The sequence below is a fragment of the Notamacropus eugenii genome, chromosome 3, assembly GCF_028372415.1.
Source record: "Notamacropus eugenii isolate mMacEug1 chromosome 3, mMacEug1.pri_v2, whole genome shotgun sequence".
Taxonomy (NCBI): Eukaryota; Metazoa; Chordata; class Mammalia; order Diprotodontia; family Macropodidae; genus Notamacropus; species Notamacropus eugenii.
Genome location: NC_092874.1, coordinates 393,136,773 through 393,208,861, shown reverse-complemented (window position 1 = coordinate 393,208,861; position 72,089 = coordinate 393,136,773).

Here is a 72,089-nt window from a genome sequence, read left to right as displayed (position 1 = left end):
TACTTAATTTGTATTCATGAACATTTTTGTTTAAAAGGATATCTTTCCTGCAATATAATTAATTTCCTATGTAATTCTATATATTTTATTTTGTGCCCTTAAAAACATCATTCTGAGAAGGGGTCCTTAGGCTCCATCAAAATGCCAAAGGGGTTCAGGACACACAAAAATGTTAAGAACCCCTTGCCCAAAGGATTTTTTTCCTTATAAAAATAGAATAAAGTATCATGTTTTTATTGTCTAATTCAAATCTTTCTGGACAAAAAAGCTATTTTGTTTAAATGCAGGTAGAATAGAAAATTCCAGATGTCCATCAATTTTCTGCATCTGTGTTCAAGAAACTTATAGGGAAAGGGGTAGTGAATGAGGAAAGTTTACTACTGCCAAGCTTTTTAGACATATATTTTATACTTTTCCTTTTTAACCTTCAAGGGGTTTATGTCTAAGAACTATAAAAGTTACATAGCAACTGAGCAGTTTCTGAGATACCTACCCAGGCTAGAGTCAAGGGAACATGCTCCGATTTCTCCTCCACCCCCTCTTTTTATTGTGCCTTTGTATTTGCAAGTTTTTCTTTGGCTCTGAAAAAATGATCTGTCAAAATTTCTAAAGGCAAGCCTTTGATGTTTTGATTTACATACTGTAGGTGACCTGTGTGTACGGATTCAATATTTAACTCCTTTCAGATATTTAGAGAGGAAAAGAGTTGCGGGGGGGAGGGGGGGGAGAGAGGAGAGAGAGAGAGAGAGAGAGAGAGAGAGAGAGAGAGAGAGAGAGGAGAGAGAGAGAGAGAGAGAGACAGAGAGAGAGACAGAGAGAGAGACAGAGAGAGAGAGAGACAGAGAGACAGAGAGACAGAGAGACAGAGAGACAGAGAGAGACAGAGAGAGACAGAGAGAGAGAGAGAGACAGAGAGAGAGAGACAGAGAGACAGAGAGACAGAGAGAGACAGAGAGAGAGAGACAGAGAGAGAGAGAGAGAGAGAGAGAGAGAGAGAGAGAGAGAGAGAGAGAGAGATATGAAAGTATGACAGTAATATAAATAAATTACTTCTCACAAAGTTCATTTTCCTTTTAACAGGTCTTTGGGTTCATCAGACTTAGGAATGAGCTTAATTCAACTCAATGTGTTTCTCTAAGATAGAGTTAAAAGGACTGAACTTTCTGTTCAAACATTTCTCACCAAATCTCTCTCTCCCTTTCTCTCTCCCTCCCTTCTCCCTCCTCCCTCCTTCTCTCCCTCACTCCTTCTCTCCCTCACTCCTTCCCTCCTACCTCCCCCTCTCCCTCCTCCCACATAAATAAATCAAGAAGCTGGAAAATAGCCAGAATTATGATTTTTTACTTTTGCTTCATGCACACTTCGCTTTTCTTTATTTAGAGTGGGGTTCTTAAGTTTTATTATGTGATGAACTGTTCTGAAAGTCTGGTAAAGACTTTGCCCCATGCACTCCTCAGAATAATATTTTTAAATACAGGAGCCAAAATAAATAGGATTACAAAGGAAACCAATCATACCAAAATACATATATAAACACTTGTATGAACACGTATATTTGTGATATGTGTGAGCATGCATTTATGTGCATACATATGCACACACGTGTATACAGATGCATATATACATGACTGTACATAAATTTATGTGTACGATAAAAATATGTATGTGAGCACATGTGTCACCTGAGTGTTTTATATTTTATGTGTCATATATGTTATAGTGATATATGATATAAATATATATACATATCACAATAGTTTAAACCTTGGATTAAGATTAAGAACCTTTACCTTAGAGGTCGAAAATAATTTTGATGACCTGAATATCTTTACACAGGAAAAGATCTGCTAAAATAACTGGACATCTTTGTTCACCTAGAGCACTCCAATAAATTTTTGATTGCCCTCAATGTGAACAATGCTCTAATTCTACTTGAAGTAATAAAATGATACTACTATAAACTTAGGAACTGAAACAGAAAGACTGCAGTTATCTACATAGAACCCAATCTACCTTAGAGATTTCTGTGTGGAGCTTTCTATTTGGAGTTCTAGTTTATTTGGTTGTGTCTATATGTATACTTTAGTTATGTGAAATTATTGAAATTACTACCTGGAATTTCAGAATTGTAGTGATCTGTAGCAAACAAATATATATTTGTCATATATATAGATAACATATATATAATATGTTAGATTATATATATTAGATCTTTCCATCTGAAATTACTGCTGCATATTTGCTCTGTGTTAGTGAATTGTATTGGGAAGCTAGTTTGGTCAGTGAAGAGCACACTGGAATTAGTTAGGAAAACCTGAGTTCAAATCTAGCCTCAGATAAGAATTGTTATCTGTGTGATCATGGACAAGTCACTTAAAACATTTGTTTGTCTCAATCTCTGAATCTGTAAAATATGGTAATAATAGCATGTACTTCCCAGTGTTGTTGTGAGGGATCAAATGAGATATTTGTAAAAATACTTAGTATAGTGCCTGGCACATAGTAGGGACTATATAAATGAGAGCTATTATTTTTTGGGGAAAAAAGTTTTTCTGATTAAATTTCTAGGCTATTAGTGAGGATATTTTATTCCTTAGTTATACTTAGGACTACCTAAGTATACCTCAGATCATGAAATTAAGAGATGTTTCCTCCTTGGAAAGAAAGCTATGGCAAATCTGAACAGCACACTAAAAAGAATAAAAATCACCTTGCTAGTAAAGGTCGGTATAGTCAAAGTTATGTTTTCTCTAGTGGAAATGTATAGCTTTGATAGATGGACTATAAGGAAAGCTGACTACCACAAAATCTATGCTTTTGAATTGTGGTGCTGGAGAAGACTTTTGAGAGTCCTCTGGACAGCAAGGAGATCAAATCAATCATTGCTTAAAGAAATTAATTCAGGCTATTCACTGGAAGGTCAAATATAGCTTAAATACTTTGGCCACATAATGAAAAGACAGGATTCATTGGAAAAGACCTTGATGTTAAGAAAGATTGAAGGAAAAAGGAAAAGGGGATGGCAGAGGATGAGATGGATCGATAGTTTCATGGAAGCAATGAACATGAGCTTGCACAAATTTCAGGAGACAGCTGAGGACAGAAAGGCTAGGGTGTGTTATAATCCATGGGGTCAGGAAGAGTCAGACATGACTGAATGACTGAATAGCAATATTAAAACACATATTAGAGAAATCAAATGGGACTTGATCTTATCTTATTATTTGCATATATTTTCTACTTAGATTCCTAGTATTAGTATTAATTTTTCAATTGTAATTTAGAATCTTCTAGTCACTTAAAGCAAAGTGGCACAAAATGGAATTTTTGGAGAATATATTTATCATTGCTCTATTGAAATTTTATGTTTTGCATAATAATATTTGGTTTCTTCAGCCAAATTTAGAGCATTATTCCTATTTAGAGCAGCCTAACACAATTGGAATGATCCATTTGGACTTTTGTTTATGTACTTTTATACATTACCCTTGGACATCTGACATATTAGATGATGCCAGGTGTCTATTAAAAACTTTACCACCTTTGTAGGAAGTATCAGAGCTTTTCACTATTAGAGTAAATTTTGGGAGTCCTATGTTACTTCTGACTATATAGCAAGGCACTTAAAGAAAGGCCATAATGATGGAAGTATTTTCTTGCTTCAGTGAAAATTGTTGTAATCTTCAATAGCCTGTATGGTAGTGGATTGGCGAGGAGTTATGAGAAAAAGAGAAAGGGAATCATTTTTTAAAAAATCCCAAGCATATAATCTTTAGAAGAGAAATTATAACTCTTCTCCTTCCTTGATGTCCTGATAGTGCACATCTTATTATTCCTATTTTGTAGGTGAGGAAATTAAACTCAGAATGGTTATTTAATTAATCAGTAACCATAGACATACTAAATCAACATGCCAGGACTTTAATTAGGTCTTCTTACCCCAAATTCACTGTTCTTTACATTACATAATGGCTATAGAATGTTACCCAAGGCAAGTGATGAGAAGAACTTATGTGGGACAGTCTCTCATTTAGGAGCCATCCATGAGGCTTGACATAGTTACTGAGCCATATTATCCTGTTTCTTTGTTGCTATCTTCATCAGTCACATGACCAAAATAAAGAATAGAGAATATAGATGTCCATATTCTTAAAACCATCAAAATACAAACCTTGCCCCCTCCCCAAACACTTGAGTGGTAGAATTGGAGGAAATGACCTAGGGTCAGTTACTTTGTGTATTGCCACATGGAGTGACCATGGCTTCATGATGACCAGACATCACAAACTATTTTGCATGTGTTCCAGACTTTGCCAAATCCCAAATGAGATGCATGGAGGGAGTCACTCATTTAGAAATTGCTGTATATTTTAGGGGAAATATGCATCATACATTTTAGAATCATCAGTGGAATGAATCAACAGTGTTATTCACAAAACTGATTATTAAATGATTGAATGACAAGATGCCAAAGCAAATTAAAAGTAATGTAAAGAATTACCACTCTCTAGGAGTTTTAAAGGACAAAGTGATATGACTGACAATATATTATATTACTTTCCTTAAAATATAATGTTTAATTGATGCTCATTTTTGTTATTTCCCAATGATTCCTTCTCTTCCTCTACCCCCATGATAGCATAATAGCACTTCTTTGTAACAAAGAAGTACAGATAAGGAAATAATAAAACTGGACATTCTGGTAATGTTTTACACCATATACCTTATTTCACATATTAGCCCACCACCTCCTTCCTAAAAGGAGAGGGGCATGTTTCATTGTCAGTTCTCCATATTATAATGGACACAAAATAGAAGTTTAATAAATGCATCATTTCTTCTCCCACTGCCCAATATCATTGGGAAGTGATTGTTAATATCTCATCTATATCACTAATATAGGATATAGGATCTCATCCTATATCTTCTGTATCATTTACCTAGTGATTACTGATCCAAAATCATTTAACAAATTAATATCAATTAACTTTTACCAAGGGATATATACTGAAAGGGTATCATAAGAATAAAACCAAAACAAAAGATTTCCTCCAACACCATGGGCACTTTTTCCTCCTCCCCTTCCCCCTACAAAAAAACAGCCCCAGCACTAAACAAATACCACACACAGCCCTCAGTCTTTGGAGAAGTTGGAATTAAATTTAAAGTGGTTGCTAAGAAGTTAAGTAGACCACCACTTTCATTTTTGAATTCAGTATAGCTGCTGAACAAATCACTCCCTACCTCTCCTTGCCAATTCCAATTCAGCTACCAAACAACAGGCATTTTTTTTACCATTCAGTATTCAGACTGGAAACAGTCAAAGGATTCCATTCCATGTCACCAGAAACTTTCAGAAGCAGTATCACCAAATCACATACTTTTAGTATTCAGCACTTTATAACCATTCTCCATGACTATTCATCCCTCACTAAATTGGGAATTGATAAAAATATTTAAAAAAATCAATGAAACATTTACAAATTAGAAGTGATGGGGCACAGAGTTTACCTCAAGTTGCAGAGATTACCCTCTAGTCCTAACCCCAGTTTAATGATATTTTAAGCTCATTTCCAAAATTCCACCTTTGATTTTTTTGTTTTGTTGCATAGCACTTTCCTGGCTCTCCCTCTCCTTATCCTTTTCTCTTTCCTTCTCCCTGTCCTTGTCCCTCTCCCTCTTCCTCTCCCTTATTGTCTCCTCCCATTTCCTCTACCCTTCTGCCTCTTTTCCCTCCTTCACTCTTCTCTCTCTCTCTCTCTCTCTCTCTCTCTCTCTGTCTCTCTCTCTCTGTCTCTCTCTCTCTCCCCTTTCTACTTCCCTCAAGCTGATGCAGCTCCATAGTTTAGAGACTTGAAACAAAAAAAGAAAACTTTCTTTCAGTAACTTTATTTAAATCAGAAAAGCAGAAACGTTGCTAATCTTCTCTGCTTGCATTTGTTTAATCTTTTCCTCAGGGAAGTAGGAAAGAGGTAGCATTGAAGACATTGTAAAGAGCTTTTGAGCTTAAATTTTGTTAGAAGTTACAACAAAAAGAAATCAGTTAAGCCCAGCACTTGGCCCCATCAAATAAGATTCAAACATTCCATATGGATTTTCTCTGTCTATGTGTGTTTGAGGGGGGCAGGACACAGAGAAACAGTGTAGGAATGTCTTAGGGACTAGAGCATCCCTTTTACTTGATAAGACTTTAAGAGACTTTAAAGGCTGTGTGAAAAAAAGAGAAATAAGCTTCAGAAATAAGTGATCAAATTTGGATTTTAACATTGTTTTTCACATATGTTATAATATATGTTAAAATAATTTATATGTTAAAATAATTTTAACATTCAATTTTAGTTTTTACAATTCTGAGTTACAAATTCTTGCTACTTTTCCCCTCTTTATCATGATTGAGAAGGTGAGCAATTCGATAAAGTATAACATCTGCAATCATGCAAAACATATTCTTTATTAGTCATATTATGAAAGAAAACAGACCCTCCCCCCCCCAAAAAAGAAAAATTAAAGTAAAAAAAAGTGTGCTTTAATCTATATTCAAATTTCAGCAGTTCTTTCTGTGGAGGTGGCTAGCATTATTCTTTTCATCAGGAGTCCTTTGGAATGGTTTTGGATCACTGTATTGTTGGAATAGCTAAGTTATTCATAGTTCATTATTGAACAATATTTCCATTTACTATGTACAATACACTAGGTTCTCCTGGTTCTGCTTATTTCACTTTGCATCAGTTCATGTAAGTCTTTCCAAGGTTTTCTGAACTCCTGCTCATCATTTCTTATGGCACAATTGCATTCCATCACAGTCATATACAACAACTTATTCAAACATCACCCAATTTATAAACACACCCTCAATTTTTAATTTATTGCCACTACAAAAGGAGCTTCTGGAAATATTTTTTGTACATATAGATCCTTTCATTGTTTTTCTTTTCTTTTTAAATATTTTTGGGATATAGACCTAGTGGTGCTAGTGCTAGAGGGAAAGGCATTGCCAAGCTTCATAGCTCTTTGACCACAATTCCAAATTGCTCTCTAGGCTGGTTGGATCAGTTCATAAATCTGTCAGAAGTGCATTGGTGTCCCTATTTTTCTATATCCCCTCTAATATTTGTCATTGTTTTGTGTTAGCCAATTTGAAGAGGATGAAGTGTACCTCCGAGTTATTTTATTATGCATTTCTCTAATCAATAGTGATTTAGAGTACTTTTTCATATGGCTATAGGGAGCTTTGATTTCTTCATCTGAAAACTGTCTGTCCATAGCCTGTGACCATTTCTCAGTTGGTGAATGATTCATATGATTTTTTTATATATTTGACTTAGTTCTCTATGTATTTGAGAAATGAAATCTTTATAAGAGAAATTTACTATGCCCCATTCAAATTTTGTGCTTTTCTTCTAATTTTGACTGCATTGATTTTATTTGTGTAATTTAATTTAATGTAATGAAAATTATTCATTTTACATCCTGTAATGCTCTCTATCTCTTCTCTTCTCTTACCTATCTATCTATTCTTCGTATCGATCACATAGATAGATATATTGGATAAATTATTTCATGCTTCCCTAATTTGCAAATGGTATCAACCTTTATGTATGAATGATGTACCCATTTTGACCTCATCTTAGAATATTGTGTGAGGTATTTGTCTGTACCCACTTTTTGCTAAATTGCTTTGCAGTATTTTCAGTAGTTGTCAAATAGTGAGTTCTTGCTCCCCAAGTCTGGATGTTTGCACTTATGAAACATAAGATTACTAAGGTTATTTCCTCTGGTTGGTAAAACATTTAAAACAGTTGAATCCATCTCATCCTGGGGATATTTTTCTTAGCTCAAGGATGACCTGTTCAATTTGTTTTCTATAAAACAGAGCTAAGTAGGAGCACAGCCCAACATAGGCTGCACCATGGCAAGGACAGGACTGGAGCAGGCTTCAAGGTGCCATGCCACTGGCAGCAACTCTGGGTCCCAGATCCCTCAATTCACAAATGCTAAAGACAGCTTCAAAGGTCAGTGAGAAAGCTCTTTTACTTGGGTGAGAAAGGAATGTGGTGATCTAGCCCCAGCCCCAGGCAGCAGTAGCTTCCATTGTTGAAACCCCGGCCAAAAGTTCCTGGGGGAATTGAGCAGCTGATCACTCAGCCCTGAGTGGCAGCAGCAGGGTGGAGCTGGTGGAGGTTCTGGAGAGGGAATCGTGCTCACAGACCAGAGCACAGGCCAGGAGAGGAATAAACTCCTCTCCCTTGATTGTGCCACCTTACAAGAACTGAGAACTTACAGATACCCAGAGTACACTCTCCCCTTGATAAAGAACTCAAAATTCAAGTAACTAACTGGGAAAATGCCCAGAAAAGGGAAAAAGAATAAGACAATAAAAAGTTGTGAGCAGTTATTTTCCTCCATCCCTTCAGATGAGGAGGAACAATTTAGGTCTTCAGAGGAAGATCTAAAAGTCAAGGCTTCTGCATGCCAAACTTCTAAAATAAATATGCAATGGTCTCAGGCCATGGAAGAGCTCAAAAAATTTTTGAAAATCAAGTAAGAGAGGTGGAGGAAAAACGGGGAAGAGAAATGAGAGAGATGCAAGAAAAACATGAAAAGCAAGTCAACAGCTTGCTAAAAGAGACCCCCAAAAATACTGAAGAAATTAACACCTTTAAAAATAGACTAACTCAAATAGCAAAAGGGACCCAAAAAGCCAATGAGGAGAAGAATGCTTTAAAGAACAGAATTAGCCAAATGGAAAAGGATATTCAAAAGCTTACTGAAGAAAATAGTTTTTAAAAATTAGATTGGAATAGATGGAAGCTAATGACTTTATAAGAAACCAAGAAATTACAAAACAGAACCAAAAGAATGAAAATATAGAAGACAGTGTGAGATATCTCATTAGAAAAATAACTGATCTGGAAAATAGATCCAGGAGAAACAATTTAAAAATTATGGGACTACCTGAAAGTCATGATAAAAAACAAAGAGCCTAGGCATTATCTTTCATGAAATTATCAAGGAAAACTGCCCTGATATTCTGGAACCAGAGGGTAAAATAAATATTAAAAGTGGGCTGGAACATTGTTACACCCCATCCTTATGTTGGTTTTGCCACTTTATAATTCATTTTGAGATGTTATTTTAAAGTTATTTTGGGAAGAATTTGGGAGAGTTTGAGTGAGTCCCTGCCTTTACTCTAAAAGAGGTGAGTAGAGTTTATTCTGTTATTGTTCACATGAGTTCCAAGTCATGAAAAGCTGAGGAATGAAAAGTATAAAGGTTGTTACATTGTGTGTGTGTGTATGCATGCGTGCATGTATGTATCTTAGGGAAGTGTGGGGGCAAATAAGATATTCTTTTGATATTATTTTACTGTCATGTCCAATGTTTCATGTCATCTTTTGGGGTCTTCATGATAAAGATATGGCAGTGGTTTACCGTTTTATTCTCCAGCTCATTTTATAGATAAGGAAACTGAGGCAAACAGGGTTAAATGATTTGCTCAGATTTACACAGTTAGTAAGTTTCTGAAGTCAGATTTGAACTCAGGAAGATGAGTCTTCCTGACTCCAGGGTTGGCACCCTATCCACTAAGCCACCTAATCATCAATACACACATAGACCCACAGACATATAAACACTTTCACAAAGATACATAGCTTTAAATGAAAATGCATCAGTGGCTGTACTTTCTATATCAGTATGCTCATTTTTCAACCTCATCCTCAAATTATGCATAAGTTTTTCTAAAAAATTGATTCATCAATTTCTATCTTCCCTGATGTAAATAATATATTCTTACAAACAAATCAGAGGTATTTCACTTCTATGTTTTTGATAAATGGGTTCAAAACCCACTGAAACTTTTTATTTAAAAGATATCAAATGATTTGAAGTATTACTTCAAATTTTTGAAGTGTACAAGTGAATTTTTAAAGTTTCACACACCAGTTTTTTGGACAATAAAATCACACAATGATGGAAACATTTGCAACTATTATTTTCAAACTGTTTTGTCTTAGTATGTTTCTTTTTTTAAAAAAAGTTACTTTTAGGGAGGGGTGAAGCCAAGATGGGGAATGAAAGCAGGCCCCAAACCCTCCAAATACCTGTGAAAAATGACTGTAAGCAAATTCTAAAGCTGCAAAAACAACAAAATGACAGAATGAAAGAAATTTCCAGCTCAGGACAGCCTGGAAGATCAACAAGAAGGGTCTATAGCACCAGACTGGGAATGGAGTTCAGTCTAATGTGAGTCATGCCAGCTCATACAGTCCAGAGAAGACCTCTGGACATGAAATCACTGGCAACTGAAGCAGTGTCCAGAATTCCCAACCCAGTGGAAGGGCTCTATTGGACCTGGATGAGAAAAGAGCACAATGTAGTCCCAGCACTAGGGTACACAGAGGAGCACAGTCATACCCTAGCCCCAGGGTGGAGGCATGGCAACTAGCTGCTTCTGGAGCTCTCAGACCACAGAAGGTGAGGGGATCCAGTGGCTAATCCGAGGAAGATTATAGGGATCTCTTTGCTGGCTTTGAGACAGGATTCTCTTCGTTGGTCCTGCCTGGATCTGGGTCTCAGGCTTGGGTGATGGTGCTGGGACAAGGAGGAGAGCTGGTGTGTGCAGCTTGTGGCAGTGGTGGAGAGGGAATACTCCTCAATTCCAAGCAGAAAAGAGTGCTTGTGGTCACTCACAGACCATAGCATAGGACAGGAGAGGAGTAAACACCTCTCCTTTGATCATACAACCTAGGAAGAACTAAAAATTTATAGGTCCCTAAAAATATCTCTGAAAACAGCTGCACAAAACCCCTGAAGCTTAGGACAGTGTCCTACATCCAAAGCCTCCAAGAAAAATGTGAATTGGACTCAGACCAAAGAAGAGTTCAAGGGGTGGAGACAGTATGGCAGAGTGAAACAGGGACTTCTCTGAGCTCTCCCACAAAGCCTTCCAAATACCTGGAAAAAATCATTCTGAACAAATTCTAGAGTTACAGAACCCACAAAATAACAGAGTGAAACAAATCCTCAGCCCAAGACAACCAGGAAAGACAGCAGGAAGGGTCTGTTGCACCAGACAGGCAGTGGTGCACAGTCTGGCATAGGCTGCACAGGCTCAGACAGACCAGTTTATGCCTCAAGGAATTGAATCAGTGACAGCTGTGGTGGTTTCCAGACTTACTAACCTACAGACACCAAAAAAATCAGTGGGAAAACTTTGTGGATCCTGAGTGAAAGAGGAACACTCATCCTGGCCAGGTCTGGCTCAAGCCCCAGTGCAGTGGTAGCAGCATCTGAGAGTGACTACAGCAACAGCAGCTGGTGGCAGCAGCAGTAATGGCAGAGGCTGGTTCTGGAACCCTGAGCCCACAGATGACAGGGGATCGAGTGGCTGATACAAAGTTCCTGAAGCCTGGGACAGTATACCCTCCCCCATCCCCAATGGAAGCAGAGTCCTACCTTGACAAACATAAAGTCAAGCGTTTGGCTAGGAAGATGAACAAACATCATAAAAGAACTCAGACTATAGAATCTTACTTTGGTGACAAAGAAGATCAGGGCATACAAGAGGAGGACAGCAGTGTCAAAGCTCCTATATTAAAAGTCTCTAAGAGGAATGTGAATTGGTTATAGGCTATGTAAGAGGTCAAAAAAAGATTTTGAAAATCAAGTAAGAGAAGTAGAGGAAAAACTGGGAAGAGAAATGAGAGTGATGGAAGAAAATCATGAAAAACGAATCAACAACTTGCTAAAGGAGATCCAAAAGTGCTGAAGAAAATAATACCTTTAAAAATACACTAACACAAATGCAAAAGAAGTCCACAAAGCCAATGAGGAGAACGATGTCTTAAAAGGAGAACTGGCCAAATGGAAAAGGAGATCCAAAATCTCACTGAAGAAAATAATTCCTTCACAATTAGAATGGAGCAAATGGAAGCTAATAACTTTATGAGAAATCAAGAAATTATAAAACAGAACCAAAAGAATGAAAAACTTAGAAGACAATGTGAAATATCTCATTGGAAAAACAACTGACTTGGAAAATAGATCCAGGAGAGACAATTTAAAAATTATTGGTCTACCAGAAAACCATGATTAAAACACAAATAGTCTAGAAATCATCTTTCAAGAAATTATCAAGGAAAACTGCCCTGATATTCTAGAACAAGAAGGTAAAACAGAAATGGGAAGAATCCACCCATCACTTCCTGAAAGAAACCCCCAAAAGAAAACTCCTTGGAATATTGTAGTCAAATTCAAGGGTTCCCAGGTAAAGGAGAAAATATTGCAAGTAGCCAGAAAACCACAATTCAAGTATTGTGGAAATACAATAAGGATAAAACAAGATTTAGCACCTTCTTCATTAAGGGATTGGAGGGCCAGGAATATGGAATTCTGTAGGTCAAAGGAGCTAAGTTTAAAACCAAGAATCACCTACTGAGCAATTGAGTAAAACTGAGAATAATACTTCAAGGAAAAAATGATTATTCCATGAAATAGAAGACTTTAAATCATTCTTGCTGAAAAGACCAGAGCTGAATAGAGAATTTGACTATCAAGTACAAGATTTGTGAGAGGCAAGGAAAGGCAAACAGGAAAGAGAAATCATAAGGGACATATTAAAGTTGAACTGTATATATTCCTACATGGAAAGATGATCTGTGACTCATCTACATCTATCCATCTATATGGAGAGAGAGAGAGAAAAAGAGAGAGAGAGAGAGAGAGAGAGAGAGAGAGAGAGAGAGAGAGAGAGGATGAGTTGAATATATAGGGTTGATATCTAAAAGATGAAATTAAAGGATAGGAGAAGAATTTACTGGGAGAAAGAGAAAGGGATGGGTAGAATGTAGTAAATTATCTCACATAAAAGAGAAAAGAAAAAGCTTTCACAGTTGAGATGTAGAGTGGGGATGTGAGAGGGAATGTGTGAACCTTACTCCCATCAGATTTGACTGAAGGAGGGAATAACATACACATTCAATTGAAAATAGATATCTTTCTTACCCTATAGGAAAGTAGAGGGGAAGGGAAAAAGAGAGGGGATGTGATAGAAAAAAAGGTAAATGGGGGGAGGGTCAATGAGAAGCAAACACATTTGAGGTGGGACAAGGTCAAAGGAGAGAACAGAATAAATGGGGGGCAGGATATACAGTTAGTATATGAGGGAAATACAGTTAGTCTTTTCCAACATGACTGTAATAGAAATGTTTTGCATAACTACAACATGTATAACCTATAAAGAATTTCTCATCTTCTCAATGACAGTGGGTGGGGAGGGAGGAAGGGATAGAATGTGGAACTCAAAGTTTTAAAAATAAATGTTAAAAATTATTATTACATTTAACTGGTATTTGATAAAAAAAAAAAAAAAAAAGTGGTCAAACTTTGGCTAAAAGGATTTTAAATCCTTTTTCCAGGAATTATGCAATGCTAAAAATGTCCACTTGACATTCAACCATAAACACTCAAATGTATTTAACACAAACAATTAAAAGGTACATTATAAATAATGTCCCTAACCTTCAAAGTTACAAAACTAACTAAATAACATTACAGAAATTGCTTAAACATTCTGCTTGCCTAAACTTTTCTTTGTAGAGGCCCTATTTCCCCTCAATTAATGAAACAGCAATCAGAAATTAGCTCAAATCTTAAAATCTTATTACTTAATAATACATAAAGGAGCAGATAGATATAATTCCTGCCTCTGGAGAGTGGAGAAATTGTCTCTGTTCAAACTCCTGGGCCCCTCTTGCAGGAAATAAACTCTCCTTTCAAGAACAGTTGGGGCAGAAGAGAATAGAGATGCCTATTCTACCTCTCTTTGAGCTATACAGTGATACCTCTAGTCTACTTATGGGGTAACATATTTGTATCCTCAACACTGTTCACAGTAGCTGACAGTAAGAAATGCTAACTCAATTGATTGGATGACCTCTAAGGTCCCTTCTAGCTCTACAACCAGTCCAAGGTCATGCATCATTAACTAATTGCAGAGCTGAGACTAGAATCTAGGTCTCCTGTCACTAGTCCAAGGGTTATCCCACTAAACTATACTGTCTCCATTTGAGAGGAGTTCTAGAAAGGAAGAGTTAAGAGTTGAGAGCTTCTTTCTACTGAATTAAAGACTAAACCTGCTGCTTATTTCTATCTCTGCAGGCTAGCTTCATTGATAGTACAATGTTGCTAATCACAAGGTCTCTCCCAGGTCCCCTTAGTACTCTTCCAAAAAACAAATGGTGCTTCTCAGTGTCCCTTTGGGACAAGCAAGCACAGTATTTTGAAAAATCACCATTGGGGAGTGGAATTTTATTGCCATTCTGTCTAAAGCTAGGCTGTTAACTACGTGCCTGAGTGTTTATGGTCCAAAGTCATGTGGGTTTTTCCAGTGCCTGCATATTTAACATTGAATAATTCCTAGAAAAAGAGAAAATGAGGGTATCCATATGGGTAAGCAGATGAAGAGATAATAAATGTGATGAAATGGGCCAGATGAAGGAGTCACGCTGGTAATTTTGCAATCCTAATATTGCCTGCCCTTGAGGATACAGAAAATGAATTTTCTAATCCAACTTGGGTAAAACCTCAGAGACATGAAATGACCTAGTTGAAAGCCACAGGGCTATCCCCTACAGAAAATGCCTTGTGCTTTATAAAGTCTTGATGACTTCCAAGCTATCATATTATGCTGGTCTAAAGAATAAGCTAAGTTGACTAGAAAGCACCAAGATAATATTAATGAATTCATAGAATCTTAGATGCAGAAGGGACCTAGATTATCTATCCCAAACCTCTCACAGAGAAAGTGATACAACCCCAATTTTTTTAAAACAGATCTAAGCACTAACACTTACTACCTATTTTAGTAACTTTAGGAATTTAATAGGAAAGATCAACCTCTCTGGGTCCCGGGTTTCTCATCTGTAAAATGGGTGGGATCAGAACAAATGACCTCTAAAGTCCTTTCCAGACTTATGTCTATGATTCTATGAGGAAATGGGGGACCAGAAAATTTAAGTAATTTGTGTAAAGTTACATAGTTAGTTTTGTAACTTTGAAGGTTAAGGACATTATTTATAACGTGCATTTTAATTGTTTGTGTTAAATACATGCTGAGTGTTTACGGTTGAATGTCAAGTGGGCTTTTCCAGGACCTGCATTTTAGTGCTGCATAATTCCTAGGAAAAGGATTTAACACTTTTTTTTTTAAATCATGGGCGTTGAACCTGGAAGCTCCAATTTCACATGACTTTGGACATTATCCTTCAGTACTAGGTCAATGTCCTCCATTAATTCAACACAGAACATTAACTCTCATATACATTTATTTCGTTTTGACTGGGAGTGTTCTAAAGAAGCCATACAATAATGTTGATGCTAATCTAAGTAAAGTACATTTTTATCTTTCCCTCCAATAATTCACATTGATGTTTTTCCAGTATTCATAAAAAAATCTTTATTGATAGGTTGAAAAGTGCTACTGAACATTAGATCCAAACAAATATCAGAGGCAAGGGCTTAAAAGACTATTATTGGTTTAGAATAGACTAGACCCCATTATCCTTCTGTGGGGGAAGTCTATTGTTTATGAGTTAGGTTCTTCTTGGGGAAGTGGCTATGTTACTTTATTTGGAATGCTTGAATAATGATACCATTCCCGTAGATTCAGAAAGATTAACATATTTCCAACCAGCTCACTTTAAAAGTGTTCATTTAAGGGAAAGAGAAAGAACATAGTCCCTCTCTCTTGTTTAGGGATGTTAGAATTCCATTTTAAACAAAGGGTAAGTGGGATATCTAACCCACTGCCCAGATCCAAAATACAGGCAACCAGTGGTATGGCCCCTTGTGCCCATTCACTTATTGTATTTAAATTGAATCATAAGGATTCTTCTAAAGCAGGTTAGTTTTAATTTAATAGAAAGTAGAATATCCTTATGAAAGTGTTCTCCCTAATAGATTTATTTTTATTATGCAAACTGATTGAAGAGGATTTGATCATTTGCCAAATGGATATTAGCACAGCAGAGTGACAACTGCTCGCTGTTCCATTTTTGAATTGCTGTCAGAAAAACTGGATGACTCACAAAGGGACAGATGACTTCTGAGCATATGGATGATGGTGATAAGCTGTCTCCAGGACATTATTTCATCAGTCATTCAACTTCTTGAAGATCTGAAAGAACTCTATTCAGTGTTAGGAGCCAGTTGCCCCCCATTAGGGAAGTATGACCCAGTAGCAAAGCATCTAATCTGTTTCTTTTATAGTGCCTTTTCCTCTTACCAGGGTTAGATCAGTATATATATATATATTTATATAAGTAAGGGTGAGGTGGCAGGCAGAATGACTGACATGTTAGTTTTAGAGTCATTCTTTTAGGAAAAGTTGTGCCTTTGTGAGACCTACCTGGACAATAAAGGATCAGTGAAACAGGGCCTGGAAGAGCTGAGGAAAAAACTGGGAATGATGTTAGTAGAATTATGAAGGAAGATTTCAAATGCTAAAAATACCCTGAAGATGTGGATCAATAATATGCTAATTCATATTTTTGATAGTGCTTTGAAATTTATAAAGCACTTTCTGTATTACTATCCTATCATCATAACATCATAGATGAAAAGGACCATGGCAGTCATATAGTTTAACATTTTTATTTTACCAAAGAGGAAATAATGGCCCCAAGTGATTAAATGCCTTATCCAAGGTCACATAGGTAGTAAGTAACAGAGCTGGGATTCATACTCAGGTTCTGTGACTCTAAGTTCAGGATTATTTCCCCCATAATATGTTGCCTCCCAGTGGAGTAGGTTGGACAGATGCTGCTATTTCCCCATTTTATAGATGAGGAGTCTGAGACTCAGAGAGGGAAAGTAACTTGTCCATGCTCACTCTACTAGATTCAAACCCGAATCTCCTGATTCCAAGTATAGTGGTGTTCTTTCCAATAAAACATATTGTCAGATTAGCAGATTGAGACTACAGTGGCAGTCAGGAGCTAAAGAATATGAAGTCCAAGGTTATGTCAAAAAAATTTGTCAAAGAAAATATAGACTGTAAAGCCAAAATACCATTCAGGAAAGAAGATGCAGATCCATTATACAGAGACAAGAATACCTAAACACTGAGTCAAAATCTTTTTCAAACATTTTGATTCTGTTACATGTAAAAGAAATTAGGACCTTGCTCCCTGGTATGAGACCAGTTCCAGGCGTGATGATCCAAAAGCATTTTATTATAACAACTTATCATTCATATTGGATCATGATATAGTATACCAACTCCTCATATAGGTACCTGGCAAAACAAACTGGGAAAGGAATCTTGAATATTGTATAGGGAAAGTCAATTTTCTAAGAAGAAGGGAATTATATAATGCAGTACAAATAGGGCTTGCAAGTTAAAAGTTTTCCTTGGCATTGGCATGCTATCTTCTAAGCATTCCCAGGGATTTCTAGTGTCCTACATCTTAGTAGTCCTACTCTTTAGTCCATTCCCCCTTCATATACCTACCACAAGAAAGGCCAGAATACAACCAAGACCAGAATGAAATAGACTCAAAGACTCCCTAAAGATAAGTTCTTCTGAATATTAAAGACCAAATTAACTTCATTTCTTATTTTGAAAGAATAGCTTGAATGATAATTTGGAACAATGCTGTATACTTATTATACTTAGATTTCTGCAAAGTATTTGACAAAATCTATTATTCTTGTAGATAGAGAATGAGAAAAAATGATATCTGGAAGGAATTTGAGAGAGAGAGAGAGAGAGAGAGAGAGAGAGAGAGAGAGAGAGAGAGAGAGAGAGAGAATATGATAGAATGGGGGAACTACACAAGGATATACTTAGACGTGTGAGGTCATTACAGAGAAGTATTCCAAAGATGGAAGCAGACACATTCAATGGATGGCAAGTTAAGGAGTTTCAGAGATAATCTGGGAGCTCTAAAAACTCTGAAGGGCAGAGTGAAGCCAGGGATCTGCTAGAGCTCTCCCCCCAACCTCTCAAAAAACCCGAAAAAAATGGCTTTAAACAAATTCTAGAGGATCAGAAGCCACAAAATGACAGACAGAAGTGAATTTCCAGCCTAAGACAATCTGGAAGGTCAACAGGAAGGGTCTTTTACACTAGAATGGGAGCAGAGTTCAGTTTGGCATGGGCCATGTCAGGCCAGATAGAGCAAGATCAGGCCTTAGGGGACTGAATTGTTGGTGGCTACTGCAGTTTCCAGAACATTTTTAAACCAAATAAGAGTAAAATTAGAATATAAAATATAAAATATCCAATTTTGATTATGTAAAAAATAGGAAGGTACCATATTCATTATATTAATGAAGAAAAAGTAAAATAGAAATGGCAAAGTGGGAAAATATTTGCATCAAATATCACCAATAATGTCTGATACATTAAATGTGCAGGGAATTGACATAAATATTAAACACCAAGGAGCCTTCTAGCAGTCAAGATGGCAGAGTAAGCAGTAAATCACTGTCCTTCTGCTATATTCACCTCCAAACAACAACAAAATAAAGTAGCATCCAGAACAAATTCTGGAAGAGCAGAGTCAGTATAAAGATGGGGTGGAGGAGTATTTTTATCCAGGATACTTAGAGAATCAGCAAAAATTGTCCATGATATTCAGATAAAAGAGGATCAGAGTCTAGGACAGGAAGTATCCCAGTACACCTCACCTTAACAAACTAGCCGGAGATTCTGAGCCCAAGGGGTGAGACTTCCACATGTTTCAGTGTAGCCCCAGGGATATGTAGAACACCCCCCCCCCCGACTCAGCACATTTCAGACACCACCATTTGTACCTCAGCTCAACACTAGGTGATCTACCAGGCCCCTAGAGCTTCCAGCCCCTGAGATCTGAGCATACAAAGCCAGTGAACAGGCCCCTGGCTTCCAGCACAAGAAGCCTGGGATAGTGCCCCCTTGTGCTCCAGCAGAAGAGCTCAACTTTAAACATCAGGAAATAGGCAAACAAGATGAGCAACAAGCCAAAACAAACACTGACCACAGAGACCTTTTATGGTGACAGGGAAGATTAAAACACAAACTCAGAAGAGGACAGTATTGTCAAAATGCCTACATGTGAAACCTTAAAAGGGAATATAAATTGGTTTTGAGCCCCAAAAGCCTTTGTGGAAGAGCTCAAGAAGGATTTATAAGTCAAATAAGAGAGGTAGAAGAAAAAATGGTGAAAGAAATGAGAGATATGTAAGAGAGAATCAACATACAGCTTGGAAAAGGAAGAGCAAAATTTGACTGAATAAAGCAAGTCCTTAAAAGGTACAATTGGCCAAATGGAAAAAGAGATACAAAAGCTAACTGAAGAGAATAATTCCCTAAACATCAGAATTGGGAAAGTGGAAGCCAATGACTCTATGAGACATCAAGAATCAGTCAAACCAAATCAAAAGAATGAAAAAAATAAAAGAAAATATAAAGTACCTCACTGGAAAATCAACTGACCTACAAAATAGATCCAAGACAGATAATTTGAGGATTACCAGATTACCTGAAAGTCATGATAAAAAAATGAACCTGGACAGGATCTTTCAGGAAATCATCAAGGAAAACTTCCCTGATATCCGAGAACTAATAGACAAAATAGTCATTGAAAGAATTCACCTATCACTTCCTGAAAGAGATCCCCAAATGAAAACACCCAGGAATACTACAGCCAAATTCCAGAATTATCAGGTTTAGGAGAAAATACTGTAAGTGTCTAGAAAGAAACAATTTAAATACCATGGAACCACAATCAGAATTACACAGAACTTAGTAGCTTCTACATTAAAAGATCAGAAAACTTGGAATATGATACAAGAAAGCAAAAGAGTTTGGATTATAACCAAGTATAAATTTCCCAGCAAGACTGAGCATAATCTTTCAGGGAAAAAGATGGACATCCAATGAAATAGGGGACTTTCAATCATTCCTAATGAAAAAAGCTAGTGCTGAACAGTAAATTTGTTCTTCAAATACAAGACTCAAGAGAAACTTTAAAAAGTAAACAGGAAAAAAGAAAACATTTGTTCAGTAAGGTTAAACTATTTACATCTCTACATGGGGAGATGATATTTGTAACTTTTGAGAATTGTATCTTTATTATGCCATTTTGAAGGGGGTATACATAGAGAGTGAGGGTATAAGTTGATTTTGATGTTATTATAAAAATAATTAAGGGGTAGGAAAAAGAATTTTACTAGGAGAAGAGGAAAGGAGGAGGCAAAATAGCATTACATGAATGGGCACAAAGACATATTACCGTGAGGGAAAGAAGAGAGTGGGACAAGCATTGTTAGAACCTTACTTTGATCAGATTTGGCTCAAAGAGAGAATAACATACATGTTCAGTTGGTTAGAAAAATCTATCTTAGTCTGGAGGGAATTAAGAGGAGAAAGAGAAAAGTAAAGATAGATGGTGGATAGAAGGGAGGGAAGAAATAGCATGGGAAAGAAAAAGGAGGGAAACTGATAGAAGGGAAGGAAGATTAAGGGAAGCAGGAGTCAGAAGCAAAACAATGGTGAGTAAAGAAAGAGTGAAAGGAGAGAGAGAAGTATAAATGGGGAAAATAGGGTGGAGAGAAAAATACAGTAATCATAGCTGTGGATGTAAATGGGATGAACTCTCATGCAAAATGGAAGCAGATAGCAGAGTGGATTAAAAAACATAATCTTAAAATACATTGTTTAAAAGAAAAAACATGTGAAGCAGGGAAATATATGCAGAGTAAAAGTAAATGGCTGGAGCAGAATATATTATGCTTCAGCTGAAGCAAAAAAAAAAGCAAGGGTAGCAAAAGCAAAAAAAAATGGTCTAATTAAAAAGATAAAGAAGGAAATTACATCTTACTAAAAAGTACCATGGATAATGAAGTAATATCAATATTAAATATATATGCACTGAGTGGCATAGTATCCAAATGTTTAGAGGAAAAGTTAAGTGAGTTATTGGAAGAAATAGACAGCAAAGCTATACTAGTGGGGGAACTCAACCTTCCTCTCTCAGAACTAGATGAATCTAACCACAAAATAAACAAGAACTAAGTTAAGGAGGTGAACAGAATTCTAGTAAAGTTAGATATGGTAAACTTCTGGAGAAAACTGAATGGGGATAGTAAGAAAGGAATATACGTTTTCCTCAGTGGTACATGGTACCTACACAAAAATTGGCCATGTACTAGGACATAAAAACCTTACAATTCAATGCAGAATAATATATGAACACAATTACAAAACACTTTTCACACAAATGAAGTCAGATCTAAACAGTTGGAAAAATATCACTTCTTCAAGGGTAGACTGAGCTAATCATAATAAAAATGACAATTCTACCTAAATTAATTTACTCATTTAGTATCCTACCAAACTAACACTCAAAACATACGAATCAAACATATCAGTTAAAATTTATTTTATAGAACAAGAAAAAATAATAAAATGTACAGAATATCAAAGAAATTAATGAAAACAAATGCAAGGAAAGTGGTCTACAAATACGAGATCTAAAACTGTATTATAAAGCAGCAATCATCAAAACTATTTGGGACTGGCTAAGAAATATAGTGATAGATCATTTGAATAATTTAGGTACACAAGACATAGCAGTCAAAAACTATAGCAATCTAGTGTTTGATAAACCCAAAGATGTCAGCTTCTGGGATAAGAACTCATTTTTGACAAAAAATTGTTAGGAAAACTGGGAAATAGTATGGTAGAAATTTAAGCATAGAGCAATATCTTGCACCATATATCAAGATAAGGTCAATATGGATGCAAGATTTAGACATAAAAGGGGATACTATAAGCAAATTCGGGCAATAAGGAATATGTTACCTGTCAGATTTATGGAAAATAGAAGAATTTATGACCAAACCAAGAGATAGAGAACATTATGAAATACAAAATGGAAATTTTGATTACATTAAATTAAAAGACTTTTGCACAAACAAACAAGCAAGTAAGATTAGAAGGAAAACAGAAAATTGAGAAACAATTTTACAGCCAGTGTCTCTGATAAACATCTAATTTCTCAAATATATGGAGAGGTTAATTGTTGGGGGTGGAAGCTCAATTCCATGTGGACAGTCTCGGGTGGGTAAAGGTGGGAACTTCTAAATCTTAGAGTTCTCATGAGGCCCCCCAGGAAACAGCAGGAAATCGAGGAGTGAGACCGAGCTATCTCATGTATTTCCGCCTCTTCCCGTGAGAACGTGATGGGAGAGGCATCCCTGCCCTCGAGACTGGCCCTGATCTGGGCACACCTATTGTTATCTAACAGGCATGGTATTGAGGTGCAAACGATACGGCAGGAGAGCTTAAGTAGGGTCAGGAAAGCCCGAAGGCGCTCTTAGCGCTGAGGGGCCCTTACAGGACAAAAGGCCCCTTTTCCTCTCTTTGCTCTTCCCTCTCCCCTCTCTCCCCACTTCCACTTCTGCTTTCATTCTCTTACTGTAAGATCTTTGCCTCCTTGGGAGATTTCTCTCTCTCTCCTAAGGAAGAGTTCCCCCTGCACATGTAACCAGGACCCTGAATAAAGCCTAACCCTTGTTCGACTCCGGAAAGTCTCTTCTCTCATACCTTTATCCGGTTTGGCCAGCTGAAGACCTACAATAGGTAAGGTAAGACTCGGGTAGCCCTCAGGCCTCTAGGCCTGGCAGTTAATAAAATTTATAAGAATATAAGTCATTCCCCAAGTGATGATATGCTCAAAGGCAGCTTTTCAGATGAAAAATACAAGCTATCTATTGTCCTATAAAAATGCTCTAAATCACTATTGATTAAAGATATGCAAACAACTCTGAGGTACCACCTCACACCTATCAGATTGGTTAACATGACAAAAAAGGAAAATGATTAATGTTGGAGAAGATGAGGGAAAATTGAACACTAATGTATTTGTTGGTCAAGTTGTGAGCTAATCCAACCATTCTGGAGAACTATTTGGAACTATGCTCAAAGGGCTATAAAACTGTGTATACACTTTGATCCAACAATACCACTATTGGTCTATATTGTAAAGAGATCACAAAAAGCAGAAAAGGACCCACATATACAAAAACACTTCTAGCAACTCTTTTTGTGTTGGCCAAGAATTGGAAATTGAGGTGATGCCCATCAGTTGAGGAATGGCTGAAAAAGTTGTGGTTTCTTAATGTAATTTAATACTATTCTACTATAAGAAATGTTGAGTAAGTGAATTTGAGAAAAATCTAGAAATACTTACATGAACTGATTCAGAATGAAGTGACAAGAACCAAGATAACACTGCTCACAGTAACAACAATACTGTGCAGTGTCCAACTTTGATCAGCTCTTCTCAGCAATTCAATGATTTAAGACAATTTCAAAAGACTCATGATGAAAAATGCTATTCAGTTCTAGAGAAGGAACTATGGAGTGTGAATGCAGATTGAACAGATTATTTTTCGTTTTGTTCTTTCTTGTTGTTTTTCCCTTTTGTTCTACTCTTTTTTTACAATGTGAATCATGTGGGAACATGTATATCTATAGCCTATATCAGATTATATATTGTCTTAGGGAGGGGTGAAAGAAGAGATGGAGAAAAAAAATTTGGAACTCAAAATCTTATAAAAGTGAACATTGAAAACTATCTTTACATGTACTACTAAGTAAAAAAAAAAAAAAACATTGTTATTTTCCAACAGACATATAATAAATAGATATGAAGTTTTCAAAAGGTTTCCAAGTATAAATGGCTACATTTCAATTTGCTCCATTTTGATAATAGTAAGAGAAATACAAATAAAATTTACTGCAGTGTCACGTTACTTGATGTAAATAGGCAAAGATGGAAAAAATGGGAACAATCTGTTGGAGGAATAGAAAGAAGATAGAGAGAGTAATGCACTATTACTGGAATCTGAGAAGTAGTCCATCAGTTCTATATTTCAATTTGATTTTATGTAGTAAGAATTATTAAGCTGTTCATAGGAATAAACTCAAAGATCTTACAACCAGTCTTATTCCTTAAGGAAGTCTAGGAAGAATAGAAAGGTCAAGTATACAGAGACATATTCATAGTGGCACTCTTGATCCACTTTTGATGCAAGCAAATGAGAGACAAAGTCTATAAATTGAAGAATGACTGAACAAATTGTGATAAATGAATGGAATGAAATATTATTATGCAATAAAAATTATAAATACTAAGAATCCTGATAAATATGGAAACACATGTGAGAACTAATGCAGAGTAAAGTAAATAGTGCCAAGAAAACAACATATATTGTGAGTATAAGAATATAAATGAAATAGCAATGAAAAAGGTGAAGTCTGAATAAGAGGAAGCAAACACAACAAGAAATGAATATTTTAGAGAAGAGACAGTGAAACATACCTTTTCGTTAATAGAAGATAGAAAGCATAAAACAGAATGTTATATACACTGTCTGATGAGGTTTCTATATCTCATGGTTTAGCTTAACATTTTTTATCACAAAGGAGGGTGTAGGTGGTTAGGAAATCATTGTGATAGAAAATCAATAGTAGTAAATAAAATATAATCAATAAAATTTATTTTTTAAAAATTTTAAGTGGTTCCCTATCTTTTCTAGAATAAAATATAAAATAGGGCATTTAAGGTCTTCTACAATCTGATTCTGACTTATTTTTCTAGCCTCATTTCATTATTACTACCCATTCTATATTCTTTCTTCTGGCCAAATCAGATCATTAGCTGGTTCTAGTACTTGAGATGCCATCTTGTACCTTTAGGCACTTACCAAGGCTTTTTCCCCTACTTGAAATGTATTCTCTTTTCTTACTTTGTCAGAATCTTTTTTTCTTTTTTTCATATTTCAGCTAATGGGCCATTTTCTCCACCATTCTTCTCTGATCCCCTTTGCTGATTTTTTTTCCCTTCTCAAATTTTCCTAGAGTATTTCATCAAGATTTCTTCTTTGACTTTGTCATAGCCTCCCTTGTATCATACTTATCTGTATGTGTTATACTGATGCTAACAGAATTTAAGCTCTGTCTGTCGGCTCAGGGAATTAGTCAAAATAGTCAAAGAAAAGTCATGATTAACAACAACAGCTATATCTCTGGTACCTAGAAATATGTTTTGCATGTACAGATGCTTAATACACCTTTATATAATGTATAATAGCTAACAATTATAGCTAGTATTTATATAATACTTCAAGGTTTGCAAAATGTTTTATGTATTATCTTATTCAATTGAATGAACAAAGATGATGAGGTATAAATAATGCAAAAGTGAAATTTGGGGATTTGAAACTGGTTGAATAAACCTGATAAAAGAATAGACATTAATATGTCAAAACCTTTTAGGTATGCAGGCAATAGTGGAGTCCTTCACAAAGCTGTCCTTCTACCTGTGATTTTTGCCTTTTGAAAAAAATGACTTGGAATGATTGAACAAAACTGGATACATAATAGTGAAGTCAGGTGGATTTGGAACTGTTTGAATACCCATGGTCAATGAATATCGATTAATAGGTCAAAAACTTTCAAGCGTAATGTCTCTAGTGAAGTTCTCTAGAGCTCTGTCCTTGAACCTGTGATCTTTGCCATTTTAAAATTAATGACTTGGATGAATATGTATGTCGAATATTTGTCAAATTTAAAGATGATATGAAGCTAGGTGGATTAATTAGCAGATTGAGTGACAGAGTCAAGATTCAGAATGATCCCCATCACCTAAAATGATGGGCCATATTTAAGCCTCACACAAAATGGCTCATATTTAGTTTTCGAGACATTTTATGTCTATATACTCTTTGTTTTAGTCAAACTGGAACTAGCCATTTTCTAAATTCAATGTTCCATTTGCCATTTCTTTGCCTTTGCAGAGCACAGACTGTTCCTTATCTCTTAGAATGCTTTCAATCAATCAAAAAAAAAATTATTAAGGACCTAATTACCAGGCACCGTGCTTTGCACCTCAAGTCTGAAAGGTCCAAGACAAGAAATACAAGTGTCTCAAAGAACAAAACACATTCAAGAGTAGATTCTGACATTGTGGATACCATGGAGTGGAAAATCCATTGTATATGAAACTTAAATGCTCTGATTCATCTAGAAGTAAGAATTGGGGAGCACAAGTTGAGATGGATGAGTCAAAAAATCTTGCTGGGAGGCCCTTCTCTGTGCCTCCTAGGTAGATATCTGCTCATAATCTACAAATAAAAGATCCGGAAATGTTTTAGCCTGCTCAGAGGCTTATTGACCCTAGTAATCTCCTTTTCAAAGAGCTATAACATTTATAAGAGGAGATGTTGGTCATAACAATAGTAGCAAAAAGTGGCAATGATTGTTTAGCAGTAGCAATGGAGGTAGTAGTACTGGTGATAGGACCTGGGTAGTAAGATGACAAAATCTAAGTGAGTGTGAATGACTAGGCAATGCAGCTATATACGTAAGCTAGGGAAAGAGAATAGTGTTATGCACACCTATTGAGCACAGGAGTGGGATAATGTAGACCTGAAGGAGAAAGAAAGATTAATACCAAGTAGAACTCAAGACCTAAGAATGGCTCAAAGTCAAGGAACCATGAGGTACAAGAGCTCAGTGAGGAAGAACAAATCTGCACCTTGCCCACCCCCCTCCCCATATACTGTGAATCATGTAGACCAGACCTTCTTAAACTTTTTCCACTCATGATCTATTTTCCTGTTTAAGCAGCATTCATTGGCATTGACTGACCTGAGGACATGCACAGTGCAAAAGCACATGCTTTGTGTTCAGAACCAAGGCTGCAGTGAAGTTGAATGAACTTGTGTGATACAACATGGGCAAGTGAGGCCAGAAAGACCTCAGATTCATTACAAGGTTGATTTTTAATTAATTTTTGAATGTTGTACATTCAAAAAACTTTTACTATTGACAATTTTTTCAAGACATCATATGGGGATCACAACCCACAATTTAAGAAGTGTTGACATAAATTATACAGCTTTAGGAGAGGAGAGGGTTGACTTTTGAGTAAATGAAATTTTTTTTCCCCTACGCAACCTATTGGTGACACTCTTAAGTCTACAGAAAGTTTCTAAGTTCCTAGGTAAATGTAACTCATCAGAAGGGCAGATACAATGTAGTGTCATGGAAATAGTGCTCTTGGAAGTCATAGACAGATCCTATGGTCATTCAAATGTACCATTTGGTACATTTCATATTTTGACTTTCACTTAATCTCTCTGACCCCAACTTTCCTGATTTGTAAAATGAAAGGAAATAGATGATGTCCAAGAACCCTTTCCATTCTAAACTATGATCCTGTGACTCCCTAGCAAGCCCAAGTTCTTTCATCATTTAGGGGAGCCTCAGTGGATAGGACACTGGACTTGAAATCAGGGAGATTCACCTTCATGAGTTCAAAACCAGTCTTAGACACTTGCTAGTTGTGTGATCCTGGGCAAGTCACTATTTGCCTCAGTTTGCTCATCTGAAAAATGATCTGGAAATGGAAATAGCAAACCACAGCAGTATCTTTGCCAAGAAAACCTCAAATGGGATCATGAAGAGTCAGACACAACTGAAACAACTAAACACCAAACTCGTAAGATGAAACATAACACACCAATAAAGATGTAACAATTATTTTGGGCCCCAAGGACTGAAGGATTCATCAGATGAGATCTTTTTCTTAACTTTTTTTTTGAGCTCATGTTTAAGTCCTTTCTATATTCCCTATAGAATTTTAATAAAAACTCTTATGTTGTGTTATGTCAGGAAGGAAACAAGCATTGATTAGGTTAGTGCTTATATACGTTAACTATTATCTAATTTCTTCTCACAATAACTCTAGGAGGTAGTTGCTGTTATAATCCTCATTCTACAATTGAGCAAATGGATGCAAACAATGGTCTAGGGTCACTCACAACATAATTTATTTCTTGGCTCTGGATGTTCTCTCTGGCTGTCCCCTGTGCCTGCAATGTTGTCCTTTCTCCACTCCAAATACTGATCTCCCTCGCTTCCCTTAAGTCTCATTGAAAATATCACCTTCTCTAGAGGAAACTGTTCTCAACCCCTTTGGAACTCCAAAAATTTCCCCGTCTTAATGATTTCCTTTTTATCCTGTATATAACGTATTTTGTATATGTTTATTTGAATGCTGTCTTCCTTATTAGATGGTATGCTTCTTGAGGGCAGGGATTGTCTTTTGCTTTTTTTTTTTTTTTGTATCCCCAGCACTCAACATCGTGCTGGCACAAAGTAGGTATTTAACATATGTGTTTTTGTTGCTGTTGTTGTCAACTGAAGCATCCTGGGGTCAGCAAGATAATGCAGTGGAACAAGTCCTAGGAGTTAGGAAGACATATCTTCTTGAGTTCAAATCTGGTCTCAGACACTAGCAAGCTGTGTGATCCTGGGCAAGTCACTTCACCTTATTTACCTCAGTTTCTTTAACTTTAAAATGAGCTGTAGAAGGAAATGGCAAACCACTCCAATATCTTTACCAAGAAAATGCCAAATGGGGTCATGAAGAGTCAGACATGACTGAAAATGATTAAATAGTAAGCATGAAGAATCCTAGATAGGAGTTGAACTCAGGTCCTTGTGACTCTGGGCCACCTACCTGCCTGAGTGCTTGACCTAGAATACTTATAGAAAAACTGAGTACTCCTACATCAGAGGTAGAAACAAGTTTAATTAAGATATTATCAGGGATTGGGAAGGAAGATAAGCAAAGAAATAAATATTAATTATTGAAAAACCTCCAAGACCAGGCTTGAGTCTATGTGAGCCCAGAGATGTTCCTTCTTCAAGAGCTACAATCTGGTTATAGTAAATGGACAAAGAATTGGCATCAGGAATCCAGAAAGCCTGGGTTCAAGTTCACCTTTAACACTTAGTGGCTGTGTGACCCTGGGTAATTTAATCTTTCACTGACCAAGGCAAATCTCTAAGACTTCAAATTGCATGGCAGATGTCAACCTGATTTGGTGGGGGGTTTGCTCATCCAGCATTTCCTATGCCAATGACATCACAGGTCCAAAATAAGAAAAACAAAAGCAAATAGTCCTGGATCAAGGTCCAATGTTAAGTCATTTACCCATAGTTCTATATGTTATAAGTGCATCAGGATTGAAACTGAGCTCCCTTTTATATTTTGTGTTCTTCTCTTTCAGCTATGTTTGCCTTCTTCCAGTACTGTGATTACTTACAAAACTGAATGACTCTATCAGAATGTGAATACCATCCAACTTATTACTGAGCTGCTTCTGAGGGACATTCAGTCATTTTTCATTCAAGTCTGACTCTTTGTGACCCCTTTGGGGCTTTCTTGGCAAAGATGCTGGAGTAGTTTGCTATTTCCTTCTCCAGTTAAGTTAACAGATGAGGAAACTGAGGTAAACAGGTAAAGTGACTTGCCCAGGGTCACAGAGTAAGGATCTGAGGACAGATTTGAACTGATGAAGATGAGTCTTGATGACTCCAGGCCTACTGCCCTATCTACTGCCCCACCTAGCTACCCTGTGAGGAAAGGGTAGTTTACAAAAAGTTGGTATCATTATACCAGAGTGCTGGACTTTTAAGTCAGGTTGAATCCTTCCTCCAGCACTTACTAATTGTGTGACTGATCATGTCCACTTTGTTATCTCTGTGCTCAGTTTTCTCACTGTAAATTGAGATAATAAATGTAGCACCAATCTCTTAGTTCTGTTGTGAAGATCAAATGAGGTTATATGTGTCTAATCCTGTATCAATGCCGTTTACTATTTTCACCAAAAAAACAAACTTAAAAATCTTGCTTCATTTGTATTTTTTTTCAGGCCTACTCCATTAATTCCATAATTAGTTTACCTGTTTGTAGGAAATGTATTACTCTTTAGGAGGCAGTGTGTGGTGTGGTAGAAAAGTCTTCTGCATCTAGAGTTAGAGCACCTGGGTTCAATTCTTACTTCTGGCATGACCTGTATGATTTTGGTCTCAGTGTAATGTTCAGTCACTTCAGACATGTCTGACTCTTCATGACCCCATTTGGGGTTTTCTTGGCAGAGATACTGGTATGTTTTTCCATTTCCTTCTCCAGCTCATTTTACAGGTGAGGAAACTGAAGTAAACAAGGTTAAGTGACTTGCCCAGGGTCACACAACTAGTAAGTGTCTGAGACCAGATTTGAACTCAGGTCTCCCTGACTCCAGGGCTGGCAGTCTATGCACTATGGTGCCACCTAGTTACCCAGGTCTCCCTCAATATTATCATATGTAAGATGAGAGTTGGACTAGATGAGCTCTAAGGTCCCTTAGATTAGAGGCTCTTAAATGAGGGTCTCTTAACCTTTAACATATTTTTATAACTGCATTTCCATACCCTTGGGTTATTTTGTAATTCTATGTACAGGGTATCCTAAAGTTTTAAGCTTCATAATATAATATTAATAACTATTAAAGTTTAACATTGCACAAAGACTTTTGGGACAATTTGCATGCTATTTGATACATTTAAAACACCATTACTTATACATGTGAAAACATTAAACATTAAGTTTTAATTGTTTAAAACTGTACTAAGACTTTTGAGACATTCTATATTTTATGAATTTAAAAACATTAAACATTAAGTTTTAATAGCTAAAAACTGTACTAAGACATTTGGAATACCCTATATTATATTTTATGAATTTAACAACATTAAGTTTTAATAGTTTAAAACATCACTCAGATATTTAGAACAACTTGCATTGTATATTCTTCTGAGAAAGGTTCCTTAAGCTTTACCAGACTACCAAAAGGGAATATACCACACAAAAAGTTTAATAACGCAAGCTCTGGATCTAAGATTTTAAGGCATTTAATCTCTCTGAGGCTCAGACTCCTTACCTGTACACCGAGAGGATTAGGTGAGGTCTCTGAGGTCTTTTCCAGCTCTAAATCTATGATATGTTTTTTATTACTATGATTTTAAGAAAAAATTTGAAAATGACTTTTTCCAAGATAGACTTTTCTATCCTTATAGATTTCCCCTGAGCATTCTGTGTAAGTGATTGCCCCACTACTAGGTCCCAGGAGAGGCTTCCATGCTACATCACACAGATATATAGATGCATTTGGCAATGTAAATTGATATCTTTGTGTTATTTTCCCCTCAAATCATTTGTAAAAAGTTACTAGTGATCTGTGGAGGTGCTTAGACAAGGGCAAAAACAATCCCTTTGCACCCTTCACTCTTGCAAATCCCTTTATACTCTTCCCCTATCAACTGTCTCTTCTGGCTTTGCTGAAGAAGTCAGTTTGACATCTGGTATATTTGCACTGCTGCTCAGAATAAAAATGCTGTAATTAGTATTGGAGGGGATGGAAAGGAATCAAATTAAATGGAGTCTACTTAAGGTGTTACCCAGACTTTCAGAAATCATAGAAGTGGCAGAATGATGGGCCAGGGATCCCACCACTTCACAGAACAAAGCCTTGAAAGAGTCAAAAGAAAATGTAGCCAGAGTGGAAAATCTAGCATCTTATCAATTCAAATTCTCAACAATCTTTCTCCTCCCTACCTGCAGCTTTTATGCTTTGCTTCCAAATGATGAAGGAAATAACAAGGAAATAAATGGCTAGGACTCTCCCTGCCTCAGCCCCCAATATGTGTGTTGTGTCATCAGAACATATTTATCCCAATCTTCTAGAAGCTGTACGTGTTATTGGAAATAGGAGAGGCTCTGGTGTCAGATGACCTTAGGCTCTACTTTTTTTCTCCAATCTATCCTTGAAATAGCTAATATTTCATCGGTCTGACCATGTCCCCTGCTCAAGAATCTTCAGTGGCTCTCAAGTCTAGGATAAAATGATACTTTCCAATTAAGCACTTAAAGACCTCCACAGCTTGTCTTCAGCTTACGTTTGAATTTTATTTCCTATTACTTGCTTTTTACACTGTATGTTTCAGTCAAATTGGCCAACTCACTATACCTTAAACTTAACTTTTCATTAACTAGCTCTGTGTCTTTGAACAGGAGGACCTTCATGGATGGAACACACTCCCTTCTTACCTATCTGCTACTTAGAATCCTTAGCTTCCTTCAAAGTATAATTCATTCATGTCCTACCCGACTAATGTAACATTTCCTAATACTGTTAATACTTTCTTCTTCTTAAAATTATTTTTTATTACAACTTGTCTTCTCAGTGGATAGCAAATTCCTTGAGAACAGGGCTATTCTTTCGGTTTTTTTTTTTAATAAGGGCAATACCTAGCACAATGTCCTGCAAATTGTTTGGTGCTTATAAAGTCCTTAATTAATTCTGGGCAGTCATGTGACTTTGGAAAGGTCACTCCATCTCTCTGATCCTTCTTTCTCAGGTATAAAATGAGGGGTTTGTGCTAAGGAATTTCTAGTGTCCCTTTTCCAGTTCTAATATATTTCTCTTTAAACATATACCCCCTATGATAATAGTACAAACTACATGAATCTTGAATCTTCAAAAAAATTAAATTATATTTAACATTTTTATGTTGGCTACATTTTATTGCATTCTAATTTTTCAAAGTTGGTAATATGGTATATTTCTGTCAGTCTTATCACACTATGACAACTTAAGCACCTCATTTTCCAACCAGACTAGAAAAGAGAATTTACTTTGAAGGGTAATAATATTTTTCCTGGAATACCCTTCAAGGGGAGGACCTTCCTCATATCAGATGCTCTTCACTTTATCTATCATTTTCATTTATATAAGTTGAGACTTCATTATTCCCAGGGAATGTTAGAAATTTTTATGAGAATCAGCAAACCCAAAGCTGACAGAAGCATTGAGTATTGAACTAAAACTTCTGTTGAGCTAAGAATTTAGTTGATTTTTTTATATTTAAACTGGCAATTATATCAGATGGCTTAAGGGAAAAAAGATAGAAGGGCAGTGATTGACAATAACAACAGAGGTTTGGCAAAGTTAGGTCTGAACTTTGGGCAAGATTTCTTCTTAAAATTCTGGTCATGTTTTCCTAGATGGAGTCTTGAAATGTGTGAGGTTCTTTATCTTTCAATGCCAGATACTCATAAGGTAGATGTTCCAGGGCAAGAGGAGAGCTACAGGTAGAATGATAGAACAGAATGATAATAATAATAATAATAACTAATATTGGAGGTGGAGCCAAGATGGTGGAGAAAAGTCACAAAGTTACCCGAATTCTCCTGTTTTCCCTGGAAACAGCATTAAATCAAGCCTCTAACTAGATTCTGGAGTGACAGAACCTACAAAATGTTGGAGTGAATAATTTTTACCTTAGGATAATATGAAAGGATTTCAGGAAAGGTCTGTTTCACTTGGATTAAAGAGGAGCACAGCCTAGCAAAGATGGTGTCTGGTCAAAGCAGTGGGAGACCCTTAGCCACAGAACAGATCAGCAACTGAGGCCACTCAGTCCTGGCTCAGTAGGCCAGAGGCAAAGATGGCTATCAGTGTGGCCTCTAGCCCTAGTTCAGAAGGCAAACTGCCAATCCCAGAGCCCTACGCACAACAGGAACAAGAAAGCCAGGCCACCCTAGGCCCTGATGGAGAAAGTTAGTGAGCAAGAATCAAAGCCCCAGCACAAGAAGCTTGGGACAGTGGCCCCCTGTGTTCCAGCAGGACAGCTGTAAAAGCAAGCAAGGAAGGCCTGATATCATAAGTTCTTTGATCTGCTTTCCTAAAAGGAAAGGCAACTTTTGAGGGGCTAACAAACACTTTAATCAAGCACATGGATCATTCACTTGGTTCAGGGGAAAAATCAGCACCCTGAACTTTGGAGAAAATACAGAGAAATGAAAATCAACAGGCATGGCTTCCAACTGTCTGACATAAGCAGTACATATATCATAGATCAACAGATAGATCAAACTGCCTGACCATTACATACATACACAATTACCAGAGAGAAAAACAACAATTTCTGGGCTTTCAAAGCCAGGGGCTTCTTTCTTCCTGCATAGAGTCTCCTCTGGCCAAACAAACACTTCAGAGTAAGCCCAAAAATAAAACCTCACCTCAGAGTATTTATACATTTTTAAAAGTCAGAGGGCATCACAAGTCTCCAGTGCTTCATTAACAAAAGGTGTGGGCCATCCTACAGGCCCATTAATGGGTGGGGAAGATGGTCTTTAATCACATTATTCATTATTCAATCAGAGGTTTTTGATTATATTAAAACAAAAAAACAACAAAAGGTCCTACTTTGATTGGCATTACAAGAGCTCAACTCTAAAAGTCATGAAATAAACTAACAGGTAAGCAAAAAAATAGAAAAAAAAAGCTCTGACCATAGAAAGCTACTCTGGCAACAGGCAAGATCAAAACACAAACTCAGAAGAGGACAACATTGTCAAAATTCCTATATGTGAAGCCTCAAAGAGGAATATAAATTTATCTCAAGTCCTGAAAGCCTTCTGATGAGAACAAAAAGGATTTTAAAAACTCAAATAAGAGAGGTAGAAGAAAAATTGGGAACAGAAAAAAGAGATTTGGAAGAAAAAGTCAACAGTTTGGAAAAAGGACAAAATTTGACAGAAGAAAATAATTTCTTTAAAAAAAGACAATTGGTCAAATGGAAACAAAAATCCACTGAAGAAAAGAACCTCTTAAAGTAGAATTAGACATATGGAAAAAGAAGTACAAAAGCTAACAAAAAATAATTCCTTAAAAATTAGAATTGGGCAAGTGGAAGCTAATGATTCTATGAGACATTAAGAAACAGTGAAACACAATGAAAAGAATCAAAAATATAAAACAAAATGTAAAATAACTCATTAGAAGAAAAAAAAAATGACCTGAAAAATAGATCCAGGAGAAGCAATGTAAGAATTATTGGATAACCTAAAAGCCATGATAACAAAAAAAGAGCCTACAAAGCATCTTTCAAGAAATCATCAAGGAAAACTTCCCTGATGTCCTAGAACCACATGGTAATGTAGTCATTGAAAGAATCAACAGATCTTATCCTGAAAGAGATCCCCAAAAGAAAACCCCAAAAGAATATTACAGCTAAATTACAGAATTGTCAGGTCAAGAAGAAAATACTGCAAGCAGTCAGAAAAAAAATTCAAATATCAAGAAGTCACAATCAGGTTACACAAGATATGAAAAGAGAAGAGGGCTTTGAGTATATTCCAGGACCCAACACACTTTGATTACAGCCAAGAATCAAGCATAATCTTTCAGGAAAAAAGAGACACTCAATGAAACAAGAGACTTTGAAACTTTCCTGATGAAAAACAAAACAAAACAAAACTGAACAAAAAATTCAATATTCAAATACAAGGCTCAAAAGAAACATAAAATTGTAAACAAGAAAACAACATATGTTGTTCAATAAGTTTGAACTGTTTACATCCCTACCGAGGAAGATGATTTGTAACTCTTAAGAACTGTATCTCTATTAGGGCAGTTAGAAGGAGTATACATAGACAGAAGATATGAGTATAAGCTAACTTTGATGATATAAAATATTATGGAGTTAAAAGAAAGATTATACAGAGACATGAGAAAAGGGAGAGGCATAATGAGGTAAATTACATCACATGAAGAAGTGCAAAAGATCTATTACAGTAGAGGAAAAGAAGGGAGTGGGTGAGCATTATTTGAGCCTTATTCTCATCAGATTTGAGTCAGAAAGGGAATAAAATACACACTCAGTTAGGTATAAAAATTTATCTTACTCTATAAGAAGGTTTAAGAAGTGAATAGAAATTAGAAAAGTTAGATATGATAGGCCTCTGGAGAAAACTGAATAGGGAAAAAATAGAATATACAAATTTCTCAATGGTACATGGCACCTACAGAAAAGTTGATCATGTATTAGGACAAAAAAACCCTCACCATCAAATGCAGAAAGGCAGAAATATTAAATGCATGATGTTCAGATCATGATGCAATGAAAATTATTTATAATAAAGGGCAATGAAAAGATAAATTAAAAATTATTTGAAAACTAAAACAATCTAATACTAAAGAATGAATGGGTAAAACAACAAATCATAGAAACAATTAATAATTTCCTCAAAGAAAACTACAATGACGAGAGAACATACCAAAATTTATGGGATGCAGACAAAGAAGTTCTTATGGGAAATTTTATATCTCTAAATGCTTATATGAATAAAATAGAGAAAGAGGATGTCAATGAATTAGGCATGGCACTAAAAAAGCTAGAAAAAGAACAAACTAGAAATCTCCAATTAAATACCAAATTAGAAATCCTAAAAATCAAAGGAGAGATTAAAAAAAATTGAAATAGGAAAAAACCTATTGAACTAATAAGTAAAACTAAAATTTTATGAAAAAAAGTAAAATAGATTAAACTTTTGGTTAATTTGGTTTAAAAAACAACAAAGAAGAAAACCAAATTACCATGATAAAAAATTGAAAGGATGAGTTCACCACCAATGCAGAGGAAATTGCAGCAATAATTAGGAGGTATTTTGTCCAACTGTATTCCAATAAATCTAACAATTTAAGTGAAATGGATAAATGACCACAAAATTATAAATTGCCCAGATTAACAGAAGAGGAAATAAAATATCTAAATAATCTCATTTTAGGAAAAGAAATTGAATAAGCTGTCAAGGAACTCTGTAAGAAAAAATGTCCAGGCTCAGATGAATTTACTAGTGCATTCTACCAAACATTTAAAAAAAGAATTAGGTGGCTATAGGGGAGTGGGAACAGCCCTAGTCTGGCTGTATCACCAGTAGCAGTTCAGATTCCCTAATAGGTCAGCACAAGTTCCAGCAGAACTGGGTGAGAGAGAAGAGCAGGGCCCATGGCAACTGCAGCAGCTACTCTTGATCAGCCTACAGACTAAATATTTGAAAGTCACCTACCTGAACTCCCAGGAGCCAAGATGGTGGAGTAAACTGTAAGTGCTCTCATTCTCCTGGATTAACTTTGAAAAACCCAGAGAATATCCCAGAAAATATCCAGAAAAATCCTGGAATTTGGGGCCAGAATAAAGGGTAAACAGTTTTTTAGCTCGAGAGGCTAGGGAGACCACCAGGAAGGGTCCCTCTTGCTGTGGATGAAGGGGACCCATGCAATACTGGAAGTACCCCACCAAGCCCCACCTGAGTGGACCAGCAGGAGATCCTGAACTCCAGAGGGGTGGAGCCAGTAAACATCAACATGAGGACCCCAGGCATGCCTTAGCCATGAAATTGGACAGACACCAGCACAGACAGGGTTAGTGCAGCCCTAGGGCAGGAGGAGACCTCCAGAGGCCAGACCTCCCCACCCCCATAAATGTAATGTTAATGTAAAGTTAGAGATTTTCCCTACCCCTTAATGGACTTGCTCATTAAGGGAAACTCAATTAGGGGAGATTTGTTTTGTAGGAAGGCCCACACCTTTTGTAAATTTCTAATGAGGCACTGGTTCTAAAGGGTCCTGATACCCTCCAACTCTAAAATATGTATACATACTCTGAGGCGAAGTTTTGCTTTGGGGTTTACTCATTGGAAGTGTTTGTTTAGCCAGATGAGACTCTGGGTAACTGTTAAAGCACCCCTCACACCCTGGCTTTGAAAACCCAGATGTGCTTCTCTGCCTGGTAACTATGTATGCATGTAATGGTCAGACAGATCTGTCTGTTGATCTGTAATGCATGTAATGCTTATAGTCAGACAGTTGGAAGCACTATCTGTTGGTCTTTATTTCGCTCCTTGTACTTTCTCTGTTGGTATGTAATGAAAGAAGATTGTTGACCCCTCAAAAGTTACTTTCCTTTTAGAAAAATGGTTCTCAGAATCTGTATAGCAGGCCCTCCTATCTAGGCTTGGTTCCTTGATGTTACAACACCTCATGCCATGAACTTCATTGTAACCCTGGGGAAACTCAGACTTGACCTGGCCTCAACCTTGGCATACCTCAACCAGCTCAGTGCCAAGGAAGCAGTAGCATTATGTAGTTTCTAGCTGAAAGAACCAGAAGCCACAGAACAGAGCCAGAAGCCAGTAACCAGGACCCTAGCTCCCAGCACAGGTAATATGGGACAGAGTTCCCTGTGCCCCAGAAGCAGAGGTCCTCTTTAAAAGCCAGATGAAAGGCAGTCACCATGAGCAAAAAAACAAATTAGAAAACCAAAGATCATAGAATCTTATTATGGGGACAGAGAAGAGCAAAATATGAATTCAGAATAGAATAGCATTGATATTGTATTCACATCTGAAACCTCAAAAGGGAATATGAACTGGTCTCAAGTTCAAAGAGCATTCTTGGAAGAGCTCAAGAAGGATTTGAAAAGCCAAATTAAAGAGGTAAAAGAAAAATTGACCATTGATTTTAAAAATATAATCAACTCCTTAAAAAGTAAAATTGGTCAAAATGGATAAGAAGATACAAAATCTAAGTGGAGAAAATAATTCTTTAAAAAAGGAAGTACAGAGAAGTGGAGTCAAGATGGTGGAGTAGAAGGATGGATCTGTAGAAGCTCTCCTCCCATAATCCATAAAATACCTTTAAAAATGACTATAAACAAACTCTAGCACAGCAGAAGCCACAAAATAAAGGAAAGAAACAGATTTCCAGCCCAAGACAGCCTGGATGGCTGACAGAAAAGGTCTATCACATCAGGTTCAGAGCAGAATGCATTCCAGCATGGGCTGAGCACAGACAGGACTGGAGCAGGCTTCAGGATGCAGAATCACAGGTGGCTGCTGTGGTTCCCAGATTTCCCAACTCACAAATGCCAAAGAGAGCTTCAGAGGTCAGTAAGAAAGCTTGTTCACCTAGGTGACAGGGGAGCACAGGTCTGGCCCCAGCCCTAGCTCCAGGTGGTGGCAGTCACTGAGACAGCAAGTCCACTTTTGGAGTCCTCAGCCTAGAGACCCTAGGGCCATTGAATGGCTGATTTGTGTGTCAGTCCTGAGAGGAGGTCCTGGGATGAGGAGGAGTGGTGGTATGATGGAACTGGTGGGGACAGAGAAGAAGGAAGCCTGCTTGCAGTTCCAGGGCAGAAAAGAGTGCTTGTGGCTATTCAGAGACCAGAGAGCAGTCCAGGAGAGGAATAAACTCCTCTCCCTTGATTGTGTCACCTTGGAGGAACTGAAAACTTACTAGCGATATCTCAGAGAACAGCTGCACAAAACCTCTGAAGCCTAGGGTAGTCTACCCTCCACTTTTTGACAAAGGACTGAAAAGTCAAGTAACTGGCAGGGAAAATGCCCCCAAAAGGGAAAAAAATAGTCTATAGAAGGCTACTTTCTTGGTGAGCAGGTACTTTCTTCCATCATTTCCAATGAAGAAGAACAAAGCCTACCATCAGAGGAAGACATCATAGTCAAGACTCCTAAACCTAGAACATCCAAAAAAATATGCAATGGTTTCAGGCCATGGAAGAGCTCAAAAAGGATTTTGAAAATCAATGAAGAGAGGTGGAGAAAAAAATTGGAAAGAGAAATGAGAGCAATGCAAGAAAATCATGAAAAGCAAGTCAACAGCTTTCTAAAGGATACCCAAAAAATGCTGAAGAAAATAACACTTTTAAAAATAGACTAACCCAAATGGTAAAGAGAAGTCCAAAAAGGCAGTGAGGAGAATAATGCTTTAAAAAGCAGAATTGACCAAATGGAAAAGGAGGTTCAAAAGCTCATTGAAGAAAACAGTTCTTTAAAAATTAGAATGGAGCAGATGGAAGCTAATGACTTTATGAGAAACTAAGAAATTATACAACAAAACCAAAATAATGAAAAAATAAAAGACAATGTGAAATATCTCATTGGAAAAACAACTGACCTAGAAAATAGATCCAGGAATGATAATTTAAAAAAGAAAACCATGATCAAAAAAAAGAACCTAGACATCATCTTCTAAGAAATTATCAAGGAAAACTGCCCTGATATTTTAGAACCAGAGGGTAAACTAAAAATGGAAAGAATTTACTGATCACCTCCTAAAAGAGATCCCAAAAGGAAAACTACTAGGAATATTGTAGTCAAATTCCAGAGTTCCCAGGTCAAGGAGAAAATATTACAAGCAATCAGAAAGAAACAATTCAAGTATGGTGGAAATACAGTCAGGATAACACAGGATTTAATGGCTTCTACACTAAGGGTTCTAAGGGCTTGGAATATGATATTCCAGAGGTCAAAGGAGATAGGATTAAGACCAAGAATCATCTACCCAGCAAAACTGAGTATAATACTTCAGGGGGAAAAATGGGATTTCAGTGAAATAGAGGACTTTCAAACATTCTTGTTGAAAAGACCAGAGCTGAATAGAAAATTTGATTTTCAAGTACAAGAATCAAGAGAAACATGAAAAGGTAAACAAGAAAGAGAAGTCTTGAGGAACTCATTAAAGTTGAAGCATTTACATTCCTACATGGAAAGATGTTATTTGTAACTCTTAAGACTTTTTTTCAGTTTTAGGGTCATTAGAGGGAATACATATACAAATACATATATACGTATATACATGCATATATGTGTGTATGTGTGTATGGATATGTATGTATGTCTAAACTTTTATGTGTAAGCATGTAAGTGGGTGTATATGTATATATGTGTGTATGTGTATATATGTATGTATATAACACACACATGCATATATATAAAATATATGTATACACACACACATGTACACACTTTCATAGACAGAGAACATAGGCTGAACTGAATATGAAGGGAGAATATCTAAAAAAAATAAAATTTACTCTTGTGTGGAATGTTCTTGGAGTAACAGAAAGGGAGAGGTAGAATATAGCAAATCATCTTACATAAAAGAGTAAAGAAGAACTTTTACAATGAAGGGGAAGAGGGGGAAGTTGAAAGGAAATAAGTAAGTCTGACTCTTATGGGATTTGGTTTAAGGAGGGAATAACACACACTCAATCAGATATGGAAATTATGCTGCAGGAAGGCAAGGGGGAAGGGGATAAGAGAGGGAAGATAATAGAAAGGACAGCAAATTGGGGAAAGAGATAATCAGAAGTGAACACTATTGTGGGAGGGAATGGAATGGAAATAAATGAAATAAATGGAGGGCAGTATAGGATAGAGGGAAACTTGCTTAGTCTTTCATAACATAAAAATTATGGAAGTGTTTTGCATTGTTACATATGTATGACCTATATTGAATTGTTTGCTTTCTGAATGAGGGTGGGTCATGACAGAAGAAGGGAGAGAAGATGGAACTCAAAGCTTTAATAAAGTATGTTAAAAATTGTTTTAGCATGTAAATGGAAATTAAGATAAATAGGCAACCAAGTATAGAAATTTATCTTGCCCTACGGGAAAATAGAAGGGAAGGGGGATGAAATAAGGGTAGGTAACGGAAGGTAATAGAAGGGTAACAGAATGAGTAACTGACTGGAGGAAGTGGTGGATGGGGAGCATACTGTCCTGGACTGGGAGTGGGGAGAGATGGGGAGAAAATTTTGAATTCAAATTCTTGTGGAAGTGAATGTTGAGAACTGATAATAAATAAGTTCTATAATTTTTTTTTTAAAAAGAGGTACAAAAGCTAACTGAAGGAAACAATTGGTCAAAAATTAAAATTGGGCAAGTAGAACCTAATGACTGTATGAGGCATCAAGAATCAGTCAAACAAAATCTAAAGAATAATTGGAAAAAATGTAAAATATCTCATGGGAAAAAACAACTGACCTTGAAAATAGATCCAGAAGAAAAAATCTAAGAATTATTGGTCTACCAGAAATCCATAAAGAAAAAAGAGCCTTTATAGTATCTTCCTAAAAATCAACCAAGAAAACTGCCCTACATTCTTAGAGGCAAAGGGCAAAATAATCATTGAAAAAAATCCACCAATCACCCCCTAAAGAGATCCCAAATTGAAAACACCAAGGAATATTGTTGCCAAATTCCAGAATTATCAGGTCAAGGAAAAATCTAGAAAAAGAACAAATTGAAAATCCACAATTAAATACCAAATTAGAAATACTGAAAACCAAAGTAGAGATCAATAAAACTGAAATTAAGAAAATTATTAAACTAATAAATAAAAGGAAGAACTGGATAGATTATATTAGGAAAACTACCAGTATTACTGGTCATATCAATAACAAAAATAACAGAAACCATATGATTATCTCAATAGGTGCAGAGTAATCTTTTGATTAAATACTGTACCCATTCCTATTGAAAACACTGGCAAACATTGGAATAAATGGAGCCTTCCTTAAAATAATAGGCAGCATGCACCTAAAACCCTCACCAAGAATTATTTGTAATGGAGATAAGCTAGGTGCATTTCCAATAAGATCAAGGATGAAACAAGGATGTCCATTATCACCACTGTTATTCAGTATGGTACTAGAAATGTTAGCGTTAGCAATAAGAGGGAAAAAAAAGAAATTGAAGCAATTAGAATAGGCAAAGAAGAAACTAAGTTGTCACTCTTTGCAGATGATAAGATGATATACTTAGAGAATCCTAGAGAATCAAATAAAAAAAAATACTTGAAATAATAAACAACTTTAGCAAAGTTGCAGGATACAAAATAAACCCTCATAAATCATCTGAATTTCTATATATTACTAACAGAGTCAGAGAGCAAAAGATAGAAAGAGAAATCCTATTTAAAGTTACTATAGACACTACAAAATATTTGGGATTCTACCTGCCAAAACAAACTCGAATTATTTGAACACAACAATAAAACTGTTTTTGGACAAATTAAGTCAGATTGAAATAATTAGAAAACCAGCAGTTGCTCATGGGTAGACCAAGATAATATAAAACAAATGACAATTATACTTAAATTAGTTTACTTATTCAGTGCCATACCAATCAAATTTAAAAGTATTTTATAAAGCTATAAAAAATAGTATGAAATGTCTTAGGTCCTTGCATTGCTGTGAAGGACTAAGTCTATCAAAACAAGTCTTCACATACTATGGCTGTTAATTGTGTATAATGCTCTCCTGGTTTTGATCAATTCACTCAGCATCAGTTCATATGTCTTTCACGGTTTTTCTGAATTTCTTCTGTTCATCATTTTTTATAGCACAATAGTATTCCATTGCATTCATATGCCGCAACTTGCTCAGCAATTTCCCCAATTGATGGTCATACACTCAATTTCCAGCTGCTGGGCACCACAAAAAGGGTTGCTATAAATATTTTTGTACATGAAGGTCCTTTTAATATTTTTATGTTCTCTTTGGGATGTAACCTCAGTAGTCATGTTTCTGAGTCAAAGGGTATACACATTTTATAGACCTTTGTGCATAGTTCCAAATTGCTTTCCAGAATGGTTGGATCAGCTCACAGCTCCACCACCAATGAATTAGTGTTCCAACTATCCCACATCTTCTGCAACATTTATCATCTTCCTATTTTGTTATGTTAGCCAATCTCATAGCTCTGATGTGGTACTTCAGAGTCATTTTGATTTGTATCTCTCTAATCAGTAGTGATTTAGAGCATTTTTTCATATGACTATAGATAAGTTTAATTTTTTCCTGTGAAAACTGCCTATTCATATCCTTTGACCACTTATCAGTTGGGGAATAGATTGTTTTCTTGCAAATTTGATTCAGTTCTCTATATATTTTACAAATGAGACCTTTATCACAGACTCTAGTTGCAAAAATTCTTTCCCAATTTTCTGCTTCTCCCCTAAAGTTGGTTGCATTGGTTTTGCTTGTGCAAAAACTTTTCAATTTAATGTAATCAAAATTATCCATTTTGCATTTCATGAGGTTCTCTATTTCTTGTTTGGTCATAAAGAAAAAAAAAATAATTCCAATACTATATAAACTATTTGGTAAAATTAGTGAAGAAAAAGTCCTTCCAAATTCCTTTTATGACAAAAATTTGGTACTGATACCTAAACCAGGAAGAGCCAAAATGGAGAATGAAAATTATAAACTAATTTCCCCAATGAATGTTGATGCAAAAATTTAAAATACAACATTACCAAAAAGATTGCAGCAATTCATCACTAGGATAATACACTATCACCAGGGAGGATTTATATCAAGAATGCAGGGCTAGTTCAGTATTAGAAAAACTATCAGTTTAATTGACCATATCAATAACAAAACTGACAAATCATGTGGTTATCTCAATAGATGCGGAAAAAACTTGAGAAAATACAGCACACGTTTCTATCAATAACACTACAGAACACAGGAATATAGGGAGCTTTCCTTAAAATATTAAGTAGCATCTATCTAAATCCATCAGCAGGAATTATCTGTAATGAGGATAAGCTAGAAGCTTTTCCAGTAAGATCATGGTAAAATCAAGGATGCCCATTATCACCACTATTATTTAATAATGTACTAGAAATGTTAGCATTAGCAACAAGAGAAGAAAAAAGAATTGAAAGAATTAGAATAGGCAATTCTATTCACTCTTTGTAGATGATGAGATGGTATATTTAGAAAATCCTAAGCAATCAACTAAAAAACTACTTGAAATAATTAACAACCTCAGTAAAGTTGCAGGATATAAAATAAACCCACATAAATCATCAGCTTTTCTATATTTCACAAACAAAGCCCACCAGCAAGAGACAGAAAGAGAAATCCCATTTAAAATTACAGTAGACATTATAAAATATTTGGGGATCTACCTGCCAAGACAAACCCAGGAACTATATGAACAAAATTACAAAACACTTTTCACACAAATAAAATCAGATTTAAACAACTGTAAAAATATCAATTATTCATGGATTGGCTTAGCTAATATAATAAAAATGACAGTTCCACCTAAATTTATTTACTTTTTCACTGACATACCAATCAAACTACCAAAAATTTCTTTATAGGACTAGAAAAAAATAGTAAAATTCATCTGGAAGAACAAAAGGTCAGGAAGATCAAGGCAATTAATAAAAAAATGAGAGGGAAGTTGTCCTAGCCATACTATGTTTAAAACTATATTGTGAAGCAGCAATCATGAAACCTACTTGGTATTGGCTAAGATATAGGAGTGGTGGATCAGGGGAGTAGTTTAGATACAGAAGCCACAGCAGTCAATGACTACAGTAATCTACTGTTTGATAAACCCAAAGATTCTACCTTCTGGGAGAAGAACTCATTATTTAACAAAAACTGCTGGTAAAATTGGAAAATAATATGACAGAAACTGGCATAGGCCAACATCTTACACCATCTAGCAAGATAAGGTCAAAATGGGTACAGGATTTAGACATAAAGGATAATAGCAACAAATTAAGAGAGCAAGAAATAGTTTGTCAGATTTACAGCGAAGGGAAGAATTTATGAGTAAACTAGAGATAAAGAACATTATGAAATGCGAAAGGGATAAGTTTGATTACATTAAAGTAAAAAGTTTTTGTACAAACAAAGTCAATGCAACCAAGATTAAAAGGAAAACAGAAAGATGGGCAATATTTTTTTACAACCAGAGTTTCTGACAAAGGCCTAATTTCTAAAATACATAGAGAAGTGAGTCAAATTTATAAGAAATCAAGTCATTCCCCAGTTGAACAGTGGTCAAAAGATATGAACAGGTAGTTTTCAGAAGAAATTGAACCTATCTATAGTCATATGAAAAATTGCTCTAAAAAGCTATCAGAGAAATTAAAAAAAAAACAAACCTCCTCTGAGGTTCTACCTCATACTTCTCAGATAGACTAATATAATACAAAAGGAAAATGCTAAATGTTGAATAAGATATGAGAAAATTGAAACATTAAGGCACTGTTGGTGGAGTTATGAACTGATTCAACCATTCTGGAGAGCAATTTAGAACTATGCCCAAAAGGCTATAAAACTGTGCTTTTGATCTAACAATATTACTATACATCTGTACCCTAAAGAGATCATAAAAAAGAGAAAAGGACTCACATATACAAACATACTTCTAGTGACTCTCTTTGTGGTGGTCAAGATTTGGAAATTAAAGATATGTCCATTAATTGAGAAATGACTGAACAAGTTGTAGTATATGAATGTAATGGAACACTATTGTTCTATAAGAAATGATGAACAGGTGGGTTTCAGAAAAATCTAGAAAGACTTACATGAACTGATGCTGAGTGACATGAGCAGAACCAGGAAAACACTGTACATAGTAACAGCAACATTTTACAATGATCAACAATGATACATTTAGCTCTTCTCAGCAATACGATGATCTAAGACAGTTTCAAAAGACTCATGATAGAAAATGCTATCCACATGCAGAGAATTATTCAGTCTGAATGCAGATTGAAGAATATGATTTTCATTTTTCTTTTGTTTTTTTCTTTCTCATGTTTTGTATCCCTTTTGTTCTGACTCTTCTTTCACAACATGAGTAATGTGGGAATTATGTGTGTTTGTCCTTCATTGCCAAAGAAGACCATGCCATCAGAGAAACAATGACATGACTTGCACTTGACTTTGTATTTTGAGTGAGAGAGGGCTGTGTAGGTTACCAGCCTCACTTCTCCTCCAAAGCCATCTGAATCCGGTAACCAGATATTCATCAGGATGATTGGAGATGACCCAGGATGAGGCAACTGGGGATAAGTGACTTGCCCAAGGTCACACAGCTATTGAGTGTCAAGTGTCTGAGGTGAGATTTGAACTCAGGTCTTCTTAACTCCTGTACTGGTGCTCTATCCACTGAACCACTTAGCTGCCCCCAATGTGGGAACATGTTTGACATGATTATATATGTATATGTTGTCTTGGGAAGGGGGGGTGGAAGAGAGGGAGGGAGAAAAATTTGGAACTCAAAATCTTATAAAAATGAATGTTGAAAACTATCTTTATAGATAATTGGGAAAAAATAGAATACTATTATTTGGAAAAAAAGAAATGTACATTTTTATTAGTGTTTGTCAAATTCAGAATAAAAAATAAAATAATAGCTAATATTATATAGGCTTACTATGTATCAGGTAATGTGCTAAGTGCTTTACAATTACTATCTTATTTTATCCTTACAACAATTCTGTAAAGAAACTGAGGCAAATAGAGATTAAATGTCTTGCTCACAGTCACACAACTATTAAGAGTCTGAAGTTTGAACTGAACTCAAGTCTTCCTTACCCCTTACCTGTCACTGCGTCCAGTGTCCCAGTAACTGCCCTCTAGGGCTTTGATTGAATGTTTCAAAACTTAGAAGGCACTGGCAGATCCCCTAGAATGCTTCCTTCCTCAGTCCCTGGTCCAACTGGTCCTCCACAGCAGTAAGTCCTTCAGCAATGATGAAACCTAAAGGTAGGTCAGCACATTTTCTTCCTCCTATTCCTAAGGGCACCTGTACCCTAATTCACCTCCCCATTCCTCAGATGCAAGAGTTCCTTGTTAGGGTTCTGGCCCAAGAGACCTTCTTGGTGCTCCTCCAATCATACCACAGAATTAGCCAATTGTTCCTAAGGTCCAGATCCTTTATTTAGCACTAAAGATAGCTGAAATTGAGTGACTAAAGTGGCTCAAGCTAGGCCACTGATGGATGTTGGAGTTCAATACAAAGGGCACATGGGTCTCCTCCCCATCCTTAACATTTCTATACAGGTGAATTAGAATTAGAAAAAAACTTTAAAGGCAGCACTCGTTTGATAGAACCTAGGGCATAAACACCAGGAAAAGCAGTCAGGAAGCAGTGTTACCGCTGCAGGGAAGCAAGGGGCCTGAGGGAGTTATAAGGGGAGGGGGAAGGCTTTCATGCTAATTGCCATTTGAACCCAGCCACTTTTTATTTCTTTGCTGCCTCAGTACTTTCTTCTCCCCTCATAGCTGCCCCCAGATCCTCTGAAATGCTGGAAGCCTGGAGAGCTTGCCCTATTTCCCCCATCCCTCTTGGAACTCTGAGACCTTGACTTGACTTGCAAATCAGCAAGGAGGGCAAAAGTTGCTCTACATGGCTAAGTGATGTAAGTGGTGCCAGGCTCTATTGCTACTTGAGTGCTCATTTTTAAGCCTTTTTATCCTGTGCATATTCCCGAGTGGCTTCTAACCACAGATTACAAAGGGAGCTGTTTTTCCGTGCAGAAATCTATATTGCCTACTGTTCTGCTGGGCCCCCATCAATACACTTTTGTTTCAATGGAGGACTGATGCCCAGCCTCTTCAAACACCGGTATCAAATCTGCAGTGTTCTGTCAGAGATCAGTGAGTATCTGTCACTCTTTGTCTCAGTGTCTTTCTCCCTCACTTTCCTCCTTCCTCCTCTCCCTTGCCTTTCCTTCCTTATTTGTTAAGCTTTCCCCTCTTCTCTCTTCTCTTCTCCTCCCTTATCTCTTTTCATTCCCTCATCTCCCCTTCCTTGTTAATCCTCTTCCTAATTCCATCTCTTATCTTCTTGGCTCTTCCACTTCCCTCCCTTTTTCTCTTCTTCTTCCTGCCCATTTCCTTCTCCCCTTCCTTTTCTTCTCTTTTCCCTCCTTTCCTTCTCTTCTCTTCACCATCCCTTCTTATCTTCTCCCCTATTGCCTCTTTCCTTCTTTTTTAATTAATTAATTTAGTTTTAGTTTTCAACATTAACTTTCCCAAGATTTTGAATTCCGAATTTTCTCCCCATCTCTCCTCTCCCACATCCCAAGGCAGTAGACATTTTTATTACCCCTTCCTCCAATCTGCCTCCTTCCTTCTCCTTCATTACTCTTCTCTCCTCATCCCTTCTTTTCTCCTCTCCTCTCCTTTCTTCCCCTTTCTTCCTCTTCCCTTTTCCATTCCCCTCTTCCTCCTTCCCTCCCTTTTTCTCTTCCCTTTTCTCCTTTCTCCCATCTTCCCTATCCCCTCTCATTCTCTCCCTGCTTCCCCTCTCTTATTCTTTCTTCTTCTCTCCTCTTTCTGCTGTGTCCCCTCTTCTTCCTATCCTTCTTCACTTCTCTCTTTTCCACTTTCCTTCTCTTCCCTCACCTCTGTCTCAAATTAGAGGACTTTAAGATTCACCCATGTGGTAACAAATTATGATATTACTGCTTCTGTAAGTCACTTAAATGGAAACAGAAGTACACTGAGTGACAGTGCTTTTGCTACTGAGGCCCTAGGGACTATCCCCAATAGCTAAGAGTCTAAGAATATATAAAAGCAGGAGTTATTCTGAATTATTTATGTTTCTGTTGCATTTCAAGTATAATGACAGCATGTTTTGCTTACGGTCTTTGCATATGCCAGCACTTGACAGGCCTTACTTCAGCTCCATCATTTTCATTTGGATCATTTAAAAATATCAAGTACATCTGGTGCCTGTGACCCAGATCTGCTGTGGCACCTTCAGAGACAGAGCAGATAATCCTGGTTAGACCTGAGAGAGGAGCAGAAGGTAGTCTTTGCCCCTCCGGGTCCATACCACATGCTTCTCAAATGTAAGGATGCATCAAAATAATTTCCTGGCAGACTAAGATGACTTGGGAAGGAAAAAGGAGAGGAGTCCACTGACGAAATTTGGAAGGGATTTTATTGGTGCTTATTCTTTCTGAAACCATTTGGACCACTGTAGCATCATAGATTTAGAGTCAGAGCGAACTTTAAACCTACTTCTAAAACTCCTTCATTCTACAAACAAGGAAACTGAGGCATAGTGTGCTAAATATACAGTTCAAGAGACATAATTTCTGGGTGTTCAATTATTTTATTAATTATGACTGACAAATAATTAGTAAAAGCTTGGGTCTTGTGAACCAAAGAGCCCTCATGGGGGCCTCTTGAAGCTAATATGTTCTTGGAAGAGTAGGTATTCCTGACCAGGCAATCAGCTTTGATTGGTTAAAAATTAATATGAGAATGAATATTTTGAGAGGTGAACCTATTGTAATGAGGAGTTGGGAAACCTGACTTTGATTATGTCCTTCTTTCTTATTTCTACCTAGAATATCCACCACCCAGGGCAGGACAATTTAGATAAAGGATGTCCTCCCCTCTCCCCCTCCAACACTCCCCCCCCCCCACACTTGGGTGGGATCTCAACATGATTGAGGAGAAGTTTAATCTAATCTCATTATCAGCAATATCCTTCAGATGGTGGCTGAATAACCTACCAAGGGGCTGATTTCCAAATGAGGAAATAGAAAAGAGAAAAACCTTATTAATATAAGGGAGAAATTTTTCTCAACAGAGAGGTTTAATTGCCTTGCCCAGTCACACAAGTAATAAGTATCAGAGGCAAGATTTGAATCTATGTCCTTTGTCAAACAAAATTCAGCACTCTTTCCACCAAATCATGCTATCATATGTCCAACTCAGCCATCTATGCTTTGCTCTTAGGCATTTTGGGGCTTATGATACAGAAATCTCAGGAAAGTTCCAGACATCCAGACTAATAATAAGACACCAAATGGTGTTATACTTTTGAGATGGTGTGGACATGCTAACTTTAAAGTCTTGCTAAAAACTTTGAGATGATTTGGATATATTAATGAACTATCCCCAAGATAGCACAGATGAATCTATTTTTCCTCCAAACCCTATAAAAATGACACCTCAAACTTCTGTCCTCTTAACCCCCCTCCACTATTGTGTCCATGCTGCTGAGTGCTCCCATCTCAAATCCATGGTTACATGAGTGATTCTCTATGCCTCTCCCCTTCCTCATCTCATTTCCACCACTGTTTGCCTGCCTTTCTTCACCAAGTCATCCACACTTGTATTCAGTCTCTGCACACTTTTTCCTTCTTACCTTTCCTTCTGTACTCTCTGTGCCTATTTACCCCTATGCTTTCCTTGCCTCATTAAAATGTGATTGTAACTTCACTTCCCACATGCCCTTGTGTTCTTTTCTGGCAAATAACCAAAGAACTGGGCATGCCTGCTCCATCTCATAATTCAGAAATTAATAATCAATTCAACCCACTATGTCTGAGCCTGGAACTTGGGCTTCTTACTGGGACAGGGTGCTCCAGACCTAACTGGGCCAGTGCTGATGTATTGTTATACTAGGAAAGAGAAAATAGTGGGTAGGGGACTAGAAACCCAAAACCCAGCTGTGTACATTTCAATATTATGCCATTTCTAGCCTTCCCAACAATGGTTTCCCTCTTCTCATCAAATTCTTGCTTGGTGTATTTCTGCACTAAAGTTGAGCACCCCTAGTCTGATGATATAAATGCCAGAGAAGAAAGGAGAGAACACAAAAGAAAAATGTCTCTAATTTCCTAATAATTTTACCTTTCCCATTTTGTGTTTCTCTTGATCCTTTCTGGCTTTATTCATCTTTAGTCTTTTCCTTGTTTTGTTTTCTGTAAGTCTGTTCTCCACTGAGGAGTTTGCTATAGGGAATATTTGCATGGATTCTTAATTCTTTGGAATTTGTGGATAGATTTCAGAGGATCTGGGAACTTTGATGGGGAAAAATTACATCTTTATTTTCATTAACATTTTATTTCCTTTCTAATACTATTTTATTATATGCATTTCAAAAGATTTTTCTGAGAAAGGGTTAGTCTGCTTCATCAGGTTGCCAAAGGGGTCCCAGCTATATTGTGTACTTCTCTTGGCCAGACCAACTGATCACCAATACTTGACCCCCACCTTTCAGGAATATCGTTTCTCCAGTCTTGTTACAAGTTCACAAGTGTCTCTTTCTGCAAAACTGCTTGATCAGTATTCCTATTAAGTAGTTGTAATGCAACAAAAGGATTAATTAACTGACTTCATGGTCACATGAGATACTTTGTAAATTGACTGAATAATGCAAGGTAGCCATGCAGGAAACAACTCCGGGCAGTATATGCGAGTGACAAATTATTAGCACTATTTCTCCAGAGGAGGGAGAGACTTCTGGGGGCTGCAGCAGTTAGAGAAGACTTCATATAGTTGAATAAAATTGAACTGGCCCTAAAGTTGGGAAGACCTAAATTCAAGTCTTATCTCTGAAATGTATTTATGCTAGCTGCTTGATCATAGGAAGTCACTTAACTTTTCACTGCTTAGGGCAACTCTAATAATAGCTGCAACTAAAATATTTCTTTAAGTTATTTTAAGTTTTATAAAGCTCTCTCTGTCTCTCCATATATGTGTGTATGTGTGTGTGTATACACACATACATATACATATATATGTATGTAATATGTATTTATATTCACAACACTTTTCATTGCTTAAGACAACTCTAGTAATAGCTAGAATTTAAATAGTTCTTGACTCTCACAACAACCTTGTGAATTAGGTGCTATCATTTTTTCCATTTTACCGATGAGGAAACTGAGACTGAGAGAGACTTGCTCAGTCACACATTAATTATCTGAGGCAGGATTTGAACTCCAAGTCTAATGTTCCTACCCATACTACTGCCTAGGTGTTGACCTACATTGATAGAGGCACTTCCTCACCTGGGGTTTTCTTATATCCTATGAAATCACAGCTCAGTTCCATTTCCCATCTCCATCCCCACTCCCATCCCCATCTAAATCCCTGTTTCTCTCCCTTTGAAGGATAGACAGGATTTGACTAGGCAAAGGAGATTGCATTTAGTGGTCAGGGAGAGAGTGGAACAATTACTAGATGTGAAGTAAATTGACAAGGTGAAATGAAATAGATTTTTAGCACATCTAGCATCTTTACCATGAAAATCCTTTGACAATAGTCCCCTATTCTGGTTTATTTTTCTTTTTTCATCTTCCATAGAAGGCTCATTTTATATCCAGGTCATAAATGTCATAGTGGGAATAAACATCAAAGAACGATTGATGTAATCCCTTTAGAACTCACCCTCCCATCAGTTGGTTAAATCTCATGTTTTTTTTTTTTTAAGCTAAAAATCAGAATCATTTTCTATAGTTAAAAAAACAACAAGAAGCCATTTGAAATGGACCTAAATTCATGACCCATGCTGCTAAGAAGTGAAAGCATCTCCAAACTTTTTTTCTGCTTAGGTTGGGCTTTCTCTAAGAGTTCCATGGTCTGATTAGGTAAACTGCTATAGCACAGTGCATAATGTAGTGCAAGTATGACTGATCTCTTTAACCCTAAATGATTCAAGTTGCTAAAGGAAACGCCCAAAAGGCAATTTTGCCACTTTTAAAAGATGACTTTATGGTAAAAGAAAGCCATTTGCTAAGAATGGAGTAGGTGTTAAATGAATACCACTCAGAATAAAGCACATTAATAGTGCAATTATGTAGAGCCTATACGACTTATTTGGGCTCCCCAGTAGATTTGAGGTAGAAGTCAAGAGAGGTTCATGTGGGCCGTCAATGCAATTTCCATTTTAGTTGATTCAATTGAACAATCATATATTGAATGCCTATTGTGTACAGAGTCCTATGGCAGGATGAATCTAGATTTAACCACTAGGTGTTGTACATAACCACTCTTCAACACAGGAATCTGGAATCAGTCAGTTCAGGATAACCTTGGCACATGCACTCAACTGGGTGGAAGTAATGAGAAAGTGATAATACATAACATTTATATAGTGCTTACCAAGTGCCAGGCATTATGTTAAATGCTTTATAATTTCATCTTCATTTGATCTTCACAACAACCCAGGAGGGAGGTGCTATTGGTAACCCAATTTTACAGTTGAGGAAACTAAGTCAGACAGAGGTTAGGAGGCTTATCCAAAATCATATAGCTGGTAAATGTCTGAAGCCATATTTAAACTTGGATCTTCCTGACTTGCAGCCCAAAGCTCTATCCATGGCATCACCTGGCTGCTATAAATGTCAAGATCTCTATAGTTTTCACAAAGTAAACACTCTATCCATCAGTTCCACCTTTGTCTATGGAAGAGGGGTACTCTTGATATTTAATATGTGTAGTATTGTAGATTTACCTAATCAAGAATTAGTTCTTGAGCTCTCCCTCTGGGAAATCTTCCCTCTTTCATGACCTGTAATATTTTACTAAGTCCTAACCTCAGTTTCCTCAACTGTAAAATTCCCCCATAACAATGAAAGCTTCTGAGAGTAGTTCAGTTCTTGCAAAATAGTGTTTGTAGTTCAATGACCAGTGACTTGGATTCACTGAGAGAAGCTTAGGTGCTTTCTTACTACCTCCTGATATGTGTTGGCTATTTATCTACACTTCTCAATCTAATTATGCACCACAGAATTAAAACTTTTAAATTGTGGTGCTGGGAAAGACTTCTGAGAGTCCCTTGGACAGAAAAGAGATTAAATTGGTCAATATTTAAAGGAGCTAATTCAGATTATTCACTGGAAGATTAAATACTGAAATGTACATACTTTGGTCAAATAGTAAGAAAAATAGGCCCACTGGAAAAGACCCCCATATTGGAAAAGATTGAGGGCAAAAGGCAAGGGGATGGCAGAGGGTGAGATGGATAGATAATATCATGGAAACAATGAGCATGAAATTGGACAGACTTCAAGACATAGTGGAGGAGAGAAAATTCTGTATTGCTTTGGTCCATGGGATCACAATGAGTCAGATACAATAGAACAATTCAACACCGACATCAACTCAACCTTAAGATAATTTTCCTTGGCAGAGAAAATAGAAACAAAATTAGAGTCTAAGAGTTTCCTTTTCTCTCCATTGTCCATACCATAGGTTTAACTCTTTAGATCTCCCTTTGTTACAACATAGTTAAAGAAAGTCTCTTATGTTGTTCTTTGCCCTGCTAAGGTGACATGGCTTGACTCAGGAGACAATGAGAAAGCCATCACTGGAGGTGGAACCAAGATGGCTACTCTTCCAGAATATTGTAAAATATGTTTTTATTCATGTATTGATATTAGAATAAATTACTTCTGAGGTTCCTTCATTCTTTTGTGACTCCATGCTTTTTCCCCACTATCAATTCTATGTTAGTATCTCTCTTCAATGATTCTTGATCTAGTACTCTCCATCATGTTTCTCCACTGTAGTCTATATACTTTCATGTCAATATACTTAAGTACATCAATGGACATGTGACAAAATAGATGTGGCTACACCATTCACCAGTGAACATTAAAGATAATCCACTCCATTTTGGACTATGTATACTCATCTATTCCTCTTTTATTTTCATATTAAATCAAGCTGATTCTATGGCATATATGACTGCAGAAATAACTTTGTTCAAAGAACCATTGAGTGTTTTCTTTTTTTTTAATGGAGTAAAGAATCAAGCAAGGTGATCAAAGTTCATCTGCAGCATTTTCCATGGTCGTGGAGGATATCTTATATAGACTCTGAAAAACAGAGCAACTCTTCTTGATGTTGAAGTTCTACAAACTGTTTCTTTATAAATGCCATTGTTCTAATTGCATCAATTTCCAGAAAAGTACAAACATCCTAAATGAAATCCAGTAATATAAAATAGATTTATCTGATTTGACACAATAAAAACAATTAGCATTTGTATTCAATATAAATTAATAATAACAATTAAAATAATATAAATAAATATCATAATGTCAGAAAGGATAAATGATAAAATAACAATATTTAAAATAAACCAATTTAAGGTTTACTTTAGAAATATTATTTTTATATTATTATAGCATTATATTATATATGATAATATCACATATTATCATCTCATTTTATATTATTATTTTATTATATTTATATTGTATTACTTATACAATATATTCTATAATATACAATAATATTACATAATATTATCTCATTTTGTTCTCACAATCCTGCAAAGTAGATGCTATTATTATCCTAGTTTTACAGATGAGAAGAATGAGGCAAACAGAGGTTAAAAGAGTTGCCTGGGTCACATAAATAGGTGGTGTTTGAGAGAGTTTTTGAACTTCTGTGTTCCCGATCCTAGATCTAGTGCTCTATTCATTGTACCACCTGTCTATTAATGGAAAGGCAAAATGAATAAAACAAAATGAAATAACTTGCACTGGTCAATTAACCAATCAACCAGCATCATTAAGCACCTACTATACACTATCTACTGTTCTAGACCAGAGATTCACAAACTTATTTGACCTATTGCCACCTTTAAAAAAAAAAAATACTCAGCACCCCCTGGAAATCTACTTTATTTAACCCTTTAATGTTTTTTTTGGAAATTTGTATGACTTCAAAAAAATTTTAAAGCATGCTATATCTTAAATTTAATAATTTATTATAATTTATTATAATAATTATAATTATAATAATTTATTAAAAATTTGTGGGATTTTTTCTTGCTTTGAAAATTTGATGATGCAATATTATATCATATAATCATATAATAGCATATTGTAAACAAGTCATTATATGCACATATTCCTGCTGATGCATGCTGGACTTCCTGACAATGCAACTTGCTCCCCTGCCAACACTTGCTTGTTCAAACCTGTTGGCGGACTTGACCACTGACTGGTTATAACTTGCATTTTGTTTATTTATTTGGAAAATAATGTAATCATTATGACTTTAATTGTATTATGCAACAGATGGAACATGTACAAATGATTTTTCAAACTTACTTTCTTTCCTTATGCTTCTACTGCCCCTTCAATGCCCCACAATTATATTGAAGGCTACCACTCACACCCTGGATCTTCAAGTGCCCCCAGGGGGTGGTATCATCCACTTTGGGAACTTCTGAATCTAGACACTGGGGATATAAAGATAAAAACTAAATAATCCCTGTCCTCAAGTAGCTAATATTATGTTAGTGGAAATATCACATACTCACATAGATGTATACACCATATAGGAAAAATGAATGTGTGGTCATTTGAGGGTGGAGGAGGAAACTATCAGCTTTGGTGGTTAGGAAAACCTCTCATAGAACATAGCATTTCAACTAGTATTTGGTGGATGTCAGGAATGAGGGGAAACTATATTCCAGGCCTAGCCTGTATAAAGGTACAGAGATAGGAGATAATAGTGTCCTGGGAAGAGGACAACTAGTAAGCCAGTTTGGCTGAACTGCACAGTTTAACTGCAAGATTTCCATTCCTCTTCAATAACCATTCACTCTCATGAGAATCAGTAGGAATAATCTTTCAAGTCCATATCAGAACATAAAAGTATTAAGAGTAAAGTGAGACTTTGGAACTCATAGAGTATCAACTTTAGTCTGGAGAAGGATTTAATAGGTAGATGGCTGAAGCTAAACTCTTCATTTTATAGATTAGGAAACTGAAATCCAGATAAGTGACTTGACCAAGGTCATATAACTAGTGCTTGGGAATAGCAAGGGAAGAAATAGAATCCAGATCTCCTGAGTTTCAGCTTTTTTTTTTTTGTGAAGCAGTTGAGGTGAAGTTACTTACCCAGGGTCACACAGCTAGTAAGTGTCAAGTGTCTGAGGCCATATTTAAACTCAAGCCTTCCTAACTCCAGGGCTGGTGCTCTGTCTACTGATAGGGAGAAGGGAGTAAAGTGTGATAAATACGGAAAGGTGAGTTGAAGCCAGATTGCTGAGGATTTAAATGTCAACAGAGAATTTTATTTCATTCTATAAGCAATGAGGAACCCCTGGAGTTTCTTGAGTGACATGGTAAGATTTGTGCTTTAGGAATAACACTTCAGCAGATAGTAATGTACAACTGGGCAAAATGTTCTCAAGTTAGTTCATCAAAATATATGCATATCTTGGAAAAGGACTGCAGAGAAACAATGAGTTGGATTGATTTGAGTAGAAGGAGAAGGTTAACATTTTTCACATTTCAGAAAATGAATGCCAAATAAAGGGAATCACACTTGACTTGGCAGAAAATAGGGAACCACTTGAAGAGTTTTGAGCAGAGCAGGGGCATGACCTTATCTTTGAGTAAAAGGCGTTATTCTGGAAGTATTAGGAGGGAGTAAAGAGTGGAGGGAAGAGAAGGTGGAGAGGGAAGGTCTCTTTGAAGGATAATAGAATCTATTGACCTTTGTAAATGGCTGGATATGAATTGTTCTTTGTTCTTTCTTCTTGAGGAAGTGATACCATGATATGCAAGTGAATTAGATTTAAGTGATGGCAGTGCCAAGTTACCAGCCTCACTTTCTCCTCTAGAGCCATCTGGATCCAGAGGTGAGATATAGATCAGGACAACTGGGGGATGCAGTTGGATATGAAAGATGAAGGAGAGAGGGCTCAATTCAAGACAGTGCCAGAGTCATGAACATGAGATACAAGGTGCCCCAAAGACAGTAGAGTCAGAGCTAGGAGTATATTTGGGATATTCAAATTTGGGGTGTTGGTAGAATTATTCTGCAAGATATTTTCTGAAGACAGTTGGAGATACAGCCCTCAAGCTCAGGAGAAAGGTCAGGTCTAGAGGTAGAAAGAGTAAGATTCCAATTTAATTCAGTAAGCATTTATTAAGTAATTACTATGTGTGAGGCATTGTACTAAGTGCTTTAATAAATGTTATAGAAATTCACAACAACCCTTGAAGGTAGATTCTATCATTATCCCTATATTATAATTGAGGAAACTGAGGCAAGCAGATATTATATGACCTGCTCAGGGTTACACAGTTAGTAGGTATATGAGGTTAGACTTGAACTCAGATCTATGCATGGAGCCACCTAGCTTCCTGGGAATGCTAAACTAGACAATGCAATTTACATTCCTTTAGTGGAAACAAAATGACATGGAGAATTAAGTATACAATAAATACTACATGATCACCAGGCAGAGGGTACCAGTCTAGTATGAAAAGTGGTTTTGGTGAAAATTGAATAGATATGCCAAAGAGTGCAATGAAGTGACAGTAGAGCATGATAGAGATGTTGGAGGAATGGTTATAAAATAGTAGTATGTGATAGAAAGAGAATGAACTTTTAGCTTGGGTGATCTATGACTCTAAATCAGAGATTCTAAGGTTCTGAGTGGAGTTATAGGGCAGGGAATGATCATATTCTTCATAATAACAATGGGAATGTTGATTTGATTATATAGAGATGAGGTATGTTTGAGGATCTAACCCTTCTACCTTCAGCCAGGTTAGTTTTACCCCAAAGATCACTCACATGCTGAACCCAGGGTGGGAGAATAAGGACAGTCTTAGATTCTGGAGTGGAAGGGGTGGTAAAGCAGATGAAGAAGTCATATCTTCTGTTTGATTTGGAAGTCGTCTGCATAGGAGGGCTCAGTGAAACCTTGGGAATGACTGAGGCTACTACAGAAAAAAAAGCTAGAGAGAAAAGAATAGAGGCCAAAGAGAAATATTTTTATTTTTGAGGAATATTCACATTATGGGGTCTCGGAAGGACAAAGAATCAATGGAGGGTTGATAAGAGAGGTAGCATGATAATGAGGAAGGTGGGTATCTCCAAAGAAAAGAGAGGAATGTTTACTAAAAGGATGAAGATTGATGATGGTGCCAAATGCTACAGACTCAAAGTAGCAAAACCTCCTTCTATACTAATTTTACTATGTAACTCTAATGGCCACTTATGGTCTTTTTTTTGCCTTTTAATAAATACAGAATGCGGAAAATATATCTATACATACATATACACAGATATTAGAGGACTAGGGGAGGGATATTCTTCTAGAGGCCAGCAGTGCATCTGTTCTGGGCCATTAAAAGAAAGACAGGGATGTAGAGCATATACTATTATCAGAAGTAGGTTATGTTCCTCCACCTGAAGGCTCTCTGAATTGAAGTTGACTTTGGGAGTCAGCTAGTCAATGAGTAGAACTGAGAGAATATGTGTGATGATCATAGTGACGATATAAGGAGAAGTTACTTTGAAAGGCCTCTGGATTCTGACTAAAGCAAGGACCAATTGTGATTTAATCTGATTCATCTGATGATAAAACATACTTTCTGCCACTTGGTGGAAAGGTGATAGACTAGAGGTATGGTTTGAGATATGCATTCTCAGTCATGGCCAAAGAATTGATTTGTTTTACTTGATTATGTAAGTTGATTACAAAGGAGGGCTTTCTGTAATTTGGAGGAGGATTAGTGAGATGGGTAATGAGTAGTGAGAGCCATAGGATATAAATGGCATCAATTAAAAAAAGGAATAAGTACATTGAAAAAAATTGAAAAGAAGTTCAGTTCTGTTACTACCTTGTTAAAATGTATGTATTTCTTTAAAGAAACCAACTTCACAATAATTGACAGCATCTTATGCAATCATTTTCCTTTTCTTCTAAGCATATTGAAATGCTTGTGTTTTTGATAATGTTCAAGTTCACAGTTTTTTAAACAGTCCTACAAGGAAGTCTCTAAACAAAGCAAACCCCACTTTTTAATGATTTTTCTTGCCCTTCCACCCCCTTACATGGAAGAACAGAAGAGACAGAGTTCCAAAACTGAGGAATGGGAAACCCCAAAGCTGTTGAGTATTAGCCAAAAAACAAATGGGTAGGCTTCTATTTTGGTCTTCAGAAATGAAAATTTGAGAAGTGCTGTGCTCCCATTAAGATAAGATGAGGACTCTCAGAGAGGGACCTGACAACTCTCACCAGGAAGAGAAGTCTGAAACAAAAGACTAAGACCATAGGCACTAACTCACTTAAAAGATCCCTCCTCTTCCTTCCAAATTGTTTGGCACCTGGGACTGAGAAAACCCTGCTGAGGAAATGAGAGTCCTCAAGGGCCAAGAACCTGGGGGAGAAAAGCAGGGGAGGCTTTCTTGTTTGTTTGTTTTTCTGAATTCGCTGGCCACCTGTGTTCCCTCAATGTGCTTCTCTATGAGTGTTCCCTGCCTGTTTCTACACTTCCTGCTGTGCGTGTTCATGGAAGATTATGCCCCTGGCTTGGGAAGAGGGATGCAGAGGAGAGGTAGATGATGATGCTAATTTTCTTACTATGTTATTTCATTCAATGTTTTTATTTGAAGCTAATTTTATCCTCTATCTAATAAAGGTATTTGCAACAGTGGAGATTTGTGAATTATCGAATCCCATAAGAGCCATGAACCCACCATCTCCATTTTTTGAGATCCTCACCCCCTGAGATATGGGATATCCTCAGGTGGTACATGAGGATCCTCTCTCCAAAATTCAGTAATTTCTCAAAGGCGGTTATATAGTTTCTGCTTGAAATACTCTATGAGCAGCATAGGATATATACCTGGACAATTAAATTACCTCCAACTCCTGGTCAGGCACTATCCAGGAAGCTGGTGGGATAAGAATGTATATTACTGAAATTGCTTTTGATTCCCAAGACTCTTCTTAATTTCTCCCTGATGATATTCAGAATTCTCCAGTCATCGCTCTTTGGAAGTCTCCTGTGCAACATGAGCATCATCAAAATATACACACTAGAAGAAATTTGTATGAAAGGTTCTCAATTAATGTACTGTAAAAATGAGATTTAGCTTTCTGTATGGGCTGTTTTTCTTCTACGTCTTGACCTCTATCCATCTTATTTGTTTAACTTGGAGAAGCTTTAAATGGGGCAGAGAGGAAAAGAACCCATCGAATCTGTACATAAGTATCCACAACGTGTAATATAATTGTAAAAAGACATTTGCATTGAGTTTGAAGCTGTTAAATTGCATGAACACAACCTGGGCATGTTCATGTGCAGCACAAACCCCAGAGGACTGGTTTAGAGAGGCCACATTTTAAAGTAGAGTATATTTTATTAGAAAAAAATACCTCCTCATACAACGGAATTTCTGTTGGGTACCATACCCTCATCACCTCTCTCTGCTGAATATTCTATTTTTTGTATAAGGGGAATAAGAGGGGAAGCAAAGAGATGAGTGGAAGAACCAACTTTGTGAGGTTCACCATTCCTTTTTAGCAATCTCTCAGTCCCTACCAGTTGACCTTAGAAGATTCAAGTCTTAGCTCACCATCCTGACACTGCAGAGGGCTAGTTCCATCACTCCAAGGCAAATACCCATTTGACTCATCCTGAAGCATTTCATATTTAGTATTATAGATGTCTTTTATCAAAAACTCAAAGCCAACATATTCCAACCTGAAGACTATTTCTATTAAGTTTAGGATTTCCATGAAGGACATGATAATTATCTGATGTTGACAGAACATTCAATTTTCTGGGTATGAAGTTTACAAACAAAATTCAGTCTCTTTGTGAAGGCACATTAGCAACTGAAACACCTTTTAAATCACTGTCTCTGTAAATGGATTGTCTCTGCAATCAATCTTCCTTTTCTTTAAAACTGAATTTAGGAAAATTTGCATAATTGGTGCTGTCTGATAAAAATCTGTTGTATAATGTTGTCTTCAGACAAACTGCTACCTGGGATCACCAGGAAGTGTCAACATGCACAATAAAAATATGAAATAAGCATTCACCATGAGACTAACCTGATCCATAGAGTGAGGAGTGTTGGGATACTTCTTTATGGCATCTTACATGGCTTGGTGGCTTTGTGGAAAGAACGCTGAACTTGTTTTACCCCTGAATCTACTGCTGACTAGGTTTTGTGACTCGGGTGAAATCCGCTCACCTCCTTTCCTCCTCTGTAAAATGAAGTGAAGCCAGTTTGATCATCTCATGAGTCCCTGATATTGTGTTCTCCTAGGAACACAGATCTAGAGTTGGAAGGCACCATAGTGATCATGTGCCCAGCCTCTGCATTTTTGGATAAGTAACTGAGGTCCAGTTGTAAGGGGCAGAACCAGGACTGTCACTTAAGTGTGTACTCCAAGTTCACACTCTTTATACTTTTTTTTGGGGGGGGGGGGAAAGTTAGGTGACGGGAAGATTCTACACTAGGTGTCACTTAGCAAAGTTATACCTAATGATGATGATGAAGATGATGATGATGACAATGATAACAACTAACATTTACCTAGTGCTTTAAGGCAGTGGTTTCAGACTTAAATAGAAACTTGATCCCTGCGGTCAAGAATTGACTTCATTTTCATTGTCGTCTGACTCTTTGTGACTTTCTTTGCAAAGATACCACAGTGGTTTCTTCTCCAGATCACTTTCTAGATGAGGAAACTGAGGCCAGCAAGGTTAAGTGACTTGCCCAGGGTCACACACCTAGTAAGTGTTTGAGGTCAGATTTGAAATTCAGGAACATGAGTCTCCATGGCTTCTGGCCAGCACTCACTCAATCCACTGTACCACCCAGCTGCTACACCACATATTGACTTAGAAAACCACAAATTAACATTATCTTTGTTTTAGTGTGACAGCCAGGTGGCACAATGGATAGAGCACCAGGCCAGGAGTCAGGAAGACCTGAGTTCAAATCAAGCCTCAGACACTTACTAGCTGTGTGTCTCTGGGCAAGTCACTTAACCCTGTTTGCCTTAGATTCCTCACCTGCAAATTGAGCTGGAAAAGGAAAAGCCAAACCACTCCAGTATCTTTGACAAAACAAACAAACAAAAACCCCCCAAACAAACCCAAATGCAGTTGTGAAGAGTTTGAAATGACTGAACATCCCCATATTTTTATTTATTTTGTTAAAGTTTTCCCAATTACATTTTAATCTGGTTCCCTAGTGGTGGTGGGTTTGACATCTCTGCTTTAAGATTTGTAAAGCATTTTACAAATATCAAATTTGTTTCCTATTCAAACTTGGTTCAAACCCAGCTTCCTGCAAAAATATAGAGGAGTAGAGTATCACTAAATTAATTAATTAACCAGATAGTTTTATTAATTAACCAGCTAATTTAATCATGTTTTGACGTTATTCTCAAGCCACCAGACCTGAGGCTACTTTGGAGGATGTTCACTGTCATGCCCTGGCTTTCCCCAAAGGGGCAATAACCCTGCTGTTCACCAGAAGGACCTCACTCTACTACCCCTGAGACTTCTCTCTCCTGTCATTCTGAACTCTTTAAGGCTTATGGGATGGTGCAGTGGTCCTGAATTATTACTAAATCTAGGAGTATGACTTGGAACAGGCTCTGAAATTACTATAATAAGAAAACCTCTCATTTTTACTCTGAGCTCCCATTCTACATTTGGGAAATCAACTCTCCACCAACTAACCTTATTCATAATACTTAGATAATTTTAGTGACTTCCATGATTTATTAAGCATTATAACTTAAAAGAAAACCAATAATATATCATATAAATTTTAAAAAACACCTATAGAATGTCTTCTAATAGCAAAACTATAAAAGAACTGATTTTTTCAGTTTACTTATCTCCCGTCTGACACTCCTAAGAAGGTAGAAGAGAGGAATTAGTAAGGAAAGGAATTTCAGATTTTCTAACACTGAACTCCACTTGCCAATATGCAGAGAAGATGGAAAAGTAGTAGAGATCTGAATCACTTTTCAGTGGTCCTACTATGATTAAGGAGTTTTGTGGCAGCTATTAGTCTAATTCTACCTCTCCAATAGGATCTCCACAGTAATGACTTGTGATCCCACAGCGTACTACAATCATCGCAATTATCTTTTGCTGGGCCATGCCTGGGCTGATGTGGCCATACCAACTAGGGCTAAGGCCACAACCATCCAGTGGTTACATATTACTTTGTTCTACCAGGACCCCTCAGACTCAGAAGCCTCATTGTTACCAGTCACACAAAAGAAATGGCATGGAATGCTGTGTCTACCTATCCATTGGTGGATACATATAAAAAATGTAAGAGAGTGGCAGATTCTCAGTCTTTCTCCTGATGAAGCCTGTGGAATTGCTCAAAGGTAAAGAGCTGACTTCACATGCTTTAACACCAAATCTTGCCCTGCCTCCTGCCTTTTTGTGCAATTTCATCTAAATCTCAAACTCATGCCTTAGAAATGGTCATAAAACTCGATACACTTACATAAGCAAACAGAAGCTTATATTAAAAATCACTTCATTTTATATTCCTGACATAGTTAAACTAGAAAGTATTGTTATTTTTAAGTTCTAGACCAGTTCATAAACCCAGGATTATATGAACTTAGATTTCCAGAATGATTAATGTCATCAGACTCTGAAAGAAGACTAACTGAATTGCATCCTCTTAGGGAAGTAATACTCCAAATTTTAAAATCAAAATGGGTTTATTTTATTTAAGAGTCACCTTGGTATGTAAAAAAATGAAAATAAAGAGCAAAAGAATGTATAGGTTTAAGTCTGGATTGACAAATGTGGGCCATGTGATCATAGGCAGGTTACTTCTTTTTGTGTTCCTAACCAGCTCTCTAAGACTGTGAGAGATGCCACATTAAAATTCCTTTTATTCATGAAATAGCAACTTTGAACTACCTCTTACCCCTGACACATATTGGGGGGAAAAAAAGAAGTTCAAAGAGAAAAGGTCTTGCAAATATACTTATCCTTTCGCTTTTATTCCATTTTATTACCACTCCCTTTTAATTCCTACTTATTTATTTATTTTTGTTAAATTTGATTTTTTATTATTATTAACAAGTGTACTGTGTATGTATGTATGTGTATGTAAGTGTATGTGTGAATGTATATTCACATATATATGCAGTATACCATGCCATGGCAGGAAACTAAATTGCTGCCATTTGAATTGTCCTAGGAAGATTCTAAGGATCACTTGGCAGGACACTAAGGTCCTTACTCAAAGTGACTACCAAACATTCATACTCTACTTCAGAGAGCACAACTCCAATGGGCTGGCCATGTTGTTCAAATGAAAATGTACATTTACCAAAAAAGACTATTTTATGGAGAACTCACACATGATGGTCAGAAGAAGCAATACAAGGACACTCTCAAGGTCTCTCTTAAGAACTTTGGAATTGATTGTGTGACATGCGAAACATGGACACAGGACCATTCAGCATGGAGAACCCACATCAGAGAAGGTACTGTTCTCTAGGAGCAAAGTAGAACTGAAACAGCTCAAAGGAAATGCAAGATGAACAAATTTAGAGAACTGACCCCAAAGGTTCACATGGACTATTTCTGCCTGACCTGTGGTAGAGCACTCTAAGCTCAGATTGGTCTGATCAGCCACAGTTGGACACACTGAAACTTGTCTCTAGCATAGCGATGTCATTTGAGTCCTCTTCGAGAACAAAGGATAACAACCAACCATGTATGACTGTGTTCTGCCTATATAACTTAAATATGTTCACTGGATCTGTCCAGATGTGGCTAGAAGTGAGGAATGATTAGATACCTCTACTATTCCTCCACTTCTCATACTACAAAGGGAGACTTTGACTCTTGTAAAAAGAGCAGCAAGAGATTGGGACTATTAGACTGGCTGCTCCTCTCTTTGGAAATGCGGTCCTGGGTCAGAATTATATCTATCACTCACTAAATATAGTTATTTAGGGGAAATAATTTTTAGGTATGATCACTATTCCTTAATAAGGAAAGGAATGCCCCAATCAATATATCCAAGCCTTGACCCCTTTCCCACTAAATGCCAAAAGAAAATAGTAAGTAAACTCATTTATCCAAGCTGATAACAAATATGTGACAGGGACAGAAACAGTAAAGGGAAACACTGAAGCCCCGGAGCTGTTTCATAGTCATTAGGCAAATCACCGTTACTTGGTTTATAGCCTAGTCACCAGTCATTAACATTTGAGAATTTTAAAAAATATACACTATAACTAGGGTGAAGCATTTTGTTAAGAGTCCCAAGATGCATACCAGAAAGAGAGGCAGAAAGAAAACACAAAAGCCCAAGGATATTAATTGGCTACGAAATCTCCTCTGTATTCTGAAGAACATGGCACCTGGGGTTTACAATCTCCTACTGGGGAGATAGTGGGCCAAAAAACAAAAATTTTGAGGCAAGAGAAGGAAGATTTTCTGCTGACTCTTTGGCAAACTAGTAATCTACCTTTTCTAAAAGTGCTAATACAAGCAGATTTAAAAAAACAAACAAATAAAAAAACTAACAACCTGGAAAGATTTATATGAACTGGTACAAAGTAAAGTGAACAGAATCAGAACATTGTACACAATAACAACAATATTGTGCAATGAACAGTTGTGAATGATTTAGCTATTCTCAGCAATAGAGTGATCCTGTTGCCTTCTAGGGTGCTGGGAACCCCGAGATTCAAGAGCAAAGGGCATGGGCCTGCTGTGAAAGAATTCAACCACTCAAGACTTCTTCTAGCCCAAGCAGCTTATTAAATCACTGGTTGGAATGGGCAAGACTCCTAGTGAGCTTACGGTGGGGTCCCACTGGCAATGACCCTGGGCCCTGAGGCACCCTGTAGCATGCCAGGAAAGCCTGAAAGTATCACCCAGGTTCAGCACATTCTGGTCACCATACTCCACTTAAAACCCCTAGCCCACTCTGGGAAGAGAGGGAAGGGGGATGGGTCAAGGTAAAGAAACCAGTCAGTGTCTTTTTATATGATCTGGAAACATGATTGATGTCATCTGAGGTTTATTGTTTGTGTTATAGTTAAACCAACTTGACTTTTGCTTAGAAAAATTGTAAGATTGTTGGTTGTTGTTTTAATACTAAAACCTAAAGATGGTAATAGATTACTGTGTGTAGAAAGAAGCAGATGAATTGAAAGCCTCATTCAGATTGGTTCTGTCCATTCAAAGCAATCCTAAAGGCTAATCAAAAGACACAGCCCACAGAAGCAAATCCCTTTTCTGGGGTGCTGTTGATCCTCCATTGTTTTGTAAACTTGCTGGAAAGCTTGTTTGGGTTATGGAGTTCCTAAGCAATGAACTTGGCTTCCTAGTCATACCATATCTTAAACTGTATTATAAAGCAGTCATCATCAAAATTACTTTGTGCTGGCTAAGAAATAGAGGGGTATATCAGTGGAATAGGTTAGTTACACAAGACACAGTAGTCAATGACTATAGTAATTTACCTTTGATAAATTCAAAGACTCCAACTTCTGGGATAAAAACTCAGTGTTTGACAAAAACTGCTGGGAAAAATGAAAATAGTATGGCAGAAATTAAGCATAGACCACCATTTTACAATATATGCTAAAATAAATTCAAAATGGGTACATGATTTAGATATAAAGTATCAAATTTACGGAGAATGGAAGAATTTATGGCAAAACAAGAGATAGAGAACATTATGAAATGCAAAATGGACAATTTTGATTATATCAAACTGAAAGGTTTTTTTCTTTTTTCCACAAACTATGCCAATGCAACCAAGATTAAGAAGGAAATAGAAAACTGGGAAAGAATTTTTGCAACCAGTGTCTCAGATAAAGATTTCATTTTAACTTCTTAAAGAGGCCTATTCAATGAACGGGCATTACCTCACCCTAAGTGAGTACTACATAGACCTTGACGAACACAATAAGAGAACTAAGTCAAATTTATTAGAATACAAATCATTCACCAATTGAGAAATGGTCAAAGGATATGAACAGGCAGTTTTCAGAGGAAGAAATTAAAGCTATCTATAGTCATATGAAAAAATGCTCTAAATAACTATTGATTAGAGAAATGCAAATCAAAACAACTTTGAGGTACCACATTACACCTATCATATTGGCTAACACAACAAAACAGAAAATGATCAATATTGGAGAGGATGTGGACAAATTGGGACACTAATACACTGTTGCTGGAGTTGTGAATTAATCCAACCATTCTGGAGAACAGTTGGGAACTATGTCCAAAGAGATATAATGTGCATACCCTTTGACCCAGCAATACCATTTCTAGGTCTGTAATCCAAAGAGATCATACAAATGGGAAAAGTACAAGAATATTAGTAGCAGCTGTTTTGACCTGAATGTGTAGTCATTCCATATTCCAACACAACTGAAACTGAATCAGAAACATTTTCACTTTGGTTTGGGGAAGAGAATTTCAGTGCAATCAATTTTCTTAGAGGAAGGTAACCTATTTGGCCCAGTCACTATGTAAGTATCCTCCCAAATCCTTTGTTATAATTGGAGTTAAAGTCAATATCTGGCAAATTCATTTGTGTAACTATTGAACCCAGGGTGGAAAACTTCCACCTGCAAAAGTGTTATTACTTCCCAATAGCATGTGATCCTACTAAAGGAATTAGAATCAGAATGGAAGCTTGGGAAAGTAACAAGATCAGATAATCCTGCAAGTCAAATGTAAATAATTTTAATGGGGCTCTTATAGTTTTACTTTTCCCTGTATTTGGGCCCTTCAGGCTTGCTTGTCAGATTTGTGTTTTCCAGACTACATGCCATTCACCTACAATGGGTACTGGCCTACGTCCACCCATTATTCCCTGGGTGCAGTTTGTGTTGGGTTCCAGTCAACCCCCTCTCTGGGATCCCCTTAGGCAGGGACAACTCTATGGTTCTTGCCAGCAGGAAGCAATTTCAAAACCCAGACCTTCATCCCTTACCCCAAAAGATTTTGGGTCACATTGTGGTGGATCCCTAAAAGGAAAAGACCATGTTTTTGGGACCTGTACCCCAAAGCCCTTGAACCAAGCCTCTGACGTTTACCTAGGGCATCATTCATTCCACTTAATAATCCTTTCAACTGTCCTTTCATTTTGGCCCTCACTGTCTGCACCAGGCCCCACCCAAGTCTATTTGCCAGTCTTTAATCCCATCCAAATTTTCCCACATTATTTCTGTATAAAAATGTCTATCTTGCCTCCACTGAATTACTCAAATTCTTAAAATCTGGCCCCCTTGCAATGGTGTCACAAATAATTCAGATTCTTAAAATCTGGCCCATTTGTATTGCCAGTACAATAAACCTTATTACTTAGACTGAAAGGAAGCTTGACTGATGAAATTTCTTTTAAAGCAGACCTTCATCCTTTCACCCTTTCATTTTGATGCTCTTAGGACCCATAGACCACAACAATCCAAGACAATTCCAAAGGACTTGTGATGAAAAATGATATTCACTTCCAGAGAAAGAACTGATGGAGTCTGAATGCAGACTGAAGCATATTTTTTACTTTCTGTATTTTTTTGTGGTTTTGTGCTTGTTTTTTCTGTTGGGTCTGTGTCTTTCAAAACATGATTAATATGGCTATATGTTTTGTGTGATTAAACATATATAACATATATTAAATTGCTTACTGTTTCAGGGAATGAGGAGGTGAGAAAAGGAGGGAAAAAATTTGAAACTCAAATTTAAAAAAAATTATCTTTATCTGTGACTGGGGAAAAAAATAGAAGATTACTTAAAAATAGATAAAGCAGTCAACAATAATCCTCTGATGGTACACTGTAAGGCAAAGGAACATGGAAGCATGTTAGCCACTAGTACTTGGAATCCATAAACTGGAGTGGTGGAGACTAGAGTCAAGGGATCTTCATTCAATAGAGCAATAAAGTGGTCCACCAGGAAAGCCCTACGTGGTTGTTTAGTAAGGTATTCTCTTGCAGAGACCAGAACATGAACTCCTGGCAAAGACTAGGAAAACAGCATCAGATAAAGACTTTAAAACCAGTGAGAAGTAGCCCCACCCAGCAAACTATGAGCCTAGCGTCAACATGGGCAGTGTGATGACGTTAAGTAATACAAATTAGTGACCCTGTAGTTTCCCAGGTGTGACTTGCCATGTCTATGCATGAAGCCTGGTCACATGTGCTCTCTACATGAGTCTCTCTCTCTAGGTTTACTTCTTCCGTGTGTTCAGTTTACCTACTGATTCTGCATGTGTTTGTGGGGCTGTGAATTAAAGATTTATAGGACAAAATGATTTGTTGTTACCTTCCTTACTAAACTATTTCACAAAATGCATTTGCATTTAATTAATTGCATCCTTCTATTGACTACTTAAACACATTAGTGAGGGCCAATGTTAGCTATCGTTTTAGAGGATGTTGTCCCACAAACCTGGGATAATCATATTCTGGGGCACCCACCCTCTAAGTTATAGTGTTTCTTCAGGTGCTAAATTTATGCATTATTACTAATGTGATGCATGGGCTTATTTTCAGTGCAGAATTATTCAGAATATGTCATCATAATATCTTTGCTCATGTCTCTCTAACTGAAAAGAAATATTTTTCTTTTTAAACATCTACTACAGAAAAGCACAGCTCCCACAAATAAGATATTATGATTGGCAGTGAAAATTTGCAATACTTTGTCTGATTGGTCAGATAACTTTATTCACCAGTAAACATAACGCAAAAAAATGAATAGATTTTCAGCTTCAAAAGATTCTTTAAACTATCACAAGACAAATCTGTTAACATCTTTATTCACAAGGAATTGATCTGTTAGTCACTCAAAAAACTTTCGTTAAGCATTCAGCAAATGGCTTCTATTTTCTGAGGATAACTGGAGGTGAGGTCTTTAGCTGGAAGGCTAGATGGAAGAGGTGGTATGAGAGATTGAAGAGGAGAAGAGAAAAAAGTTATTAAGTTTGTCCATGGAAGATGGAGTCCTTATCCATTCATATTTAGAAATATCTAGGTCTCTGACATAGGAATCATTTGTGCAGACCAGTCAGGTGATTAATAAGAATGTCGTTAATTTCTTCTATTTCATTTACCAAGGAAATACTGTTTAAAATACTTTTAAATTGAGAAACAAAATGATGCAAATATCATTTTGTATATATACTATTCTTTGGCTTGAGAAAATCACAGTGTTTTATCACAGTATAGAAACTGTGCTTCATCCCTGTATTGTCTCACAATTTTGCAAAGAACTTTCACCTTAATGGACATCTTAAAATTTTTTTTTATTGTTTTATTCTAAATACAAGCATTAAAAAGAACATTTCCATGTAGAAAGTTAAACATGAAAGAAAACCACATACAGAAATATGAATCTTTCTCTTCCACATGGTCTGTCTTTAAAAAAAAAGGTATAATTAAGCCAACCCATTGCTTTCAAAACTAACCTGTTTGCGTTTCCTTCAGTACTTTCTTCATGCATTTAAAGATGTATTAATAACTCTTTTCATCTTTCCTTTCTTCTCCTTTTTTGGCATCATCATCACTGATTCTCTCTTTCCTTACCTCCTGCTAAAGTCAGGAGAAATTTGTTAATAAATAAGCATAGTCAAATGGAGTTGGAATCCAAGATACATTACCATTGGTTTTGTTTGCTGCCACACACTAAGGACCACAGGGTCTTTCCATGATTTGCATCTCAAACCTCTTATGTGTGTTGTCTTCACCATTATTATGTGAGCTCCTTGACCAAAAGGACTATCTTTATATTCCTTTTTATTTCTGGTGCTTAGTATGTAACAGGTGCTTAATAAATACTTTTTTAATTCGAGGTAGGGGAAGGAAGGGAAGGGAGGCATTTATAGTGTACCTACTACGTGTTAGGCATTGTGCTAAATGCTTTTACAAATATTACCTCATTTAATCTTCACAACAACCCTATGAATTAGGTGCTGCTATTGTCCTTGTTTTACAATTGAAGAAACTGAGGTAATAGATGTTAAGTGACTCTCCCAGGGTTACACAGCTGGTAAGTATCTGAGGCTGGTTTGGAATTCAGGTCCAGCACTCTAGCCACTGAGCTATCTAGCTCTCTTTTATTTATTCATAATTTCCTATCTAAGGCTGTGAGTTATTAGGGCCAGTCAGCACATATACCCTCCC